This window comes from Eutrigla gurnardus, assembly GCF_963514095.1.
Source record: "Eutrigla gurnardus genome assembly, chromosome: 14".
Classification (NCBI taxonomy): Eukaryota; Metazoa; Chordata; class Actinopteri; order Perciformes; family Triglidae; genus Eutrigla; species Eutrigla gurnardus.
Window position 1 is genome coordinate 14944829 of NC_139937.1, and position 63129 is coordinate 15007957.

The following is a 63129-nucleotide window of genomic DNA, read 5'->3' on the forward strand; positions in this document are numbered from 1 at the left end:
TGCCGAGTGTTGTTTTTATGCTACCGGGTACGTCAGTGAGCTAATTCTGTATTAATTGTGCCTTTTTGGGTGACCTCCAGGGGCTCAGGGGACTTTTAGAGGTTGGAGGATCAGACTGAGACATTAGTAAGGACTGACTATATAGACAAGTTTTTAGCTTAACTTGGTCATGTTTAAGCAACAAAAGGACTATTTTAGGCATTTCAAGTGTTGAGAAAATCAACATGTTTTGAATTCCAGCCACCAACAGGCAACTTCAAGAGCCACATTTGGATGTTGTTTCAATCTAAAATTCAGCATTTTCCTCAACAGCTAAACCTTTGAGGAAAGTAAACACAGCTGGGAATTTCATTTTAATTAGCAGAGCTTTACACAAGGCAGTGGAATCCTACGCAGCATCACACCTTGTTATCTTAATGAAAATGCCATAAAATCAGACTGTCCAGCAGCATGCTGCCGCTGCACTAATTAAAGGCTGGCGTAATAGATTCACTCTGCACAGAACTTATAATTATTACAGTTGTAATTGGTGCCAATTAGAGAAAAATCATTTATTTATGCAGAAAAAAAGAAAGAAGAAATGCCAGCCAACATTCTGTCTGTTTTACTGATGAGAAAATGAAAATAATGTGACCTCACCTAAATGCATTGAATTTAGGAATTAAAACCTCATGGCGGCGCCAGAGGAAAAGTCATGGAATCATTAACGTCACTAGGTCACTAGGTAGCCTAACAACGTAACGTAAAAACGTAACATAACAACGTAACATAACAACGTAACATAACCACATAACGTAAGAACTTAACGTAACAGCGTAACGTAACATCGTAACGTAACATCGTAACGTAACATCGTAACATAACAACGTAACATAACAACGTAACATAACCACATAACGTAACAACTTAACGTAACAACGTAACACAACAATGTAACAGCGTAACAACCTAACAATGTAACGTAACGTAACAATGTAATGTTACCTAATAACGTAACATAACAACGTAACATAACAACGTTACATAACAATGTTACATAACAACGTAACATAACAACATTACATAACAACGTAACATAACAACGTAACCTAACAACGTAACATAACGTTACATAACAACGTAACATAACAACGTAACATAACAACGTAACATAACAACGTAACGTAACAACTTAACGTAACAACGTAACGTAACAACGTAACATAATAACACGTAACAACACAGCAGCATAGCAACGATGCAGCATTACAATGTGACATAACAACAACTAGCTTAAGTAATTAACAACCACCCTTTGTGGGCTTTCTTACATCACGTTATGCAACAAGCATGAACTCAACTTTTACTTTAAATCATAGTTAGCGGTCTCCTGGGTGAAAGTCCTGTGTTTTCATCCACCAGCCCTCCCACTCAACTTTAATGGACTTTCTCTCCTCTTCTGCTCATTACCAGACCACTTCATCTTAAATATCGCCTGCTGTATACATCCTACTATATTTCCACAAACATACAACGGCAACATCTGTTCTGGGTGACTCGGCTAGCTTCATCAGCATTTTCATTTGTCAAAAAGACATTGGCTTTGTAACGGATAGGATTGTAAGAGCCAGATAAGGATACAAGCCTAAAAGCCTGTTAATCAAAACTTGTTAGCCCCATCGCATCATATCGCAGAGGAGCAGTCGTATTCAAATCAGGATTTAGCGCTCAGCATGTAGAGCCGAGAACGGCTGAAAGGGAAACTGATAAGAGAGGAGGAAGGGAACAGAAATCAGGGTGTAAAAGCAGAATGAACAGCAGAGGCTTGAGGCGCTGACCTTTTCTGATCCACTTTTAGCTCCATGGTTGGAATATGGAGAGCAGCTCAGCGCTCTGCCGCAGCATTTATTTATGGCTGGCAGTCGCCTGCTGTGAGAACATCATTATTAGCTGATGGACACGAAGAGGAGATGTGTAAATATTCTTTTTAATCGCTGGCGGCCTGCAGCAGCGTGAAGCATGAATGGAGCAATAATCACCGAGAGGGGGACTCGCTTCCTTCATTCACATCAGACAAGTGTAGTAATGCTTATACGTACGCTCGTGCTTAACGAGTGCCAACCAGAACCAACCCATCTTCCAATGCAATTACTTTTTCAGTCACATTTGAGGGAACCTGGGAATTGTAGTTGCTCTGTTATTTCCAGAAGAAATTGCTCATAGGTTGGTTATCTTATTAGTGACTTTTAAGTGGGTAAAAAAACACTTCTTCCAAAAGAGAAATGTCCTTTCTATTGCAGTCAATACAGAAAATGAAATGTGGCTTTTTGATGAACTACATCTTATGACAACCAGCGGCAACAGTGGGCAAGGAAGAAGGAAAATACTGCTAACATTCTGGTGTTATGTAACCACTGTTCATGCTGTAGCAAATCAGTAACACTTTTCCACTTACATGCCCTGTTTGGATGGTTTTGCAAGAAACAGAAGGAGAGGTTGGCCCACCGCTGCAGAAACCAGAACCCACGCAGCCAAGAGAGAGATTGTTTGCCTGGTGTCCCGAGCTGGCAGCTAGCAGCTAACAGCGCTTGTAGCACGAACAACCACCTCAAAGGGGCGATGACATGCTTTGGCGAAAATGATGTTTTCTTGCATGTCACGCAATGCACAAGTTGACATCAACACACCTTAAATGCCAAAATTGATCATTCTATTTGATGTTATTGGCTTTAAATTGTCATTTTAAAGAATGGATGACAAAAGCACTTTTCAGGGTCCCTTATCACTCTCTGTGTGCACCATAATGCTCTGTGTCCCACCACTATATTTATTTTCTGCAGTTCTTTTTTGTATTTAAACATGCGTGAAAAGTAACTAATGTAAAAATCTAACATCTTCTTCTCTTATTTCCCCAGACGCCGTGACTCACGTGTTCACGTCACGGCCTCGAGGAAGCAACAGAGGAGCAGTGCACCTCTCCTAATAGCCCATCCTTTCTGCTCCGATAATGACCTTCACCATACCGCTCCGTGATGATAGCCACTATGGATGAGTCATGGGACGACTAGTGGTTTATGTTTGCCCGATACATCTCTCCGTCTCCCCTGGTCCCTCCGCCCCTCCCTGGCCTACGCATTAAAATGTATAAATGTGCTCATATTTGTTTTAAGCATGCATAGGAGACATATATTCACATAATGGAAATCATAACAAACAGGAACAAGGCTAATGTGTTCCTGCAGCAGTGCACACTGTGCTGTCCACCAGACTTGATTTACCTCTGAGATGCACACACTTACTCTTGAGAGCGAACCCACGTAATAACAATAGAGCCTCTCCGGCAGCTACTTCACATGGTTCCATCGATTTAGCGGTTGCATGAGCTGCCCTTTCCTGTGTGTGTCAATATTCAGCATATATAGCACCAGTATGTGTAATCCTAGAGGAGATGAAAGGGGAAACTGCAGGTTTACGTCGTGCAAATGGCGAAAAGCCTGCAGGCCAACGCAGGCAGTCGACTCCAGCTGCACTGCTTCAGTCACACGTGACCCAAATGTCCCACTCTCTGCGTCACCCATCAAACGCACCCTTTCAGCCTGTGAGTCTGTGGCCATGAATGTAAAAAGACACGTCTGTAAACCAGAGGATATTTGTTTAGGCGCTTCAAGTTTGCAGTAGGAATAATTAAACAGCCCTCATTTAAATCATAATGTCATAAAAAGCGTAAAATCCCATAATCGCCAAATCAGACCTGAAACTGTGCCGCCTTTCACACCAGGGGGCAACCTCCAGTTCTGAAAAGTGAAGTCAACGAGGAAGTGCCTTAAACTTGCATTCTCCCTGCTGGCCATCAGGGGGCGACTCCTCTGGTTAGAAAAAGAAGTCCAATTGCATGGAAACTTAGGAGAAAATGACTCTACTTCTCACCTCATTGATTTCCCCCTGAACACATGTTGAATATCTATCTATAGAAGACTGTCCAGACGTGCCCTGGTGTGTTAATGAGGTACCCAGCTGTATTAAAGCAATGTGAAGCAGGAAAGCTCAAATGGATTCCCACTAGATTCTAGCTATGTTTTCCCTCCACTAGTTTCTTTCTTATCTTGTCTTCTGCATCCGTTGTCCTTACTCTCTCTGGATGACCTGGATAGGGCGAACTGAACCATTTTGTGTGCAAACCTCACTTTTCAGAGGATTCATATGACCATTCAAAGTAGTTCCCTGCTATGAATGATGTGTGTGATAGTTGGCACACATTATGTTCTTTCCCCCAAGCTTGGATACTATTCGTTTTCCCTTTCAAACATTGTCCTCACGTTGCTATTTTTGGAATTAGCTCTGAGCTCCTGGGCCTCATGGTAATAAAGGCTGATGGATTTTGCATCCCTGATTGCTCATAGAAGACCTTTATTACATTAGATGCCCTAATCGTTCCCCTCCCCCATGGCTCGAAGTCCTCGTCTTTATTTTTATTTCTTAAACAGAAAAAAAACTCAAATTCACTGTAATACACTATCCTTCTCTTAACGTAACTGCCAGCTGTTGTGAATGTGCAAAATGATATGCAGCAGCTGTCTGAGTCGACAATGGACTTTTTTAACTTGCCACCCTGGCTTACTGTGTCGCCATGGCAACCACAGAAACCACACTAGAAAATAACGAACCAAATGTGACTGCTGTCTGAGTTCCCTCTTCGGCAGCGGTGAGCAAACGTCTGAAAACCAAGGTGATTTCATCAGACTCCAAGTTTGGTTACTGAGCGTGGGCCACTAAAAAAAGTCGGTTACTAAGCTTGCGATTTCAATGGGATTATACAACAAACCATGTCTTTTATTTCTGGCTGTATTCCACTTTCTATACCTGAAGGAACCTGCAGAACACAATTGTGCCATCATAAATCCTGGAGTTTGTCATCCATGTAACAGGGTAAAATATGCTCTGTTCAGAATCTACCATCCTGAATGTGATACATAGAATATCCCAGAGCTGACCTCTAAAACTAAATGCGAGGCTGTAGATTTAGACTATGACATATTTTACATCATAGAATAAAACGTTAAAATCTCTTCATCTTGTGTAACTTAAACCCCTATTTGCGCTGTTAGCCTATAGCTGCCGGCTCAGCTGTCACCATGTTGAGACCTGCATGGAAGGAATAAATATCCTCTGAATCCCACTTTCCATTTCCAATTCCACTTTGTAATGTTATTGGGTTTGTAATGGGTTTTCTGAGGTCCAGAGTTATATTTCAGCCAATTCGTTTCTTTCTTGTTAATGTCTCATCTACATTGCAAACATTCTCTCCCATTCTGTTTGCTGTCTTTTCTAGATTGCCAAACAAAATCCTGCTGTTTTGAATGGATGTCCTTTAGAAGTGCAGCGGGCTTTATAATACATGCGAGAGTGGATGCACTAAATCCAACATAATCCAGACGGGGTTTAATGAGCTGGATGTAAACATGTGTTCAGATACAAGCAGAGAAATGAATGCAATCTAAAACCAGCGGCAGCCAGCTCACTTATGGTGGTAAAAAAAAAGAAGAGCAAAACATATAACATGAGAGAGATCAAGTGGGGATAAAGATAGGATCACACATTTGAGCCATTTCTCATTAGAGCCATTTATTCACTGGTGAAAGAGGGAGCCATAGAAAATGTCGTTAATCCACAAAGTCACGACTGGAATTTTAATTCAAAGGCATAAAACAGCACCCAATCAGTGATTTTCACAAGACTCAAATTCTAAAAGAATGTTTTGTGACAGTTTAGCTTTAGAAATGTGTCGCTCAGACAGAAGAGCTTCAGCTCCATTCCTCCCTCCATGACACTTGATTTTCATCCAATTTTCATCCCTTTTCTTTCATCTTCTGCTTTTGTACCCTGCTGTTCATTTCAACAATGTGCAAGGACAGACACAGTGAGACATGTTCATATAAATGAAATATATATATATATTTATATTTGGTCAATTTTCCAAGGCTTCCAGGATCTGGTCCAGAAGCTATTTGCCGACAGACATTTTTAATCCCTCGATTAAAAGCAGAAAAGCTTATCTCATAAAAACAGGCATCCGAATCGATCACTCGATCTGCTGCTTGCTCTCTGTAAAATATTCAAATGGAAAAAAACATAGGCCGTGCAGCTTTCCACTAAATTGTTTTGGGGGGAAAGAATCAGCACGTCGCTGCAAGGAGGAGCGCGGGAATAATTTGTCTCACATTTCCTTTCTGTGAGCGGTCGCTTGGAGAGGCTGAATGGAGAACATGAATATATCTGGAGTGACAACATCCCTTATCAACATTAAGAGCTCCAGGGACATTTTGTTTAGCACAGATAAGCAATCAATTAGCATGAATTAGACACTTTGGACATAAGAGGCTGTGTGTGTTTGCTGTTTGCTGACACACTTAAGTTTATATTTGATTTAGTTTGAAGAGCAGAATGATTTTGTCGCCTGTGTGCACTCTTAAAGTCACACAGATCAGCTCCGTAGCTCAGTGTATCACGTTGTAATAAAGCCTCCTTAAAGAGGTTATTAGCTGTACACACTGGCTTTGTTAATGTTTAGAAAAATAAGGACTACTTTCATGTTTTGTCTTTTTCATTCTAGCTCTAGTTGCAGACTGCTTTCTTATAAGCAATTAAGAAGCGATTTCAATATTAATAACACCAGTCAGAGAGATTTTTTACTACCCATTATTAATGGAATAGAACTGATTCATAAAATCATTAGCGAATCATTCATAAAGCCATTTGTTACAAGTTAGAAAGCTGTTATTAGGAGCACCTCAGTGGAAAGCTGTTCTTAAAGGCCTATGGGAAAGAAATCTCAAAAGTAAAAATAATATATTATACATGTCAGAATTTCTCTGGTTCTCAAGTCAGAATTCTTTGCAAATATTCAATGAAATCAATTCATTATAAACATGTTTGCATTCAACAGTAATCACCATTTAGAAGGCGACAGCAGCCTGAAACAGCTCCGATGTTAACAAACAACACTCAGGGCCAGACAGCTAATAAGCTAGTCAGCTACAGCACATTTAAAACATCTTAAAACCTGCACATGTTCCTGACATCCAAGCTTGTCTGCTCACTGAACCATTCCAACTCTTATCTACCAGAATGAGGCGTTTGACTGGTTCGGTCACAGGTCCCTCTTGATCTGCAGTTTCTTGTCTCTGATGTGCTGCAGAAGAATCTTCCCTCTCTGCTCCACAGCATGGATGAGATGCCTGAGACCGCCGGCCCCGCCTTGGCTTTCCCAGAATTCCCTGTCTGTGTAAAGGGAGCGTAGAAGAAGACTCTCCAGGCAGCCTGACTGGAGCACCGATACGGCTCTCTCTGGAAACCTGACAAGAGAATAGCCTTATAGCTTCAATACAAACCAAACCACACATGCTTAAAGCCTCTAGCAGCACCTTGAGCAGAATTGTTTTTTAATAACCTCATCACAATTCGTTCTCCTACAAATTACGTCCCCACACAACTAAACTATTATTTTGAGAGAAACATATTTTCAACCGAATCATGTGAATGACAATGTGAATTGAAACAAAACGAAAATACAAAAAACTGTAACAAATCCCAAGAAAAGGTTCATCCTCTGGGGAGTTATATACAAGGTCGCCCATGAAGTTGGAATAATGTCTTGTCTTTTAAAGCGCCAAGCAAATGTTATGCATGAACTCATTTCACCTGGTAATTGGGACACCTGGTCAAAACACAGAGGATTGTGTCTGAAAATAAATATTCCAACTTTATGGGCAACAGTGTATGTGATGAGGACATTTCATTTCATTCAAACTTGGCACTAGTTTTGAGATACCTTGTGTTGTTTGGCAATCACAGATTTGAACTAAGGCTCTTGAGGAAATGCCAGTAAGATCATTAGAAATGATCCTCTGTGGAGCACATTTTACAGCAATCTGGCCAATAGTGTGTAAAGATATGGAATCTGAACTGGTAATTGTGAGCTGTCATCCCAATTAATCACATTTCGCCCCGTCTATCACAGCAGGGCTTTTTGCCTTGCCTTTTGAAGAGCTATTAACATTCTCACTTCTAATTTAAATACGGCAGCTTGAAACCGACGTTTTATGTGCCCCTCCAGCGTCAGTTTTCCACGCATCAGTTTCTTCTTGTCTTTTAAAAATCAATTTGGCTGTTTTGGTTTAGAAAAAGATTGGTTTGGGTTCAAATCTGTATGCTTGCCATTCAGCTTAGTGCGCTACATTACTGAAGAGATGTAGTACCGTAACGTAACTTAAAACAAGTCAAGGTTAATTTTTGGTTTCACGCTGGACACAAACACTGCTCTCCTGGGTGAGAGTCCTGTGATATTGTGACCCATCTGTTAACCACGAGCTCCCTACGTGATTTTTAGAGCTGCAGGTGAGATGGGGCTGTTTGGACGATGACACTTTAAAGCTGTTTAAAGCTTTCTGATCCCGGCAGCCTTAAGCTCCACCTCCTGCTGTTTCTGGAAGTGTTTTTCACGTGTTTTTTCCAATTCAGAATATCTGCAATATTGAACGGTGAAGCAAAAGGAGTCTCTTAGTATGATATAACGCTACTTCGGCCTGTCAGAGGCTGTGGCAACACTTTGGCACAAGAACCAGAGCAGCGTGCCAAAGTTGAGGAATTAAAGTGAAAAGTGATGCGATTTAAACTGCTGCATGCTTTATTGGATTTTTAGCTTTTAGTCTTTAGCTCCTGCATGACATTAGTGGAGCACATAACAGTATTAACGTATCTATTTATGTGTACCGGCTTGTGCCTTTGACTTCTTAATCAAAAATGTCATCTTTTGTACTAATGGTCGCTTTTTGCAACTATAACTGCAGAACATGAAGTGTGTTTTAAGGCAGGGCTGTCCAGTCTTATCCAAGAAGGGCTGGTGTGGGTGCAGGTTTTTGTTTTAGCACTCAGACACCTGATTCAACTAATTAACCAACCATGGTCTTCAATCAAGACCTTGATGAGGTGGATCAGGTGAGGTAGTGCTGGGCTAAAAACAAAAACCTGCACCTACACCGGCCCTTCTTGGATGAGATTGGACACCCCAGCATGACTCAGCTGTCATGCTGCTTGTAAATGATTTCATCCAGCAGGGTACTCTACTTTGCCCAGGGGCAACTATTGTAGAATTACAAGAGGCCATGGGCTAATTATTAATTTGGGGGTTTTGAGGACATTCAGGCCCAGATGTATGAGGAACCTCTCCTTGGTTGAACATGGTCCCGTGTTGAACCCAACCATCCTCCTCCTCCTCCTCCCTACACAGACTTTAATCAAACAGATTTCTGAAATGTCAAATACAAGCGTCAAATGCAAACAAAACATCATTGAAGATGCAGTTTCATAACGTGGGAACGTAATTTGGAGGAGACCCGACTGGAAAGCAAACAACATATCGAGTCCAAAACAAACACTCCAGTGAAGTTTACAGAAACAAGCACTTGAAATTAGTCACTCTCCACCTCTGGAAAATAACCAATTTTCCTTTTATTTTGCTCCATTTTATGACAGTTGTGGGAAATAACACAAGACTTTCTATTTCCATTCATTTTCACGCTCACGGCTTAAGATATTTAAGAGTATTTTATGGAGAGGCTTAGTAATCCTAAGTGACAGACAAAGGGGAATTTCTATCAGACCTGATCCATTCAGCATATTGAATAGCTGGATAATTGAATGCACACTAATCTAATCAGGCAGACGTTGTAACAAACCCTAACAAGCTTCCAGAGGACGTTTCTGTGCTGCTGATGTAAAAGCTGCTCACCAGGGAAATATGTTGTTCGATGTTAAGATTTATTTTCTCCTGAAACATTTCCTTCCATCAGTGTTTCGTGCCGGCTGGGATGGAGAGCGTTTTAAAGCAGTGCTTTGTACTCACTCATCAATGCCGTCCACCAGCCTGAAGTTGAGGTTGTCGGCGGACTGTTCTGGTCTGCCGGCGTTGTCAATGAATACCAGTCTGGAGGGGTCTGCTTTCCTCACCTGAGCAACACACACACACACACACACATACACTGACCGTCGGTAGGAAACTCACATGAGCGCTGTACAGAAATGTGGTTTAAGGGGGAGTTTAAGCTATTGCTGAAGAATTACATTATTTTTTATTATCACTCTTATCTTTTTCCATTATGTGTGAATTATGATAAACTGAATAAAAATTCACACAACTCAAACTCATTTGTATGTACAAAATACTGCTCTCAATCCCCGGTATTGTTGTGGACCTATTTAACAACATGTGCTGAGAAAAATGAAAAAAAATAAATAAATAAATAAATAAATAAATGTAAATTGTATATTTAATTCATAGTACAAAACCTTTTTTCTACCTGGAAAATCAAATATGAGGGATAGCCAAAGATATTAATACTAGCCAGAAATACTAACCAAATATGACGCATGCTTACGTCAGCTAGTACCAACCATTTCAACCAATAATATCACGACATCCATCAATCAATCAATCTGCATCAAATCAAATTCCTCCCAACATTACATCCCGCCTGCCGATCCTGTTTCACTCAGAAATACGTCACTAGATCCTCAATAAATACAGGATAAATCCGGAGCAAGCCCAAAAGAAAAGCTCACACCCATCACAACGTCCTTTAAACATTATGAAACACTTGCAGATTGACAGGTTGAAGGAATGAAATGGAAACAGTAATATTCTTTTTCATTGGCCCTGTAAACAGCTTTGTAGTACGACTGTCTTTTTAGGAATAAATGGACTTGAATACTTGAATAGAACAGAAACCTCGCTGATCTAAACGGCTGCTCTCTTGTGCTTTGAACATGACACTCATTGCAAAAAAAACCTTGGAATACAATTATTCCAACAGCAGCCGGTGACAAAAAGACTGCTGTGATTTTCACACAAACAGCTCTCTCTATTTTTACGTATCGTAGCCAACAACGCAAACTACGTGCCACATAATAAAAACCACTCCGCAGACACATCTGCCAGGCTGAGAGCTCACTCGCTATCGCTGTGAAAAACACATACATCATCAACGCTGGCAGCACCAGGCATGCTTCTGTTGTGTGGTTTTAAATATAGATGCATTCTTTCATGTGATGCCATGGAAGAATGGCAGCAACAAGAAACAAACAGGGCAGCCGCGTTGGATTTCATCAGCTTCACTCCTCAGATATGATGAATAAAGAATACTGAAATTACACAACAATTTGGCAAGGCAGGAGCAGAGAGTATTCTCCCATTTTACAAATACATCAATCAAAAACGTGTCCTTTGAATTAGGATGATGAATTCCTCTGAATCAAGAAAAAAAACGCCCAAAAGGGCCTTGTGATTTTTTCAGGACATAAAGCATTTTTATTAATGGCACAAAAAGGAAAACAACCCCAAATTGCCTGTCTGTGGAATCGACTAGTGGTGTTTGTGATTTACCAGGATGTGAACCAGCAGCAGGTCCTTGGTGTTCCCACACTTAGCGTGGAGTCGGTTCTCCACACAGAGGTCTGTTGGATCAGGTGTGAAACCACAGCAGTACCTGTCCAGCCGGTCGTTCACCTGCAACCAAACACAAAGAACAGACAGTAAGTCTGGCTGTGACAAAAAAACACAAGAATTTATTAAAATGGTGGAAAAAGCATTAAGATTTGCCTTTGACTTCATTGTGCACCACCCAAGGCTACACCCTTTTGACTGTGTGATTTGGCACAAAGATCAGAAAAAAAGCTTATGAACATTTTGAAATATGCAGCCAGCGTTAACGATCTGTTTCTGGCTCCCAGTCTGATCTCACTCAGCTATCACTATGAAAACAGACAACACCCACTTGTGAAGAGAAATCACGTGAAACCAAATAGCTCCGATGATCAGAGATGAAGCGTATACCAAAAATAACACAATAAATCTCAAGATAGATGGATTCTAGGTTTGTAAGCCAAACCATGTTTTTCAACCCATGGCATTTTTAAAGAAATTTTAAGAAATGTCAAAATGAATACCAGCATTTATGTGTGCAGTACAATCATATAATTTAGTTTTCAGCTCTTCAAGGCTTGAATATTTTGGTCCATGAATGTCAGAAAATATTGAAAATGCTAGTTTACTGGAGCCCAATGTGACATCTTAGATGTCTTGTTTTGTCAGAGCAACATTATTCACTTAAATATGACATACAGTTTGGCATGTGTGTGTTTCAGCTCTGTGACTATCACAAACATCCAAAACATTTGGCTCCAAACTGCTAATGGCTGTAAAGGGCTGGTTGGCCATATCTGGCCTTTCATATTTTGGCTCAGTCATTGGTACAACTACATTTATAAAGCCATTTTGATTAAACTCCCATCATACATTTGCACTTTGATTGCACAGAAATCTGGCTGTAGTTACAGTCTCATATCAGTTGTGAAATGACTGTGCTTTTAATCCTGGTATGTGTGTGATCCATGTCATTTTACTCTCCAGTAAAGTTATTTTAATGAGTAAGTAGTTGTTAAATATATACAGAAATGTTAGATAAATATAACCCAATTTATTTTAGCTTTTTATTTCAATTATTTTATACTCAAAATATGGAATTAAATCCACCCAAAAAAAGTAGATGCAAATTGTTACCTGAGATTTATTGGGTAAATTCTATATGTTAGTTTTTACAGTGTAACCTTGATGAGATTTGCCCCAGATCCAGTTTCGGGTTTGGCTGCTGGTGAGGGTTTATGTGTTTGCTCTTCCTGTCTCTCTGTAATGTGTGTGTGTGTGTGTGTGTGTGTGTGTGTGTGTGTTTTACTGTGCGGTAAATCTGCACCTCCACAGTTTCTTCTCACACTTGCGTGGTGCCTTTAGGAGACTTCTCACCCTGCTGCCACATCTCCATCCCACACTGGAATACTAAATACTGATTCGGAGTTCGGTCCGAGCCAATATTGACTTACACTGCCACGAACGCCGGCGGGCCTCGGGGGAAGACCAGATGTGGTGCTCTGCTGCGGTCAGAGTCAACACAATATTAAAATGGGTGAGGAGAGTCCGATTCACAACGCTCTCTGAAAAATAAAATGATCTCGCTGTGTTTCTCCGTCCACACTTTGCTGTGTTAGATTTCAGGCTATGATCCGACTCTCCCACACATGCTGAGTGTGCTGAGTTCCGGTCGATTTTCCCCTCACACCTGTAGCTGCTCGGTAGCACTCTGAAGCAGTTTACTTTGGAAAACCTACACTCAAATTGTCACCTTATCCTCAGTTCCCCTGTGATCCCCAGGGTGTCCTCCACTCCTGCTGCTGTGTGTGTGCCAATGAGTCAAGGTATGTCCTTCACGCTGCTCTCCCTGCACCTCTGGTGTCCGGTTCCCTGCTATCGGAGCCCAGGGAGGTGTTAAGGGAGCAGGTAGGAACAAGTGTTCAGAGGCGCACTCATCTGCTCTCAGCAGATCAATAGGAGGCTATTAGAGCTTGGCCCTGTTACAGGGATTGACTTCTGGCAGTGAAGGAGAGAGAGCTGCCTCATGGGTTATTCATATCCCCCCCCCCCACACACACACACACGCTCTGTCTAGGTGTAGGACCGAACACAGCAAGACAAAATTACTTCTGTAGGTTGTGAAATCGGTGACACCGCGGAGGTGAAATGTTACAATAACAGTGAAATGTTCAACAATGCTCCCGTTGGAAGAGTCTGACAATAATACATTTACATTATGGGCTCTTATATGTCAACAGCACTTCTGGAATGGGTTTCAACTATAAATCAATAAAAGAAGAGATTTGGTGAGAGCTACAGGGACGAGGAAGAAGATATAAATATGATTCACTGGGGGGAAATTGGGGTTGGACATCACTGGGATAGTTTGTGTTGTCTATGTGATAAATGTGATTTAATTGTTATGGACAAAGGTTAGGACGAAACAAGTGAAAACTTCTTCCTACTCCTTTTTGGACGTGTAATATTTATTTTGTGTTTATCTGTTGTTCATGATAAAGTATATATTGAGTTTGCTTTATGTGTGCTCTTCCATTTTATTTTGTTTTTACAAAACTATATGCAATTTTGGACCATTATTAAAACTATAGAAGAAAGTTAAATCATTGGCCAGTATCAGACTTATCCTTTAACGCATCATTTATTACAAGCGAAAGTATAATTTCATTTTTCAAGTATTCATTATTATTAAAGGGTTTTTTATTTATTTAAAGTGTTATTTATTCCTATCAAAAAATTAGCGATCCAAATGTGTCACTGCTGTATAACAACTCATGAAAAATAAAGGCTTTTATCAATACTTCCTGAGTTACAGCCATGCTCATACTGAACCTGTGAACAACCTGCTTTATTTCCAGAACCAGAATGTGGTTTAGTGGTTTATGCTGCTGCACACATGTCCAAACTTCCAACTAAATCCCTTCAGCCCTTTCATATATGTTGAGGTTTTAAAGGTTTGTGTGTATGAGTCTGTGCAGAGTTACATTATGGAGTGATTCTTACCAATAATGCAAATCACGGCTGCTTATGAAAAGGTGAATATTCTTCCCTTCCCTTAATAGAGAAATAATAACGTGTGTGCGTGATTGAGTGCATGAATTACCTAATCTTCCTACATGGAGCCACCAGGGTCTAACAAGCCGCCGTAGGTACACAACTTCAAACACATCACACCGGGGAACAATTAAACACAGATGCTTCATTTATACAGTGAAATCATTTGCGTCCTGGGCTCTATTGAAGCTGCTGGGACATTAACTAGAAGTCAAACACCATTTCCCCTGGATGTTCACAGCGATATTTCCAGTGGTGTAAACAGGATTATCGTGGAGAGCTTTGAGTTTAAGCTGCTTGCCAGAACGGCTTTTCTCACTGTTTTGGCGGCTTCATAGTGTGCGAGTAAACATACCCAAATATGAATAACGGAACCTTCGTGAGTAAACAAATATTAATACAGGCAACACTGTAGTGGACAGCAACATACTGCAAGTTACCAATTTACTTTACCGGAAGCAACAAGACATCATTGTTCAGCCAAACAACCTGAAATTACTCTGTGCTATCATTGCACACATGCAATTACAGTGCTGTCTTGTATTGCAGATTTTCACAACAAAAAGAATAATAAAACACACCAGACTCAGCACGTAATGTTTCTGTGTACATATTTTTACAGGATGAAGGATTGAAAAATACGGAAAATATAGACTTTCTGTAGAAAGTTCTTAAAACCCAGATTAGAAATACTGTTATTTTACTTCAGGCATAATTCTCTCAAATCATACTGTACCCTTTTGTTTTAAATGCAGTCTATTCTTTCTTGCGAGGAAAAGCGGGGCTGACATAATTTACACCTCTCCCTCTCTCTCTCTCTCTCTCTCTCACACCGCTTATTTTCTATGCGCTACTGTCGCCATGGGAACCACCAACATCTGTCTAGAAACAACAGCTCTGACACGATCATTAGCAGCTGGTACCATATGAAAAAGTTCAACTCAGAACCTAAATCCAAAGACACAAGCTTACACACACACACACACACACACACACACACACACACACACACACACACACACATAATTAATCTTATATTTAATTACACTCAGGAATTCAGAAAAGTCAGACTTTCCTCTCGGCACTTAAGCCTGTAGAAATATACAGATACAACCCAGTTGGCAGGTGAAATGTTTCTACAAACACAGTTTCTGAACCAAGAATACGTCTCATGAATATGTTTCAGATCTCGTATCACAGTTGCACAAAGGCACAATACCACCTTCGTAGCGTTTTGAAACGTTGAGGCAACAAAACGACTTGGTTAAGGTTAGAAAAAGATTTTTGTGTTCAAATAATCTAACAATGTAACCACTTAAATAATAGATAACAACCATCCCGAGCACACTTTCTTTCTAAGTTTCAGCCTTGTTATTAATAATAAATTATTTATTAATAACAAAATCCCAATTTCAAGGTTATGGATGACGCTTCAAATCTCCACTCTTCCAGCAGGGGAAAGCAGGCATGATGAGAAAGACAAAGGGAGTGAGAGGGACGGTCAAGGAGGGGGGGTATTTGTTTAGGCGTTCAAATATCAATAGTCATTCCACCATGTTAGCCGATCAGCAAGAATGTTGTTGATATTAAAGTGGGCCGAGGAGCAAAACAGGGTGAGGACCCGTCCCTGCTGGCCGGGTCTTTCTGCTTGGAGCTTGGAGGTTATTTCCACAATCACCTGGGATTACTGTTGGCAGACATCATGGGCGGGTATTTGATTTCTGTGAGCGCGCCCAATGTAAACATAACAGGCCGCTTTTCATTTCCAGACGCTCACACAAAATAAAATACCTGCATTTATTTTGACACACATTAACATCGTTTTGTCTCGCTTCACATCGGCTTACTTTGAAAATGACTTCTGGACATACACTGAAAACGTTCAAGGTTAAGCGATGACAAAGCGACCTGGTGACTCCCATGCCCGTAACCATAGCAACTCACTCGTGAGGGACGCTGTGCTGTGTGGACACAATACTCTGTACAGGCTGTGTGGACCTAAATACGCTGTGCAGGAATACACGTGTCAATCACATCTTCTGGTTGCCAGGGCAACCTGATCCATAGCACTGACCCAGGTTGCATGCTCCGACTGGAAGGAAGAAGTCAGGAAGGAGAAGGAGAGAGCAAACGTCTGTGGTCTCCACATCAGAATCATTCCCTTTTTGGAGGGTTTGTCTTGATTTTGCCTCCATTGCAAACTGTTGTCACATTAATTTGCACCAAAGCAGCTGAAATTGATTCACAATCATGTGTGCTTCCTAAATGACGGATTGATAGCCCTGATTTGTTCGCTTCTCCGAACGTACAATGTAATAATCTGTTACAGCATCGTATTTTCCTGCAGTACGTTACTATTGCGTATCTTATTGGTGAACTCTTGCTGCACTTTTGTGTGACTCTTTTGGGAAACTTTCTGCGGAGTGGGAGGTTTAATCTACTACAAGATTTGTGCTTCTGATGTGTGAGATCAGTCTAGTTGTTGCAACCTGCAGCCGTGTGACGTTTGATAATCACCATTCTAGTCACGTCACGTCATCAGGGAGAGACAAACGAGCCACAGTTAGCGAGCCAACGACCTCTCGGACAGACACAAATTAATCTTTATCGTTATCTTTAATAAAAAAAAACCCTAACCCCAGTAGAAGCTCCAAAGAATGTGGTGAGGGAATATGATTTTAGATTTGGATTCATAATGGCAGGCAGTGATGGGCGAGGTTGTCATCACAGCTGACAGATGCATAACACATGTGTGCAGTCCAGTTTATTTTTCTTATTTTTTTGTCATGTTATGTTTTTTGTTATTTATTGTGGTTCTCAGCAAGTGTTTACAACAGAAGTAAGCCTTAAGTTACAAAAGGTTGAGAACCACTTTTATATTTCACTGTAATAACACTGTGGCTATGGTCGGGACAGGACTAACGTCTGTGATGCTTTTTATTGAACAATGCTGTAGATACTTAATGGAAACAGCTTATCTTTCCAGTTTCATGTAGGAATCCTCATCTCATCAATCCTGACTCCAGTTACCTTAAACCTATACGAGGATGGAACACATTTATTTTCCACAGTACTGCCTACACAACAATTACAAGATTATGTTTCTTGTTATGGCTCTCTCCTACAGGAGGAACCACAGCATGAGAAAAACTAAAATTAGCACCTCACGGTTGAATGCCTCTGCCCACCAGTCTACCAGTTTACATTCATGACTGCCACCACTTCATTTGATCCTGTTCGACATGTGTGACATCTTCGTTATAAGTGACCTTGACTTCTGACCTACAAATTCTAATCAGTTCTTCGTTCAGTCAAAGTTAAATTTTTATGTTCACAACGAAGGACTGGAAAAGAGGCATAAGAAGCACTCAACTTACCTGTAATAAGAAGTCAAAGAGAGCCAGTCTCCCCCACTCTGCATGGTGAACTCCCACACAAGGTGCTGACCTCAGGTCTGCTTCAGTCCCGCAGCGGACCTGCAGCAGCTTCTGGTACTCTGCCCAGCTGAGCGGTACCGAGTTCTGGTCGTTGTCTCTGTCAGCGAGGTGCTGGATATCAGGATCCCACCACACTACGGGTCTGGGGGTGCCGCTGATGTATCGATACGGTAAAACCTCACTGCGGAAAGTCCTCAGCACCGCGGGGAGACTTCTGTTGAGTCCCAGCACTCTGTCCAGGTGGAAGGCAAACACTTCAAACCAGTCGTCGGTGCGTTTGATCAGGGAACAGTGCCCCTGTTGGCAGCGCTCACTGTGGGTTTCTGGATGTCGCTGGCCAGGTCGTTGCTCAGGGGAACCGGTCTGCTGGGATGGAGAGACGCAGTTATGTAATGCTTAGTCTTCATTTACAAAAACAGCATTAAGTATTGGACACCACACCCGATATGTAGTGCCTCAGTCCTCATAGACCTATCGCATGGTCCAACTGACTGGATATGATATGATGTCACACCCAGATTAAAACCAGATAACCTGATAAGAACTGCCTAAAATGACAGAAACCACCTTTGTAAACAAATATATTTGACATGCGTTTTTTTTTTTGTATTTGGCCTATGTCCCATCCACTTACATGGAAGGGACAGCAGCGAGCCACCAGGGGGCGTTCCAGAGGATTTGGCTTCACTTATTTGGAGCTGTCATCTTTATAGCAGTCTATAGATGGTGCCCACCATTTAAGGACCATACTCCTTTTTTAAGTGTAGTTTAGTTCAGTTTAGTAGCATTAGAAATGTAATATGTGTTGCCTCTCTATATTGTACTACAGTCTACTCTGAATATGTACATGTCAACAGTTCAACACAGAGCTCACCGTCAATATGTGGTTGGGAGAAAAATAGTTATGAAAAGAAAATCCACCGACATTGTGTGACATTTGATACGATCTCCTGTCCATGTAATTAAAAGCTGTGTACCTGCTGGCGTGTAGGAGGATCCAGCGCCACTCGGAGCACCTGTCCATGTGCAGGCACCCTGGCCTTACTGACCACCTCTGCCTCAGCCAGGAGCTCCATCTTCTGGATGTCATCCTCGCTGAGCCAGGGAAAAGGCCGGAGATCTAGGCTAATCCTGATCCTCCTGTGGTCGCCGTCTGGGAAGTCCTGGTCTCTAAAGCTCCGACACCAGCCGCCGTCATCTTTCTTCATGGCTGCCTCTGGTTTGGACAAAGCCTTCCTACGGTCCAACGACCTGGGATTCTTCCTCTCTTTGGAGGGATCCTCTGAGAGATTAGGGTGTTTTTTTAGATCCCAGGAGGGCTTTTTCACAGCCTGCTGCTCCTTACCGACTTTGTCAGATTTCCGGTAGTGCTTTGCTGCTCGTCTGTGTTTTTCCAAAGCTGGGTGACGTTCAGCCAGCTCGGCACTTGTGTGGCTGCCATGCATTTGTGTGTCTGCATTCCTGTCCCATCTGCCTGCCTGCCTGCCGTTTATAAGGCTATCTGCTGGAGCAGGGGAACGTGCTGTTATGGATTTGCTTCTTTCAAGATGAATGTAGGTCCGTGCAGAATGCTTTCCCACAGCACTGTGGTTGCCGGGCTTAATTCTATGCTTTGGTCCCGTTTTGTTGACTGTAAACTCTGAGCGAAGGGGACGTTGATGACTGGTTGGATGGCGGATGGCGCCTGCCGTCTCTTTTCTTTTAGAAGCAATGCTTTTGTTTTTGTGTTCGTTTCTATGCAAGACTGCACGACCTCTCTCTTTGATGCCGTGTTTGTCGTCGCCGACAGCGTCTCCGAGAGGTTTAGGTGGCACCGAATGTTTCGACACCTCTTGCTGCGCGCTGGATTTCCAGGCCCCGCTGTGGATGTGCGTGAGCGGCTGCTGGAAGGCGGCGGCCTGATGAGGCTCCGTGGCTCTGTGCTTGGATTTGAACTCCCTGGCGGAGTTCAGTGCACGGGACGACCGCCAGTCAATGTCAGCAGGCGGCGAAGGGAGGGGGAGCGTCATCGTCATCACGGAGATTGTGAGGAAGAGGAGGAAGAGGGGGGAGAGGAGGAGCAGCCACTTTTGACCACAGCAGAGTTTTGACCACACTCGCCAGGCCTGGAAGGAGAAAATAGACAAAAAGAGAGACAGAAAGACCAGTTAGAGGGAGAGCAGCCACCATGATTATAACGGAGCGGCACCATAAATTGCAAAGATAGCATTTGCACTAAACAGAACGGGGCACTCGGATTCCTGCGGGGTGAACCAAAGGCTGCGCCGAGATCTCTCGTCTCCAGACATGTGGGAAGCAAATGTGGAAGGGAGTAGGGAAAAACAACAAACTGTTCTGTTCTGCGGCAGCATCATAATAGCGATGTGTGACCTTTCAGTGTTTATTACCCAAAATGGAAATGAGAGAGAAAAACTGGGATTTGGTGACAAAGAGGGAGCAGAGCTTAAACAACCCGTTTACGCTGCACAAATCTGAATATAAAGCGAGCGTCGGCTGGCTCTGTGTTTCCACTGGCTTACAGCAGCATTGGACTTATCCAGCTGAGACCAATACGATTGCGGCGTGCCCATAATTCAGCGCTGCCTTCTGCATGCAACGCACAGCCAGAGGAAATAAAAGGCCCATATTTCACACAATGCCCTGTCACCACGAGTATAGCTTACTGTACTCACTGAAGGCTCTATAAAAGTGATGTCGCTATAGGAATTGACAATCCTTACTGTCTAGCACCTGGCATGTAATGCACTTCTTTCATTTGATTTCATGGAACAGAGGCAGCTAAATATGTAGCTCCTTGACACCAAATGATAAAAGCAAAATAAAGATGTATTGTTGCTTGTTCCAGGGTTTGTCTTGCCTCTATAGCAACACACTCATGTGACAGCAACCATCGCAACAGAATTACACATAAACCCATCGGAGGAAGGCTGGCAGTTCCCCTGCAGACAGGGTGGCCTACACTCGGTGCTCAGTGGAAAGATAAACAGTAACAGAGGAAGCATAGAGCGTCTATCGCCAAAACGAAGCTCCCTTTCATTCCAACTATTTGGAATCGTGCCCAGGCAACCTGAACCAAGCCCTGTAGGCTCTATTTGAACGCCCTGCTTTCTTACCCTCGTCCTATAAGCAAACCCGTAGGTGAAAGTTTTCATTTCTCACCGGCGTGACCCAGATTACTGACTGCTTCTCCCTCTCTTTTTTTTCCTCCCCTCCATTTAGGTGAACGGCGAGCTGAGGAATGTTTCAGACCCTTGAGACGTCTTCCTCATCCTAGAGCCGTTAACAGCATTCCCAGATACCCTCCACCTGTGAAAGGATCCCATTATTCTTCCCCTGGACTGGAATGCCCTGAACTAGGCTCCCTGTGTTGGCAGTTTAAGTGCTGAGAGAGCCTGACATACATAAACGTATGCATAAACAGTAGGGTCCCAATGTGTGTCATGCTCAAGTATATACTTAACCATATTTTTTAATATGCTACAGTGAAATGTGCTGCAGTGGCGATGAAGGATAGCACAAGGTGGACGTCCACTCACAGCACTTTGTGGAGGGGTGAGAATGAATACTAATGAGTCCTCTATTGATCAAAGGTGCTACACGGAGCAATTGAATGTCACTGAATCATTGCTGCATTTAGTGAGAGGCTTTTGTGAATCACACTGAATAAATGGGATCACTGCCGAGAGGGTTGGCAGCCTCTGCTGACCTCTAATGGCTTTTTATATTTCACGCTACTGGGTTGGATTTCACAGTTCATTTGCAAGTCTGCCCGCCTCTGCCTCGCTCTTGCTTCGAGTCCTTCATTGTGAAGGCATTAGTCGATGGGCAGACGATTAATTGGCAACTATTTGGATAATCAATTTGTTGTTTCAGTAATTCTTTTCAAGCTAAAATGCCAAAACCTGCAGGTTCCAGCTTCTCGTGATTTGTTGTTTTTCTTTGTTATATGACATTCAACGGAATATCTGAAGGTTTTAGACTGTCGAACACAAGGGCATTGGCTTGTGTATGGACGGTTGGGATATGCTGTATATCGGGAGGACAGAATTGAGCTAGACTTGACAATTGACTAGAAAGCACAGAGACGAAAGGCAACGCTGACCAATCAGAGACTGGGTTTTGGGAGGCAGCAGACAGACGTATGCAGCAGACAGTATGGGAAAAACAATGTGTGTCTTGAACATTCAGTCAACCGTTATTTAACCTTGAAAGACCATTGATGAGGTATCTTTACCGTGGTGTTGAACCATGAAACAGCAATGCAGATAGAATTAACATGATTAAAAGCACTGACAAGCAATTAAAACAAGGTTGGAACAAAGGCCAAGTTTAAGGTCTTTTGCAGGTTATTCTGTATGAGAAACGCATTAAAGCAAGTAAACATGTTCTAGTAGAAACCCAAAACACAAGTGTGAACCTGAAAACGTCTCCTTTAAGGCTGCTGTGCTAATGTATGCGTTACATGCGGGCGTCGGACATGAATTCATTGCTGCTCGCTGCACTGACTCGCACCACAATTACACACGTTAATAAAAACATAAATCACGACACGAGAACACCGCTGCTATTATCACAAAGACAAAAACACGAGTCGCTGCGCATTAACGCGCTTAGATGTGTTTTCCCAGCGGCATGTCATCTCTCCGATTACCCTACGACTCCCCCGCTTGTTTGGGCTGAGCATGGCTAATGAGCGTCCGAGCATGTAGCTCAGTGTGAACGTGTCAACACGAGAGCGTGCTGTTGATACTCCACAGTTCTGCACACAGATATGAACGCAGCTGGAGATGCACTCACAGTAGAAAACACAGTGTATATACACATATATGTGTGATGTGGTTGGAGCTACTTCAGGCTTCTTGAGTTTTGACTGTGCTGTCATGTTTGACCTGCAGAATAAATACTATAAAAGAAAACATTGTGTAAACACTTCTGTTGCCTAAAACGACACAATGTTACGGAGTTTTGTAACATTTTCTCTGTTCCTTCAAAAAGAAAAATGACACTATTTCTGTCAGGCTAAAGACATGTTCCGCTTGTTATCTTTCCAAGTTCTCTTTCTTTCTCACAGTATTTGTTCCTCCCTCTTTGTCTTCTCACTGTGCAGCTCTGACACACTCATAGACTCATTTACCTGTGTGTGTGTGTGTGTGTATATATATACACTTAAATATACACATCTCCTCCTAATAACCTCCTTCCCGCTGGCCAGGTGTCTGACAGCTCTTGCCTTCCTTTGTCTTTTAATACGCCTCCTTTCCTTCTGTCCCAGCTGAGGGCTGCAGGGGAGGTATGCAGCATTAAGTCGAGACACGCAACAGGTGCCGCAGCTAGCCTCAGGAGAAGAGGAGGAGAAGGAGGAGTGAGGTTGTCCGTCTGTCTGTGGAGGCAGAAAACTGTCTCATGCATGAGAACTTTTTAAAGTCTGTTTAAAGTTGAGATGGAATTTCAAAAAAGCCCTTTAAACCCTTTTTTTTGCACCTTTTCAACACGCATGCAGAAAAATCTCTACATCATTTTTTAAATCGAATAACTTTTTCATCCCGGAAAACATAATATGAGTCGACGTGTGCTTACATCATGCTAGTACTAAACAATATCTTGATATCCATCCATCAGTCAAGGAACTTCCCAGAGCTAGAGAAGGTCCTGAGCTAATCTTTTCAATGATCAAATAAAAAACCGCCTAACGGTATCCCGTTTCACTCAGAAATACGTGACCGTGAAGGTGCGGAAGCTAGCTGCTATTAAAATGCTGTTTCAGCTCAACTTTGAAGAAGCAAGACAAACAACCGTGACAAAGAGCATGTTGTTCAAAACTGGATTCAACTCCTGCAAGAGGAAACTTTAAGGTGCTAAAACATACCAGATGGACGCCCTCACAACAACGAATGGAAAGGGCCATCAGGTCGGGAGTGCATTAGTGTAACCATCTGTGCTGTGGTTTGCATTACACAGCTAGAACTCACTGTGCCTCACTAACAAGATAGTGAATGCATTCCTCGGAAATTCTAATTACGGTGAGGCGGAGCATAGTTTTAATCTGTGTTTTGTATGAGTTGATACTTGCACATGACTTTTTACCATCAGGTAGCATCAGGAGCTACTGCTTTTAAGGACATTTGAATATTGTTTCACAGCTATTAGCTCCAGTCGTCATGAAGCAATTTCTCCGTCACATTTACACAGCAGAGAAAACTGATGTCCAAGACAGATTAGCACAAGATGTGATGTTCTACTGATGAATAAATACATAATAGAAAGCCGGTTTAACACCACATGAATGATTAGAAGTTGATATGAGAGCTGTGAGCTGATGTTACAAACTGCAGTTAAAATGATCCGTTAGTCAACACTGGCTTAATAGAGCCATCAAAGCTAGAATTATGTTTGAAATGCATGAGGTCAGTATGCCTCCGTCTGCACTGACTTCAATTACTAGCTAGCACGCACACACACACACACACACACACACACACACACACACACACACACACACACACATATAAACACATATAAACATATAAATAAGCACGACACTCACAAACACACACGCAATCTGAGAAACACTCAAGCTCACTGAAAGAAAGACATCATGTGCGTTAATGGGCATCAGCCATTCACTAATCAGTATGCTGTGTGTGTGTGTGTGTGTGTGTGTGTGTGTGTGTGTGTGTGTGTGTGTGTGTGTATGTGTGTGTGTGTGTGTGTGTGTGTGTGTGTGTGTGTGTGTGTATGTGTGTGTGTGTGTGTGTGTGTGTATGTGTTACAAAGAATAAAGAGAGACAAACAGGAGAAACAATGTATCCTGACAAAGAGAAAGCTAGTTCACAGGCCAACCCAGTCGCCTGAATAAAATTTTGACATTGTAAGTTTCGATAACTTGAGTCTCTAAACCAATAATATTTTTCATATCAATGTTTTCAGATACGTGTATCAACTGTCAAACTGCATTCTCAGTTATGTTCAGGTTTAGGCAACACAGCTATTTAATCAGGTTTGGTAAAAGACAATGTTTTGGCTGAAAGTTTGCTTCTTGTGTTTCACCCGGGACAGGAACAGCGGTCTCCTGGGTGAAGGTCCTTGTTTTACACAGCGACTCACCCCAATCTTTATATGCACTCAACGCTGAATTTGATAAAACATATTTGTGACACAAAAATACAAACGCAGCTTGGTTGCACAGGAACATTATATTTGGGAGCTCACGCTGCTCAGTCACACCAGCATTTATAACGGCCAAGTTTTAGACTGAATGAGGTAAATTTAAACAGTACTTTCACAGAGAAATCAACTCTGGTGACCTTTGATGTGCAAATTCAGGCTGTTGATCAACTGTAAACTGCCTTGGCGGCGGTGACCTTTAAGGAAAGGGAAATGCAGAGTACAAAATCAAGAAAGCAATCATATCACACTTTCTCTTAACTTTCACAAAACTAGACCACGACTGCTGGGGTGCACTGCACAAGCAGCCACTTCTTCACCAAACTTCTGTCAGACCAATCACTGAGCCGCAATGTCGCCCCGGCAACTGGAATCCTCCTGGGGCACAGTGAGGTCATTTCCTCGACTGAACCGTTTTGGTATCTTGTTAGTTCGCCATGGGCTTTAGTGGGAGGAATCATGTTTTTTTTCTGATTATAATGGCTATAATCAGACAGAATAATGATTTAAGATGTATTTTTATTAGCTCTGTAATCCAAGACAATTAGTAGCCTATACCATGAAGGTTGTTACTCTGGTGACGCTCTTTACAGCCATCTAAAGGCTGAAACATGGCAGTAAAATAAGGATTATTCACAAGTGATTGATCCGCACACCCCTGCTGACGGGCCGTGGCCTTACTTTTCTTCTTCTGCCCATAGTGGGTTGTCTATGTCCAATTAATTGTATTTAAATTTACCGACCAGGCCCATTCGGCTCCTTTCTGGCAGATTTTTTAATCATCTATTATACAGCTGGACAAGGTCCTAATGATTGGGCGATTAAATCAATTAAACCTAGACAGGTCCTCTTCATAAATCCATTCCCTGTGGATAGATTTAACTATCCAGTGTTAAAAGCGCAGATGTGGAGGGACTGATCGCTTGATGATCTCAAAGAACGTATGGGGTCCTCTTAATGACTTGCTGAAGGCTGAGCGATCTCATCACTTCTACAATTTAATATCTTCCAGCAAGAGAAATCCTAATGTCCTGTTTCATTCTGTTAATCTGAATGCCTCTTCAAGCACTTCTAACTGAGCAATATTTCCCAACAGTGACAACAATACCTTTCTTATTTATTTTATCATTAAGGTTGTAAATCCATAAATGACCATTCAGACGAGGGGTCAATTATCAGGAATTAATGGACGACATGGAGGCCAGAACCGCTCGATGCACAGATTGGTTTGCATCCCATAATGTTTTCATCCAATGGAAACGTTCACTGCTCCAGTGAATAGGACGTACCTTACGACAAATCCACACTACACTGCTTTGACAACATTAGCTAGCTTTCCAGCCACGTCACGTTCCCCAAATCACTATCAAGTTTTTCACAAACAAATATGTCTGCCAAAGTCAGTGATCGCTTTTGTGATATTTCCAGCTGTTCCACATGAGCGTGGCCATGGAAATACCAGCAGTGTTTATGGCATACCCTGACGCACTGGGCGAGCCTCACTGTGTGTGATCTGAGCTGCAGGACCCACAGGAATAAGCAAGCTTCAGCATGCTAACATTTGCTGATAAGCATTAAGCACAAAGCACATAAAGCTCTTGGATTTATTAAAAAGTTCACACAAAATACAAGGTCCTAGAGCGAAGATGACAACCTAGCAATGATTAAACTTGTTGTTTTGAACTTGTTCAGCTCTGACAATAGAGACAGAACCAAATGTCACTGAGCAAAACTCTGTTGTGTCTTTGGTTGTATTAAAACATGAACCGATGATGCAGAGCACGAGGCAAGCGTGTGAGACTCAGCAGACTTGAATGGGAAGCTATTTGTAAGAGGGGAAAGAAGAAGAGATTTAGTTTTCTTTTCCTTTCAGCATACAATCTTTCAAACACCAACTTAAACACAAAAGCATTCAATGGCAATCTACGCAACTGAAAGAATACTGAAAAGTGACATGAGGGAAGAAGGAAATGCTTCTGTTAATTTTATGTTTTTATGTTTGTTATTTTTACTTAAAATAAAAATTAATTAAATTTACTGTGAAGAAAAGGGCAAAGAGGGGCGAGATGAGAGAGCAAGGTGAACAAAAGCTCATATAAACATCTAATGTGTGTGTGTGTGTGTGTGTGTGTGTGTGTCCATCAGCTGTCAACAACAGCCTGTCAGTTGAGAGGGGACCTTAATGAAACCAGTCAGGTCCTCTTTCTCTCTCTGTCACACACACACACACACACCTATACACACACACACACACACACACACACACACACACACACACACACACACACACACACACCTATACACACAGTATCAGAGGCAAGGATGTAGGAAAGATAAAACAAATGCAAAGCAAAGCGAACCAAAGCAGACTGATGTACCGGGCCGTGGAATGTACTGAGTAACTGCTCAAATCACTTCCTGCTGTGTTTGAGTCCGAGGATGATGACAGCACATGAAAGATGAAAAATAAATGAGTTAAGCTATCCGGAGAGCGTGATACCATCCAATGTTTCTCCGTAGAAAATAATGAGAGCGCTGCTGCCGCCGAGAGAAGAGGAGGTGAGGATGAAGGCTCCTGTCTTACCTAATTTTAAGGTTTGACATGTTTAATGTAGGTTTTGCAAGATATAATATGATCTGTTTGGTGTCTGAAAGGAAAAGCAGCAAATACTACAGAAACATTACCGCTAACTTCTCTGCACATATAGGTGACAATGTGTCAATCAAAGTGTGTTAAAGTTAAAACTATGATTTTAACTGGTAATGGCTCATTAGTAAAACAGAAATTGTCATCAAACCTGCTTGTTTTTAGCCATTTTTCATGGAGGATTTGGCTGAATGGACGCTTCCCTCCTGTTTCTGATTGTCACGTTGTTAACATGTGTGTGAATATATATGAATATATGTATGTATGTACTGTATTAGTTTCTCATGTTGTGCTTGAGTTCTTAAACCTATGTTTTGATATAGTTTTGCCTCCATTTACTTGAATTGATCAAGATTCTTCTCCGTTTTGTATTCCCCGTTCACCGTGGAGGCATGCGAGAAAAATTCATTAAGGATTCAAGGCAGCAGCGGGAGTAACTGATACAGTGGTTATGATTTCATTGCTTCATTGAAAAACCCACACCTTCACACCAGCGCTAGGCATGAAAGGCACAATGCATTCCAATGTTTGACCCCAGTGACCCAGCTCAGAAGTATACTACTGAAATCACAGCTATGAAGTACAAGAGGATGTGGTATAAATACATGAAACTATAGCGGAGGAGGAAGGAAGCAATAATGTAGTAGCCCAAGGGCAAACACGCCTGAGGCAAATTAATACATCAATGAGTTGTGGAATAGCCGGAGTAATATGAACCGATATGATATAAGCACACACACACACACACACACACACACACACACACACACACACACACACACACACACACACACACACACACACACACCACTGAATGTTCACACAGCTAGAGATGATGCATGTATACAGGGCCACATGTAGACAAGCAAATGCATTGGTAAGCACACGAATGTGTGTGGATTCCAGTGTGTGTGTGTGTTTCCGGATATTTACATGTAGAGTGCACAATGATTTATGATTTCAGTACTGTCGTGTGAATACGTAAACATCTGTATATCTAATGATTTCCACAGCGGAGCTTTCGGGAGAGGAAACCTTACACTGCCCTTCCTGTCGAGTGAAATGAGAGCAGAGCTGCTCTTCTGTCAGCAACTTTCTCCTCTGGAAAGCAGCCGTCGGAGGAAATTATGAAGGTGAAATTTGACATGGGTTAAATCAGCCGGTTCTTTGTGAGGAAGGTTAAATGTTTCTTATAAAGAGCAACGTTTGGAGACAGAGGGCTGTATCTACTGAGAGGTTCATTTTTCAGTGTTGTACTGATCAAAATCAAGCTTTGATCAATCCTACGTTCTTTAAATCAAAGGTACTTTCCTGCCCAGCGGAAGCATCCAGACAGCCAACCAATGCACCAATAACACACCACTCTGCCCCATAGAATGTATGTAAGGAGTGGATGGATCATCGTGACGTCACCCATAGTTTGTGGACTACAGTATTGAAGTTTCAAGTTAGGCATTTTGGCCGTCGCCATCTTCGATCTAGCAGTCACCACCTTGGAATTTTTACTGGATCTGGATCCATCTGCTTCTGGTGAGAAGCTGTTAACAAAGTTAGCGTCATAATTCAAGATAAATTCACAGCTTAGTGTTGAAGTCATCTAAGTAGCTAATTGCATTGGTAGCGACAGTAAAGAGAAGTAGATCGTTTTTAAACGCCATCATGATTTAATCATTTTAGTATAAAAGGTAAATGTAAAGCAGTGGCCTGATTTTAGACTTTTATATTGGTCATTTTGGGCAAAGATGCGTGTATTGTTTTCATTTGGTGAGTCTGTGTATGAGTCATCGTGGCAAAACGTGGTCCTATAGACACCGACTGTAGCAGGAACTACCATGGAAGAGGTTTGAGTACTATGCCAGGTGTTTATGGTCCAATCCAAACGTCCCCCTAAGGCCTTAAAGCCTGAAGGTTGAGTGTGTGAAACTGTGAGGGCTTAAATAGTATACATATGAATGGGGCAGCATTTGACACGGCACGTTACAAAAATTCTATTTGGGGGTTTTAGTTATGTTTCACTGCCTAAAAAGTTAATCAGTCAAATAACCGATTTACTTGTTTTACTCAAAACAGCTCCAATAAACAAAATTAAAACAAATGATGGATAAACTACGTGTGAAATACAGCACCATTCCTAGTGTTGTTATGTTCCATCTTAAACCCTTAATGTTTCTGTGTAAATATAATATTCCAGTGTGAACACCCACCCTTGTATCTCCATGTTTAACGTGAAAACACTTCACCCTGAGTGACTGTTTAAATTTATGTTATTTGCCCTGTGGGCATCTGCTTGATCATTCACTCTCCTCTAATTTGTAGGTCCTGACTCCATCTACCCAGCAATCACCTCATTCCCCTCACCTGAGCTTCCCCGCCCATTTTCACACCTGAGCTCCATTTTCCTCATCAGCCACTCACTCAAATACCAGCCCAGCTTCACCAGGCTTATGCCAGATTATATAGTGTGTGATGCCTAGGTTTCCAGTGGTTTTCCCTCCAGTTGATCCCATGCTTGATACCCTGTCTGAAGATTTTCGCCTGCCCCTTCTCGGTTTTGTCTGCCTGTCTTGCTGGTTTTGCGACCCTTGCCCCTTATTAACAGAATAACTTTTGGACACTGCCTTTGAAGTTGTGCATTTCTCTGTTTTCTGAGTTGTGACAACACAAATCATTTGTGAATAATTCCCTTGGGCGAAGTCGACAGAAACACATGCATGAAGACCTCAAAATATCTGCGAGACAGCCGTCAACCACTTGATGATGGACAGATTTTGGCACCGACATGTAGCCCTTTTCTACCGATAGTGTCAAAGTGATTGATTACATCCCTGTTTCTAAATCGTCAGGTCTTTTTGACCTGTGCTAAAACACATACACACATAAAGTGGGACATATAGCCTGTCTTCTATAGACTCACTGTATGTGGTGATTCGTTTAAGATATGACCAGAACATTTTGTCCTGTAACAAAATAAAATCCATCTGAATCTTTTTTCCACAGCCCTCGACTGTTTTTCCATTTTCCAAAAGCTACCTCAGAATAAAATGTGTACCGCAGGCGGCCACAAAACATCTCTTTCTGCTTAGAGTGGCAAACCAATAGCACCTTAAAAAGAAAAAGCTGTGTTGAAAAGCTTTGTTGTGCGGGAAGAGTTCCCCCCCCCCCCTTTGGCAAAGGAATAAAGGATTCAGTACTTTATGTTCCTCATCTCTGTGAGTAGAACGAAGCCCAGACATCACATCACAGCTCTGAAAGTAATTACTCTGCCGTGGCACAAAAAGTCCTCGCTCCATATGGAGCTATGGGACTGCACATGTGCCTGAATCTGTTCCCCATTGTGTGTAGCACACTCCTGGGAAGAAGGTGCAGCGTGAGTGGGAACATTTCCTGAGGAAAGTGGTGGCTCAAACAAAAATAATTTCAAAAGCATTTGCTGACACACAATTAACGCTAAATTTGGGGAGCGGCCACATCAAGATCAACTTACACTACGCCACTTTCCCTTTCTCTCCAAGTGAGGAAATATTAAGAGTTTGCATAACCTGGTTTTAATTCATATACCTTTTTAAGCGCTTGAAGATCCAGTCATCACTCAAACATATATAATGCAAGAGAGGGCCGTTGAAACAAATGGAATGGTCGAAGTTGTCATTAGGATATTTAAGGGTTGTTGATCAACTAATGCAAGAAAACTATCACGTTAATAATAGCAGCCATTAGCATTTGTGTCAATTAAAGTATGTCTATGTTCACACCAAACACGGAGAACATTTTTGGGCAAGCTTTTGCAAACAAAGTCGTTGCAAAGACGTGAAAAGGTCTGTGGTCACCCCAAGCTCTACGACAGAAGCTCACATACAGAGACCGAACCAAACTATGTGTAGAAACCAGAGACTCTCTATAGTACAAACAACAAGCTCGCTGCCGTATTTACGTCTTCATGACGATATTTTACTGTTGATTGAGCAGCTACAATGTTAGCATAGCCTACCTCCGATCTAACGCTGAAAAGCTGCTTATCGTAATGCAGACAGACCTATCAAATCATGACTTTGTGTCGTCATTATGTAGTTACTTTGGCATCTTTTTTTTATCTGTTTCTTCCAATTAAATCACAACAAAATAGTTTATTTTGGGTTCATACTGCTGTAGTAAACCATTTGTGTGTCTTGTTATTCACAGTAAATACAGCTCAGTGAAATTCACCGAGCACCTCTGGGTGATGATATGAACTCAGACAGGATGGAGTTTATTTACCCGGCCGTAACCTGGGACCACAAAGCAGCACTAGTGGTAATTTCATCCATGATTGATGAAACTGTGTCAGTGCCCTCCTCTCTAGCGCGTCCAACTGCTTTATTTTGTTGGCATAATTAAGTAAAACTAACAAGGCTCAACACATGACAGACCATCCACGACCTGCTCTGCTTAAACAATGAGCAACACTGCACACGATGAGCGTTGAACGATACACAAGCCAACCAGCTCCACTCAGACGAGTGTCCCCCAGTTGGACCCGCTGCAGATGGAGTGGGAGGCAAAGCGCCTCTGAAGTCACTTTCACTAGGAAATGTCTCCTATTGTTCTCTTTGCTGTGGATCTTACTGTACAAAATCCATGCCACGAAGCTTCACACGCAATTTATTCATTCTAAACAAATGTCAGACACACTGGCTGCTGCTTTTGTAAATGTGCTTTCTCTGCATCTTTCATTCTGTTACCAACAATGCTGGCCGCCCTACACACTGAATATGCAATTGCATAAATCCCTGCGAATGCTTTTTTTTTTAAATAAATGAATAAGAAGTCGCTGTGGAAGTTCATATGAATGAGCTGAAATGTAAGGGGGTATAAAAATATGATAATATGAATAACGCTTAACTGGTGATATTCCTGTGGATGCAGCTGATTCAGCATTCAGCTCCAACAGCTGCATCGTGGCCACATTTCAGAAGAAAAACTGTCTATTAGGTTTTTATAGCATGTAATATGTTGGGGTGGCAGGGTTGTTAAAATGAAAAACTAAAGTGAAAAATAAGCAGTGAAAATGATTGTTTGTAAACAGAAACTGAATAAAATGTATGAATAATTTCAGAAAAATAAGTATGTAAATGAGAAAATAATCACAGACACAAATTGTATACACAAGAAATTTAAATTTCTTGTATATTTGTCTCAAACGTTCTAAAAGAAAAAGGAGGAAACAGGCTAACTAGGTTCAGTGCATGAAAAGGAATTCACTGTATCTGCCTCAAAGCCGACCTGTTGACATTTCGCAGGTGTGATTAATCAACATTAATTACAATGATTGCAATCCGTTCACAGTTTCAGGGTCTAAGAGATTGCTGGCAGCGTCATTAATTACACCTGTGCTGCCGTCCAAATATCCGCTGTGGAAAAGGTCTCGCAGGCCGGATGAAGATTGGAATCTGAATCTGAACTGAAATTGACCCACTCTGAGCGAATTTCAGTATCTTGCAGTTCATCTGTCGAGTGATTACAAGTCATTATACAAGTTATCACAAAAAACAGCAAGTGGCTGCATGCTGCCGCCAATAAACCTGAGGAGTCACGGCTTTGAGGTGAATCTGCTACAGTTGGGCCTCCAGTCATCTGGCAGCACGACGCACATTTACAGGTGAAGGCAGCTGAGATTTCATGGGTCATTTATAATGCAACAGGGCATGAGTGGGAGGGTGAATCCATACATAAACGTGTGGTGTGTGAAGGCTGAATCAGTAATTACACCCGGAAAGGTGGTTACTAATGAGACTTAAACGTGTAATTTAAAATTGCTTGGTTTATTTAACTGAAAGCAATGCAGGTGTGTTTGCTTGTGCACTTAATAATATCTATAATAAATGACAGAGAAGCTGTTCTAAGCACTTATATGTGTGTGTATGTCTGGAATTAGGAATTAGGTCTGCTTTGCTTTTTACACTGAACCAAATAACGGCAGCATCACACTTTTTTGGACTTTGAAGCTTCATGAGAAATATGTTTCATAACATAGAACGGTGCCTCACAGTTTTGGAGAGAAATATGTAAAAAGGTGATACAAGTTCATAGCCCTCCAGTGCAATGCAACCCAGCTAAGTAGCCAGACATCCAAGCTGCGACAACACTTGTTGGGGGGTGTGCTGTCACCATGACATCTGACAACAATCAACATTTTCTCTTGTAGTAGTCAAATGACCACTGAACTCAATGTCCATTCTACTCCTAGTGTATTACTATGGTTACACCTCTGTGGAGTTCACAACTGACTTCAGGGCGACTGCAGAGCTCTGGGTCCTAGTGCCATCTGACTCAAACATAGTTGGTGTGTGTGTGTGTGTGTGTGTGAGAGAGAGAGAGAGAGAGAGAGGGAGAAGAGAAAACAGAAAACAGGAAGGTTAGCTGACTCCAAACCACACACTTCACAATTGAGGGGAGTGTGCGTGGCCATGCTCACCTGACAGACGCAATCACTCGAATCAGTCAAAGCATGTCTAGCCTCTATTCTCTCCACACAGGCGTGGAGCAGAGGAACGGGAAAGCACAGCTGAGAACACAATGAGCAGCAGTCCCTGGCGTTAAATGTACAAAGACTGACTATACTTGCAGGTTTTGAACGCCCAGCATTGAAATCCACCCGTAACTGAAAACCAGTGCTAGTTGGAGCTGAGATCAGACGACTGGACTGTTACGTTTCAAACAAATGCTACAAACACACATTTTAGTCCCTCTGTTGCTTCATTGAATGAAATGTGCAACAACAACAACACAACCAATTTAGTCCACTACACCCTTCAGTAGGGACAACATTCACTGTCTATCTAGTGAAAATAGTCCAAAATAGACGGAGAGAAGGAAAAAACAGGAGAGAAGAATGAGTTTTCCTCTTGATTTCCATGTGGCAGTTCAGTCCAGGAGCCTGTCTGCTCTGCATATGGAACCAATTTGAAATGTGAGACTATAGGGACCTCTTGAAAGATGCGTGATAGGCAGGAGATAGGAAAACACTGTTGAGACCAGCTTTGTTCAAAGTTGGTCTCTACAAAAGACAGGATGCAAATGTCAGGTGACAGTGATTTATGACTTGACCTTATATTTTACTTGATTGTATTACCTGTTTGCATAGAGTCACAGAGTGAGAGTATTCCCTTTTGTTTCAGTCTGTATTATTCCCTGGATTTATATGTGTAATTTGAGATGACTGGATAAGATTGACTGGCACAGTGGGACAGTCGATCTTTGTCAATTCATCTGCTGTCAGTGTCAATTAATCTGCCCATTATTCACTGATTGCAGTCTAAACTGATTCCGATTTTTCCGTCAGAATTCTGTTAGATGATGAAGTTTGTTTTTCCAACTATTTTAGGGTTGTTCCTCCTCTGCTTTTTTTGGAGTCGCAGTTTTCCAAGCTTTATGTTGACTGGATAACTAACGTTTGTTGTAAGCCGCTTATAATTCACAACTAAAACTACCAAGGTCAAGATTTCTTATCAATAAGAATACAATATTATATTTCCTAATAATGTTTTAATTGTCTTTTCATGCAAATAACTATGGATGACTATAACAAAGTAAAAGGATAGGAACTAGATATTTTTAGGTTTTGCATGGACTTTGGGGCATTGAAACAAACTTTTCGGGACGTTGGGGGTGGGGGAGTCTGGAGTCTCGTATTCCTCCTAAAAAAAACTACAACAAAAAGACCAGCAATCTGGATCGGTGCCAAAAAATGTGATGAGGCATCACTAAAAGCTATATTTGCTCTTGTTTTTTTCTGGTGATCTGATCTGTGACTCAAAACCGTGATACGATCCGAACCACAAGCCTTGTGATCCGTTTCACCCCATTTATGCAACAAGAGTAACAGTGGTCCCCTGTGTGAAAGTCCTTGTTTGTGTTTGTTTGTCCTGTCCATCCAAGGACTTTGTCCCTCTTTCTACTATGTCACCTGGCTGCACAAGGTATATATAGGACGACATCATTAAAACCATGACCATCTGTAGTAATATCACATAAGGTACCATTTCACTCTCACTTTAAGTAAATTTACTTGCAGTTTTGTACCTTTTTGTAAAGGTATAGGCTACTTTTTTTAAGTAAAGAATCTTACTGCTTCCTCTTCTGCCCAAAAGTAAAGTTATCAAGTGTAATGCTGTCAAACTGGACCACATATCGTTGACAACCACAACAATGGGAGAAAACCCAGCTAGAAACCACGTTTTACTACTTCAATGCGTTGCACACACACTCTGGTGTCCGGCTGAAGGGGAGCACTAAAGACGGCCTTACCATGGTTCATGTCCCCGGCAGAGTGCATTCCACTTCAGCCTCTCCGAAGAAGTCATTTAACGCCAAGACACCATCCCGTCGAGTGGACGCTGATGGAGCTCCAGGCGAACACTGGACAGCCGCTGGTCCTGAAGTTGGAGCCGCACTCGAGGCACTCAACAACTTTTTGTTTGAAAAACACTTCCGCCGGATAAACTACACGAAATGCGTGCAAAGTTAGCTAAAAGAGCAACAGGGTAACATCACCACACGGTCACTTTCTTCGCTGCACACTTGAAATTCATCAACAGGCTGTCGCGAGCCCAGCCTTCCCGTCGCCGGGGGAACGCGCAGCTCCGCGCGAGCGTCTGGGAAAACTGATTTCAAAGTAAAAGCCGGCTGTGTTTCCGGAGGGACGCTGGATGAAATGTGAGAAGTCAATACTAAGGCAAACATTATTGTCAAATGTAAGGTTTATCTTTATAACTGAAAGCAAGAAGTAGTTCGTTTTGCAACCACAACGGAAATGAAATCACAACCAGTTATCCAAACGGTTCTTTTTAACTCAAGAGATAAAAAGTGTCATTGCCAATTACCTCTGCTGGTGACTGCATGGTAATAAATAGAGCATGCATAATGATGTTGTTATAATAACATACTTGAGCTTTCCTCATCACTATCATTGAGATGATTCAGGTTTGCGGAGGCCAATTTGGAGGAGAGTAAGTGGACTGTGACTGCAAAACATTATATTGTGTTTCATAAAATAGAACAAAATTAACATCTACGTGTGTTTTGTGGATGTTTTCTTTCCACTAGTTTGAATGAAGGAAGGATGCATGCTCCAAAACTACATTTTATACCTACAGTATCACATGTTTCCGATTTGTGTGTGTTTGTGTGTGTGTGTGTGTGTGTGTGTGTGTGTGTGTGTGTGTGTGTGTGTGTGTGTGTGTGTGTGTGTGTGTGTGTGTGTTGGTGTGTAGTGTCAACAAAAATGACATAAATTGTGTTTTGGCAACTGCTGTATAAATGACCTCTGCCAGTTGTGGCCTACATACTGGACTGATTGTAATAGTAGGATTATGGTGCCCCCTTGTGCTCAACAAGGCCATTTGCATTTTTTGTCTTTTCTCTGCCTGCTTACTTCATTGAGGAAGTCAGCCTGACTTCAACTGTATCATGATACTATACAAAGGAGTGAGAAAAAAATGTTTTTCACTGAACATAGCAAATGTTTTTCATGTCCGGAAAAGTACCCAAAAGAAGACCAGAAGACGATTTACGACATAACAAAAATATAAATGCAACACTTGTTTGTTTTTTTTATTGTGACCAGCCTCAGGCACACCTGCAATAAGCATGCTGTCTAATCAGCATCTTGCCACACCTGTGAGGTGGCTAGATGACCTCAGCAAAGGAGAAGTGCTCACTTACACACATTTTAAAACATTTGTGAACAAAACTTGAGACATAAGCGCACACACACACACACACACACACACACACACACACACACACACACATTCACTGTCATCAAATCAACACAAAACTAGCATAGCCATGTTCTCTTGTTCCCTGATAAAAGTTATCTGCATCATCACTTTATTGCCTCTAGGTGGCGATGTTGGTGTGTTTTTGCAAAAGCATGAAAACCTTTGAGAGCAATGCTTTTTTTTAACATGGTCATTTTAGGACCAAATATCGATCAAATCCAGGCCCAAGTACACGATGCAACTTTCATGCATCTATCGATCGTTATTTGTTCTTCACACACATTTCAGCTGTTGCACATCAGCCTTGTAGCTGGTTTCTCTGCGTTTAGAAAAAAAAAAAAAACGGTGATGGTTCGAAACCAAACAACCAAACCAAACAACGAAACTGAGAATGATCTGTCATGATGATAAAACAGGAAGTCAGCCGTTTGATATGACGTAGGGACTTTTTTACGAGATACTTTGATGGCGTCAGCGCCTTCTTTCTAGAATTCCTACCTATTTTGCATGACGCAAAAGTTCACCTACTAGATAAGTTTCACACTTTCATACGCTAAGTGTGTGTGCAAAGAACCACGATGTTAAACTGTGTGGGAAAAATAGAGAAGGGAGCAAAGATGTAGTTTGTGTGAAACAGTGTGATCACACAAAGCTCCAGACCGATCATCAATCATCTGACCTCTGACCTTTCCGATGCCTGTCCGCCAACTCGCTCATTCCCTAATGTTGAGGACTAGTGTTCCACTGCACAATCAGCTGCTTCATCTGACTCTGCTGCCCTCCGACCTCTGGCCGTGACCTCCCAGCCACGCGACCCCTACGGCTCTCGCTGTCTGACATTTCAGCTGGATAAAAGATCCACTTAGCGGGATGCTCAATGTGTGTGTGCAGAAAACACAAGGAGGAATTTTTCTTTTTCTTCTCTTTTTTTTTTGTGCAGCATTGACATTTGTGTGTGTGAAGCACACTACATATGTGTGCTCACTTGTACTGCATCATTCCTTTCTGTTAGACTGCAACAGGCTTTATGGAAGGCAGAGAATATTTCCAAACCACAGAGAGGCAGATAGAGAAGATATTCCCTGCCACACAGTGAGAGCTTTGTTCCCCGGCAGCATTCCTCTGGCTGTACACTACTGTACATTATCAGCAGTTTGGAACCACACCAGCACCATCATTCACACTACATTCATTTATATTGTACTATACAGGGAGTGGTGTTGGCATGAGTGAACATCTAAACTGCTGGTTAAAGTGGGGAAAACACCTGTCCTAACTGAGTCCCACACTCCTTTTTTATTAACCCAGACTGAGCCGGGTGTGTGAGCGGACCCAGCAATCTTTAACCTGTGAGAAGCACATGAAACAACGTCTTTGTCAACACTGCTGCGGTTAAGTAACCTTCTTGTTGCAGGAGCCGCAGCTGGTTGGGGGCCGGTCTCATTTGAATCTGCAGCAAACACCCACCTTAAAACCTACAAGACCTACAAGTCACAGTCAGAGATAACAAATGGGGTCGTTTTTCACATATTTGCACCATGATCAGATGCTTTTAGTTGGTGCTGGTGTAGATAATTTCATGCTTTGATAGGTCTGGGGAAACCCCGGCCAAGACATTTACAACCGTGACAGTTTGTTCACACACTCGTTTCGTTCAGCTTTTACGACTCTCCCTTTTTTAATCTGTCTGTTAGCAACGTCTTAGTCGTTCCGTCATGCGTTCTGACGCTGTGCCGAATACATCTGAACCGGTGTTGAAACATATCGTAGTACGTTTACTCTTAAAAACCTGAACTTTACTTGTTCATATTTCAGTGTACGTCCAATTTTACTAAAAAAAAAAAATGATGATGCACTGCTAAAGCTTAAACTACCAAACAAACTGGTTCAAACTAGTGTGGAATATTTTCAAGTGTATCCTTCTGTTCTGACTTTCTAGTGGAACATGTTTACATGTTTTAGTGTTCAAAAAATGCTAACACATTTCTGTCATACAGTCTGTCTGTGTATAATTATCTTTTTAAGCCCACATCCCAAAAAAGCTCAGGCTCTGATCCGCTTGCCAGAAAATATGGCGCACCTTTTCAGGCCACCAAAAACTGACTGGGTTTTTCTTATTTCACGGTTTGTGGCTTGGAAGGGACTCCTGATACACATATGTGTGCTATGCACTGAAAAATAGTTTTTCATGATACGTCCCCTTTAATAACAAAACTTTGATACTTCAAACATGGACGAATGAATCATTTTTATGTTAACAAAAAATCAAATGTGTAATAGGGAAGGTGTTGCTTGTAGTGACACAGAGAGAACGGTCACCTGACAAGTATCTGTTGCAGCTCATTATTTAGTTTTCAAAGCCTTTACTATTGTGGTTCATTATCGCCTAAGCTTTGAAAAGTGAAGCCAAAACTGAAGTGCCTTAAATGTGCATTCTCTCTACTGGCCATCAGGGGGCAACTCTGATTGCAAAACAAAGTCTGATTGTTGAAGTCTATGAGAAAATTGTTGTTACAAATGCAATTAGCTATTAAGATTACTTGAACCTTTAGCTGTAAAGTTTACTTGAATTATGGCAGCCAGATGGATCCAGATGCAGTAATGTGGCTACCGTCTCTACTTTGAAGTCAAAATAAGGTCACTTTCTTTCACTGGTTGCAAAAATTCCAAGCTAGCGACGGCCGAAATGTCAAACACAAGGCTTCAAAATCGTAGTTCACGAACCATTGGGTGACTTCACGATGACAACATGCACTTCTTATATACAGTCAGCACCAAAAAGAAAATGTCAACGAGCTAGTGAACGTAATGGAGCTTTTAACAGCTAAAGAAACATCTTGTGTGGTGACCAAAGTGTGAAGGAGAGTAAATATTAGACTTTATGATGCTGGAATCTAGCAGGTGACGAAAAACCTTTAAGTAAATGCGTTATTATGATTTCAATTCACTACCAAGTCACACATATATTCTATAGGCAACAACAACATATAGGTCAGAGAGCATCACTAGAAACTAAACTTGGCAACATGGAATCTGCACCAGTGTGCGTGATGTCATAAACAACTGTCAGACCACTGTAGTGTAGTGAACAAAAAACAGGATGAGCCCCGTGGTTGTGTATGTGTGGTTGTGTGTGTGTGTTCATTCATGTGGGAGTTAATTCCACGGTTGTAATGAGAGCCAGGAAACCGCAATAGGATTGAATTTAGAGAAGTTGTTTTTCAACATTAAGCAGAAAGCCATGACTGAGAATTGCACATTTTAAAACATGCTATGGTTTCATGCCTTGAAAAATCACTGCATGAGGAGAATTTCAAAGTGAAGACAAAAGTGCAGTACACGGCGCATTTTTTTTTTTAAGGATGCGTTCACGTTTAATGAGCGGGGACCAATCAGTGGGGAGTGAAGCTCACCGTCTGCCAACCCACTCTTGGCCCCGACTCATTAAATACCAACACTTGGCCAGTGCCCCTCGGCATCTGAACCCGAAACACAGAGGCTGCCTTCAGCATCTGTATGAGATGTTCTCATCTGCGTCAGTATTAAACGGTCAGAGAAAATGGAGTTGTGAATAAATGGAGTCTGAGAAGGGAGTAGGTTGGGGCGGATGGACGGGTCGAACAAAAACAGCACTTTCACCCAGGAGACGTCTGTTTGGCCCTCCATGAAGACAAGTCGATGTTGATTTACTTCATCCTTAGTGTTGTTACGCAATGCTTGGGTGGGTAATATTGGAGAAACTAGAGTACACTAGATTTAATAAATCACCCAACCCAAAAACCCAGCCCAGTGATGCCAACTCTTTTCCAATGAAAGCAGCTAGCAGCAAGAGCTTCATAAGTAGCCAAATCTATGGTATCGAATAATTTAATTCAGCCCAAGGTCCTGCTTTTTGATTGCTGTCTGAATGTAATGAGAATGTCAACAAATATAAGACATTTCTAAAAAAGAAAACATGACCCACCCTACCTTTAACCAACGCCATTTACATAAAACATGTATTCATTTGACCAAAGCCAAGTAAGATAATCGAAAAACTAAGTCAACCTAGTGGATGGCTTCACATCAGAGTTAGTTGAAAGACGCTCAAGTGCGTCGGTATCAGACGGCTTGGGAACGACAACATATTCATCACTTTGCCTTTAAAAACTAACCTTTTTTTTGCATATTTCTCCAGTCTACCTATCACAGTCCGTTGTGTGTTATCTTATAGAGTAGAAATGCAATACTGCAAAATCCTAGCGAGGACCTACCACAGTGGAGCCCCGCCGCTGGAGCCCAGCAAGGGCGGTGGAACAACAATGAGCTCAGTGTTGGTCTGGTCCAGGGTGGAGGCCTCGTTTCTCTCTGGCAAACAGATGCTTCTCTGCACAGCAGGTTCATTTAAGGCCTCGCTCATGTTTAACTGGTAGAGAATGATACTGAAACTAGAGGATGATACTGAAACGGGCCCCCTGCCTGCCTGTGGGTGCCCCCCCCTACATTGCTGGTACTCATTTCATCTTCTTTGGAGGCTCTTTTTGTTTCCATTTATTCCTGTTGGTCTGCAACTTTCATGCGTTCTCTCCTCATCTCTTTCACTTGCCCCATGTGCATCTTTAAAGATCATTAAAGCTGGAGTGCTGCACTCACTTTCCCAGACAGATGTATTTTTCACTGCCATGTCTGCAGAGTGTTTTGGATCTGATCTCTCTCTCTCTCTTTTTCTCTCTCTGGCCTCCACTCTCTCTCTCTCTCTCTCTCTCTCTCTCTCTCTCTCTCTCTCTCTCTCTCTCTCTCTCTCTCGCTCCTCTTCATTTCCACTCTTTCTCCCCAGATATGTTTGCGAGCCCAGATGTTGGTCCGGGGGCCCAGATTGGTCGCCATGGGGACGGACCTAACAACAGGCGTAAACAGAGATGTGAGCGGGAGAATGACAGAGAGGAGGGTGCGATGGGAAAAGAACAAAGGTTAAAGGGCATGTGGGGAGGAGCAAGGGGCAATGGGGGGCGTGAGTTTGACATCAAAGTGGTTCAGGACTCTATGGGTTAGATTAAAGTCTGGTGGGCTGGATAAAGAGAGCATTAAAGAGGGAACCAGGGAAGAGACGAGGACTACATTTGCTGCTCCACTGTACCCTGCAGGGCTAATGCAGAATGGCAGAATAATTTGACACATGATACCCTAACTGCACGCTTTAAAACACGACTGAGTGTAAAAAGAGGTCAAATATTTGGAATTTAAAAACCCAACTGTCCACACACTATTACATAAACACTACTAGCATTTTGGAGGGATGGAAAAAAACTAAATCTTTATTCGGTAGTATGGTTTAGCTTTTGAAAAAAGGAAAAAGTGTAGGAAATGAAAATGACATTGCGACTTATGTAATATGTAGCATACAATAAAATGCATTGTTGAAAACAACTTGGGTTCTTCCTCAACTACACAAACAAGAGAGTTCAGTTTCAGTTTATTTATTTAATCGTTTGCTGGGTTGTTCAATGCACGGATGTAACATTATCTAACCGGATGTTTTTTTATCCAGTTACTTTATCCTTTTACCTTTTTTAATTGTAGCTTCAGAGAGAGACGCCACTTATTCGACTTCTGAGTATGTCGTCTTTCTCATTACATATTTTCTTTTACTTCAACTGTTATACTTCGAAATGTGAATTTCTTGATGTTTAAAATCAATCTAAAATATTTTAACTTGCTAAACATTATATGTGTCATTCATGCCACAAATCATACGGGAAAATGATGATTTGGTCCACTGGAAGGAGCGGGACCTGGTCCAGACGGCTCCATGTGACAGATTATATACGTAGAGGCAGGATGATGACAGGTGGATGAGTCAAGCCATTACTAAAGTCTATACAACAGCTGTCCGTTGATTTAAAGAATGGAAAACCTAATGAGACTAAGCTATGTTTATGTACTTTTGCCGCTGGATTGTGGTTGTCAGGCACTAATCCACCCACAGACACAACACATTAAGCAGTAAAGCAGCAGGTGTATACTTTGTTGGTGTGAGAAAGTGAATAATACTCCCATCTTTACTTCCCTGCGGCAAAGTATATCAAGAGATAAAAAAAAGATGTTAAGTACTTACTGTAACTGTGTTTGTTCTCATCCAACCACTCAGGGAGACATCATTCTGGGAAACGGTCAGAATTTAAAAAATCTTTGGGAAGATTGCTCATTGCTCCTTTTGGGATTTGTTTCCTGGACTGAAAACATCAGTGTGTGTGTGTGTGTGTGTGTGTGTGTGTGTGTGTGTGTGTGTGTGTGTATGTGTGTGTGTGTGTGTGTGTGTGTGTGTGTGTATGTTTGGTGTCTTCTGGTTTGGAATTGGTAATCATTAATCAAAGACATCTGCTAATACTTCCAGTACCTCCACATTAGTACTATCACATGCTCTGTTCTCTGAGTGTGTAAATATGTGTGTGTGATGGAAAGTATTCAGTATCTTCGCTAGTTGTAAAGTAAACACAGTATGTAAAAGTAGCAAAAGACTTTTAAAAGTCCTAGTCCTAGGTAAAAATGTGACTTTAAGGTACACTCTGTAAGATCTGCACACAAATCTGTATTTTCCCGTGACCAAAGAAATCAGCATCGACTTATTTGTTGTGCAACTTCCATACTTTATTATTCAATCATTTTAACCCAAACTACGATCTTTTCCTTAAACTCACGTCTTGCGCATCAGTGTCTGCACTTTAGAAGAGCTCAGGCTAACTGTTTTAACTGCCGTTCACTGCCATTCATGTAAAAACACTCTACCAGACTGTTAAGTCGCTGGGTTTAGGTAATTCCACCTTGTGAAAATCACCTTGTTGTTTATTTCTTTCTAAAAGCAGGAGAACAGTCTGAGGAAGAGAGGGCAGAATCACCATGACAACCCTACAGCAATAGGTTATGAGGATAACTTTGATAAATAATAAATAAAACAAAGTTTATCCAATAGTGACTTCAGTCCGAAATTAGCAAAACAGTGTGTCATAGTAAATAATTTTGGTTGATTTTCGACCGTTTTTCCAACTATTTAACAATACAGTTACCACCCAATGGATCAATGGGAAAATGTTCACCACAACAACAGGGTGGATGTAGCTCAGTGGGTGGAGCGGGTCGTCCTTTAACCACAAGGTTGGCAGTTATCTAGATTTTCTAAGAGGAAAAATATGTTTCGGGGATTTTGTGGTGAACGGTCGTTTTTAATAGCAAGAAAGTCCAAGTAGTAAGGAGGGTGGGGCTGGATATCTGGGCCCCACACCCAGGAGACCACTGTTCGTGTCCTGTGTGAACCATGGAAACATTTACTTATTTTTGTTAGAGAACTTACTAACTTATTTTACAAACATACTTCTTTTATCTTTTTCTGAGCCTAATCAAGTAGTTTTGTTGCCTAAACCTAACCAGTAAACCTAAAAACTAAGCAAACCTACATTGGAAGTTCATTTTCTGTCAGCCTGGTCTCCTAAAAACAAAATTGCATTGTCAATTAAGTTACGACGTAAACACATGTTGTTGTGGATTAGATTTGCTCGTTATGTTCTACAGAAATGTGTTTCAAACGGATGCACGGAATAGGGAGGGAATCAGTGTGGTGTGGGTCTTAGGAACTACGTGCTTTTGTTGCATTTTTGTTTGGTTTCAATCTCATATTCATCTTGAGCATAACACATGTTCATCCTTCAGCTTTGATCAGTTCCTGGCGAGCTCTCTGTTTTTTGGAGCATGTGTTGGTGTCTATTAGTAACAGAACACAGTATTTCAAAAATAGTGTTGCCATGCAGATTAAACTGGAATAAATTAGCATGCAACAAACAAGCCTCACCGCCTTGAAAATGGAACCGATTATGGTTATTTTAAGGTTATACGTTATGGGGAGTCTGGGTGTGTAAATCACACAGAAGGCATATCTTATCCAGTGAGATACCTGCTTAAACCCCATGGCTTACTGAAGAAGGATTTCAGTCCGGTGAACTGAATTAATTTAGGTCCGTGCACTGAAAAGCATTAGGAAGTTTGGACCGATAACCCAACATTCATAGTAGCTAATCATGCTCCCCTTCAGCCGGATGGGAAAACATAAGCAGGAAATTAGAAGAGGAAGTGAAAGTAAACACAATTGAAGTCCCACCTATGTGTTGGGAGAGACGGTGGAAGTCCAGGGTGTGAATCCATGGGATAGTTGGAGCCTTTGTGTTTGCATGTTCTCTTGCAGGTTAGGTTAAAGTTATTGTAAAGATATTTTATCCCAGATTCTATTGGGTTTTGACGTATGACGAATATCTTTCTAATCATAGTCTGTGAAAATTCACTTCGGGAGGAGGTCTGGGTGGAGGGGTGGGTCAACACCCTCCACCTGTTTGTATCCCATGTGAAACCAAAAGTCTACGTAGATTTGTATTTATTTAGAATTAGGTCTGTAATTTCGATGAAATAAGCCAAACCATGTTGTTTCAATTTACAAAGTTGATCACATGTTTAAAACTGCGGCCATAATCCGGAGGAAATGCGTTTCCCTGGAAACCTAAATGAGAATGCAGTTTAGTTGTCTGGTTACATAATTTTGTAGGAAACAGGGGTTAATGCTGCAATAGTGTGTAAGGTAATTCCAATAAGTACAAGCAATGCAAAGTGCTTTAGTTAAATCAACAAGGTTAACTGTACAAGTCATAACAACTGGGTTCAACATGTTCAACCAATGTCTCATTTTAAATTGACTAACTAAACAATAGATACATGATTTTGTTTTATTCAATTTCAAGGGGAATAAGTAGCGTATTTAAATTAAGTTGACAGACATTCCCAAATCAAATATTAATGTGTGATAAGTTCTTCAACATTCAGAATGTTTTATTGCTCATTGTAAGAAAATCGGCCGAGAAGAGAAGAGTCATGTTAATCCAGTCTGTTTCGGTCTTCCTCTGCTGACAATCCCTTGTGGTGGGATTGCAGTCAGCTGATACTTGTGTACACAGGGTTAAATGAGCTTTGGTTTGTCTTTTCTGGTTAAAGCGACTGTTTGATCTCCACTAAGCCTTTGACCACGCCACGGCTCGCTGCCAGAGGAGATGGAGCCTCTTGGCCAGCAGCACCAGAGGGACTGACTATGTTGTACATGTATAGACGTAGAGTATAGGCAAGCTTCTTGTATCAACACCAAATACAGAGAAATGCAACGAAATGTAGAGAAATGCTTTAGAAAATGAAGTCAAATAGAAATAGATACAAAATATACACCAATCAATCCAATTCCCAGAAATACCAAAGCAGTTAAAGCTGCTGTACGTTTAATTATATGAGGATGTTGTTTCTATAGCTGGGTAGAATAGTAGGGTATTATTGGGTTTTAATTGATGTACTACTAGCTGGCTACATGTTCTGGGTTTATTTTCATCAATCACTTCAATGTCTGTATCGCTTTGCAACTGACAAACATCATCTGAGCGTCTATGATGAGCACGCCTGCTTAAAACGCTTCAACTGGCACTAAAACATACTGGTGTCACTTTTAATTTTGTCAAGACTCCACGTCACAGACATCTGTTTTTAGTAAAAACAGCAATGAAATAATCTTCAATATGATGATCATAAATAATAAAAAACGTCACTTGTCTACCATAATGGAAATTCACCACAATGTCATTTATCATTTATCCACTGTACTGCTGTGTACACATTTCTAGTTATTTATGTTCATTATGATGGAGATAAATGCTAAAACTAGAGCTTTTCACAAGACAAGGGATGCAAGTCAGGCCAGGTCCAAACTACATTTTGGCTAACTGAGTTGGTTGGTTCTCATTGTACTGCTGTGAGTCTCTGGTTTGTTTGTCAACATGTTGAATAATTAAAGCTGATTTGTCATAATCAGATTTGTCATAATCATCTCAACTCCATACAAAACCTTTGGAATGGACCAGAACCCCGGCCGTGAGCCGGACCCCTCTAATGCTCATGTGATAGCAAATCCTGCAGGTATCAAAAATCACCTGATGGTTTGATAATGCAAATACATACATATGGGCATAATGACACGGTGTCCTATGTATGTGTTTGGCTATGTATCCCATGTTTATCTGTAGATGTATTCATTTTCATCAGTGATATCCTGTCAGACAGAAAATGCTCCCTCTTTGGCCAATCATGTCATTTACAAGTGCTTTGATGCAATATTGTGATTGCGTTTATGTTCATGAAATGTGTCCACCTAGTCCAGACAGCTGTTGGGAAAACACAGTGTAATGACACCCACACACACACACACACACACACACACACACACACACACACACACACACACACACACACACACACACACACATACACACACACACACACACACACACACACATTCATTCTGCTGAATTATGGCCATGTGTGCTCACTGTCTCTCTTGAACTCTCTTAATTTCCCTCTCTCTCTCTCTCTCTCTCTCACACACACCCACACACACACACACACGCACACTCACACAAACATGAAACATGACAACTCCATAAAACACTGCGACATAGTGACATTAATCCAGCCCCGAACAGACAAACACACTAACCGCACAGTGAAACGCTGTCTGTTTTGAAGCCTCATCGTGGGAGGATGTGAGGACACATGTGCACACACAGACACACACGCACACACACACACACACACACACACACACACACACACAGTGAGGCACAACACTGGGCCGAAGAGAAGAAACAGGATAATAAATAAAGAGTGAAAGCTGGGATAATTTCCTGTTTTTTATTCATCGGCTTGCTCATGATAACACATGACTCGTCTCTGAGCCCAGTGGGGAATTTAAGGGGCAAGTAAACAAAGTAAAACATAACATGGCAGGTGACTGCTATAACTCTTGGCCATTTCATTCATTAGTATTTTTGAAGAAATCCACCCAAACCGCTCCTCTTCTCTTTCCAACCCATCGGGTTTCATTAGGAAAAGCCGAGCCACCCCAAACAAATAGATCCACTAGAAGCAGCATCGTTCAGAAAGAGAAATAAATGATCCCTTTCCTGTTGGGAGGGCCCTTCCTCAGAGAAAACATGCAAGGTGAATGCAGACTCGTGATGATATAACCGATGAAATGATATCCACTTCCCTTCCTACCATCTCTCTGGGTTTTTCTTTTGTTTTCTCACGTCCCTCGCAGACCTCCGTCACTTTCCCATGCTCAATTATTTCAAGTGCTTCCTCGCCGCTTCCTGTCTCTCTGCCATCTTTCGTTTCCCTTTTTCCTGAGAAACGTTGCCTCCACGGAGACACTTTACCACATTCTCTTTGGGGTTTTCAGCAAGTGCATTGTAAAAAGACAACAACCAACATAATGTAGTTCTATGAGGAGAATCATTAGTGTTGCCTTACTTAACAGCTCCTTCATGAAGAAATGTAGGTCGATGGTTGAAACTGTGTTTGTGATTTGTATTATCAGCTGTTTCACAACAACAGGAAACCAGCTGAACTGAGGAGAGAACCAAAAACATCACAACATTAAAAACATCCACTGGCTATAGGAATATATATTCATATATAGAATCTTCAAGCACTTCTGGAGTGTTTGTTTCCTCTGAAGAGATGTGTCTTGCTCATCATGAGACTGATCTGAGTAACTGGATGTCTGAAGAGAAAATGTGAAGTGTCAGTCGCAAAGGAAAAATGATATTGGTTATTTTTATGGTGGCAGATGCAGAAAATAGCACCGCTTTTTATGTCTAGGTTTATGAGTGTAGATAAATAACTTCTTCTGTTTCCTGCTTTCTCCATTTCTCTTTGTACTTCTGTTTCCCTCATCTTGAAGTCAGTGTGGTTTTTGTTATATGTCTGAAATAAGGTCTGCGGTTCATATATAAGCTTTTGTGATATTAAATATGTCAGTAAATACTGAATTTTGAAGCTTTTAAGGGCACAATCACACTAGGCCCAGTTGATCCGTACCGTGCCTGCAGTCAAATTGCTCCGAGCTCAACCGGGCCTCGGCCCGGTGGGAGTTCTGAGTGGAGCACTCAGCGATAATGAGAAGGACGGCCTATCGATTAAAGCCTACGTCATGCCAACGTTGCGTACCGTGCATGTGCTCGTGCCAAAATTCACTTCTTCCAATCGTGTCAGGGGCCGAGGAAAGGATGGCCTAGTGTGAGTGCGCCCGACGTGTTGCAATCACTGTTTGATTTATGACTGCCGGAAAACTGTTGCTTCCAACTAAATGATTACTGTTACACAGCTGCATTTTCCCTATTGCACAAAGTGCTTTGAAGGCATCTCGTCTGCGGACAACATGGTGATATCCTTCAGAAAGTTGTTTTTACTCAGTCCTAAAAGTAGGACCGTAGACTTAAGTTTAACAAGTGGATGTAGTCATCATAATGCCATCTGTCGTTGCAACCTGTCAATCACACTGTAGCCATCCTGAAAGTAGACGGGAAGAGGTGGGAAGTAATGAAGTACAAATACTTAAGTAGATTTTTTCGGTCACTGTACTTATTTTTCTGTTTTACTTGTACGCCCTACATTTTAAAACAGATCTCTGTACTTTCTACTCCTTACATGGATGCCAATCCGACTTCATTCTGGAACCAGAGGAGTAGCCGCCTGCTGGCCATTAGAAGGAATGCAAATATTACTTCCACATTGTCTTGACTTTTCAGGCCCGGTGGTTGCCACATGAGTAGAACCTTTGACCAGTCTGATTTCCTATTGGGTAAATATCATTTATTTAGAACATAACAGTGCTGTATATGAGTCTGACGATGAGTTCTTTGATCCTGAAAATAGTCTCCCTAAAATATATCGTTATATATATTTCCTGAATGACTCATCCGCTTCTCATTGTGTGATATGACCTTGACATATGATCATATGAGCATGATTCCTAAGCTGTTGTTATTTAAAGCCTGTAAACTGTATGTCTGCCTTGAGTAGACTTCATGATCATTGATCATCCCACTTCTTTCCATGTGTGTTCAGTATAGGTTTCCCTTTGGTGGGGGTTCATTTCTTGCTCTCAGTATCTGACCGATGATTATTTCAAGCCTTCTAAAACATCTCTAATATATAATTGGAAACATGTAAACCAGTCATGCAGTTAATTATTACCTACTTCTTGTAAATATGTGGATGTGAAGAAAAATATTGAGTCAACCAGTGACTCATGGAGAGACCTACGCCCACTGGAGTCTAACGCTGTGACACACAACCAAGCTGATCCATATGTGACGGGCCTTATTCCTGGGATCTTCTATGACCACAAACTTTTGACTCAGGAAATTAACGCACTACAATTTGTACATAATGCACCGTGCCAGATGTTTTGTATGATAATTTAAATGTCTGTATGATGAACGATCAACAATACAACATAATATACAATAATTTGACTATATTGTGACACTTAATTAGCAATTGTTTTGAGTCTGCGCTTCCCTTGTTATGTGACCTCTTTTCAGCCAATCATGCTTGCTTTCTGCCATGATGCTGATGATCCAGATTCATGAGCATGGCTGGCGTTCTCTCGCCCTCCTGTCTTGTGATTGAAATCTGTATCCAAAAGATGTTAGACTGATTGTCTCATAGACACACAAACAGTTACAAATCTACAGCTATTTGTTTACATGGTTATGGCTCAGCATGTGATAATTTTCCTCAGAATACGATAATTCATTTAAGCCTGGGTTACAACAGTGTAACTATTCCCATCTGGCAAAGTTGATGAAGAGTGATAACGTGTGCGTAGGGAGGAGGTCGGGGTGGACAAGTCGGTCCAAAAACACAGGACTTGTGTGTCCAGGTGTCAACATTAACTTATATATGTCAACAGTAAAATAGTGGGTGGGACAGATCGTAAAGCTCTGGGTAGCCATGCACTGAATGATTAAGGTCTCATCCAGATGTTTAGCAATCAGATGCTATTTTCTCCTGTACTCATACGTGCAGTGACCAGCTGTTTCGGGAAATTACTGAATCCATTTCCCAAAAAAACAAACTGTTTTCGTGATTCAAGACTTTTGTCATCAGAAGGAAAATCCCACATATTTTAAACCACAACCTTTCCCCTTTTTACTTTATCATAGTCGTCTTGTGGGTGTAGGGATTAAAAAATGTATTTGTTTGTACAGTCATTTTGGGGTTTTGCAGAAAACTCTAATAACAACCTTTTGGTCTCATGTTGTTTTCAATAGGATTTGTTCACAACAACACAAATATAAAGTAACATCAGCTTTATCTTCTAAGTTATATTTTATGTGTAGAAAAGAAATAATGCTTTTTGTGTTTTTTCTGCATGGCCATATCAAGTTAGCAAGCTAAATGTGCTTTTTATGAAAATTTTACAGCAATAGGCAACACGAACATGAGATTGTGAGAAAATGTTGTGATAATTTAGATGGAAACACCATAAAATAAGAGGAGAAACAAACAGGAGAAACCAACAAACAAGACAAGAAAATAAAATATTGTCTTTCATACAGACTCTTGGATAGGAATTTCTATGGGGTCCATATCTATTTTGTCATTGTGTGTTATCATTCCCATAAAATAGATTATAATAATGGTTATAATCCATTTTAATGTGATTATGAAATGGACATTTTGTGCTTCGAGTGTAGAAATAAAATTCCTGAGGTACAAGCAGATGTTAAACATTACAAATTGGTTATAAATCACTATAATAATTAGCTTTAAACACACAAAATGTTTTAAAATGAATGCATTTGTTTAACACAACATAATGGCAATTGAGTACTCCAATTTGACACAACAGTGATAATAATGGATTATGAAATTATTCTAATATACTGTATAACAACTATAGGTTAATTAGGTCTAATTATAAGATGGTTCCTATAAGTAGAATCACACAGTGCCAGAAGCAAATTATAGCACATTATAAGTATGTTTATAAGGCAGACACATCCTTCAGAGAAAGTGTTACACCAGCAGTCATTCAGACCTCCTCCCTCTAAACTTCAACGTATCTGCCAACATTCAGGGCTGGGTGCTTGTAAGAAAGCATGTGGGCAGCATAACTCCTCTGAGCTATTGTAACAAAAAAAAAAACCCCAAAACGGCAATTAAAGGCAATCTCAAAACCCGTAAATTATAGAAAAATAAGAGCCAAATATAACAATTGAACCCTACCAAATTGAAGGCAGCGTGAGAACGCCCTCCTCTCTCATCTCCTGCCTCCCCTCCCCTCCCCTCTCAGGGGGCTTTGTTCTGGCTGCACAAGCAGAACTGCAGAGGTTAGGAAGTAGATTAACGGCGAATCACAGGGCGGCAACGTGCACAGATCATGTTCTGATGACCCCCTGCTTCCCTGCAGCTCCGTCACTTCTGCGGATTGTTGAAGACGTGTGCAACACGCAGCTTTCCACGTCCGCACAGCCAGGGGCGCAACTACCCAGTGTCAGAAGGGTGTGCAGCAACAATTTTGGTCAATTCCAACTCTATGTAACGTCTATGCGCTGCATATAGTGGATACCCACTTTTTGCACCACTACTCACAACACGTTACTATAAAGGTTTTTTTGGGCTCTTCATTCTCTATCTTAATCTGTCTTCCTTCCTTCAGATCTACACTTTTACTATCTGGATTTCCTTCTCTCCGTATTTCTCTAAGATCAAAACATCTCTTGATTTTCACTTAGAACCATGTAGGGTGAGTGTTTGAGCAGATGTCTCTCTCTCTCTCTCTCTCTCTCTCTCTCTCTCTCTCTCTGTGTGTGTGTGTGTGTGTGTGTGTGTGTGTGTGTGTGTGTGTGTGTGTGTGTGTGTGTGTGTGTGAAAGAGATGGTTTTGCCAGCTGAGCACAGAGCACTCCTGTCCTGCCAGCTTGAGAAATGAGAGGAAGCATTTTACAAGTTGTGCGGTTGTACGTCCATAACCTGACTCACACTGTACATCTCAGCCTACAACTGAATGCGACGATTGTATGGCATGAAGAAGAAGACGAAGAAAAAAAAGGTCTTACCCTCAAAACATGATCCATCATCCATTCATGATGTGTGGCAAATGGAAGAACCGTCGATGGGCAGCATGCTCAAGTTGAAATGTCATTCTAGAGTGAATAGAGCTATAAATCTGTACATTATTAATGATAAATGATTGTTGACATGGATAGCCCAACGTCTTAAAGGTACAATGTCATTTAAGTCGTAATTAGGTTGACGCCACACGTGAAGATTAACTACAAGAAAAAGTTTTCCTTTATTCATTTAAGTCTTTTCTGTATAAAGCTCAGGTGTCAATAATACAATAAATGGTGGCTGAGTTCCAATTAGCTGACCAACTTTCAGGGTGCTGATATTGTTCATGCTGGTTAACTGTCTATTAGTAGAAAACAATATTTCACAGTTTCTACTACAATTACGCTTATAGATTTACATCTGACATTTACATTGAAATTTTAAATTAAATTTTTAAATGAGCACAAGAAACCAATATGTGTGCGTTTCTGCCTGGTTTTGTTTGTTTTTGGCTCCGGCTGTGACCTCAGTGTTTTCCGTATGTCGCCATCCTCTTTGTTTACCTTATTTTTTTTTAATTCCTCCGGACTTCCCCTGGTTATCCTGTGTTTAACGTCACAACGCTATGATTTATGAGTAATTCCATCAGGCAAAGTCTGCAAAAATGGGCAGGTGGGCAATGTTTGCGAAACAGCACTCAAGCCACACTACCGGCATGCTTCCTGTCTGCCTCATCTCCTTTTTCCATTAAAAGACTTTATTTTTGAATCGCTGGTTGTGTCTGCATTTTTTTTTCATGTTAAATGAATGCTTTAAAAGATTTACACATCTTTATAATCATCTTTAAAATGGGCAGTTAGACCATGCATTGTATTAGAGTTTAGACATGAACATTGAATAAATTTAACTTAAATTTAAGAGCAGCAATACAAAAATACTTTTTGTTATATTTTTGGAAATGAATTAATCCTCAGACTCCAAAAATGTCTGCTTTAGTAGCACGAACATCCAAACCTTCCACTTTTACAGAGGGTGTTGTTCAGATATCAGCCATAGTCTGATATTATTACCAAAAGCCGAAATGTATTTGTTATGACATTTGACTGTATTTTCTGATTAATAGGGTGATAAAAAGAGATATCCAAAGTCCTTCTTGTGAAAATGTTTTGACTATTTGACTGTTTCCAGATCAGAAATTTGAACATTGAATGAATCCAGGTTCAACGTTTACATTTCTGTACTAGAAATATTTGCAAATTAGCACAGATCATGCTTCATTAATTCACGTGTAGCGTTTGTGTCTACATTGAAATGCGAGTGTGTCCATCGGCCGTGTGTTCGTGTGCATGAAAACTCTCTCTTTGTTCCATGAATCATACTGAAAGCACACGGCCGTCCCTCCCATCAGGACTCACAGTCTGAGGACTCCAAACAGCGGAGGTCAAAGGGCCAAACCTCTAAAAGCAAAGCTGAGCCGCGACATCTGACGTCTGAGGTACACCACAGACACTCACGGAGCCGCTTCACCCGGAGGAGGAGGAGGAGGTAACAGGGAGCATTCCAGCAAATGGCGCCAAAGAGACAGGAGGAGTCCAGGCTCAGAAAGAGTGTAGCAACCCATTTATTAAACTTGCACAAGCAAAAATGTGATCTTACGGTAATCCCGCGATCATTTCCCCGACAGTGTCAGTGTTCATTACCGTTGTCTCGCTCGTGTCCTGAAGATCAAACTCACATCTGGGCAGAGACTTGTGTCGACACATTCCAAGAAGCTTAATAATCCTGGACTTGAATTTACACAATACAAGCAACAGCAATATCCACGATCACCACCGTAGTCATTATCAGTCATAAGCGTTTCACACATGGAGCCCAGATGCACATGTCTAACCTTGTCGTCAATATACTGCCTGCTAGGCAAACGCTGTCTCCTCATGTTAAAGCACAATACTGTATGTTTGCATTCTTCCTTCACATACAGCAGATTAGAAACATTTTGTTGCATCAAGATGTCTTCAGGGCTTGGTGAAGTCCTGCCCACAGGAATTATGGGAATGTGTTAAATATGTCCCCACAAGGAAAATCCTCACTTAACGATGACACCGCTGCTAATGTTTAATGATGAATTATGACTTTTGGAACAGACTGATCATTCACCGCTCGTACTTACGACCTCTAAAAACTTGTTCATCCATTTATTTTTATTAGACTTGACTACTGTTCAACTTAATCCCATTTATCCCACAACAATCTGTATGAACACTTCCAGTCTGGTTTCCACCCCCTCCATAGCACAGAAACTGCACTCGCAAAAATCACTAACGACCTCCTCATGGCAGCTGATTCTGGTCTACTCACTATTCTCATCCTCCTTGACCTGAGTGGCGTCTTTCTCCTCGTTTCATCACCCTCCTCAATAGATTGTCTTCCATTGGCATCACTCACACTCCATTAGACTGGTTTAAATCATATCTCACAGGCCGCACTCAGTTCACTCAGCGCAAATCTTTCACATCCCAGTCTTCACCTGTCACTTCAGGTGTGCCCCAGGGCTCTGTCCTGGGGCCCCTCCTCTTCATCATTTACCTCCTTCCCCTCGGCAATATCTTCCGCAAGTACAATATCAATTTCCACTGCTACGCGGATGACACCCAGCTCTACCTCACCAGCAACCCCACCCTCCTCCCTCAAATAAAAATGTTGACAATTCACCCATAGACTGTATATAAGAAGTGCACATTATGCTGTTGGTAGATTTTTGGCTGTCGCCATCTTGTTTTTTTCAACCAGACGAGACGAGTGATTGGAGTTAAGTACAACAGAAGACATATAAGGCGACCAAAATGTTGCCTTCCATACGGATGCTGAAGCGTACCATGTGTGTCTGTTGATATCTGATGCCCTGGAAATGAATGGCATTCTATATAATAGCCTGGGCACAAATTAACACTCATTATAAATATATAACAGTTAAGTAACCAGATACAGAATGATCCCTGCAGTTTGCAGGGGCTTCAAGTAAGACTTCCTGTCTCGATTGTGATAAATGAGCCCCCCCCCCCCCCATCCGCCTCTTTCCTGAAGTGAGCGAAAACTGTTTGGACAAGTGAGCAGTTTCGCAGCGATTTCAATCCATTAAACTTAATGATAATAGCCCTTCACGTTGCATCCAAACTCCTGCTCCTCTCGCTCCCTATTTGTCATGAGTGATGTAGTGTTTGGCACTAAATACTTGAATCTGTCGCGCTCTCCAAAATGGCCCTGCCCTCCTCGCGGCCTTTCCAAACAACGCCTCGCGCTGTGTTGCTGACGTGTGTCTTTCCTGCGTCCGTGCCAGGAAAGCCAAGATTGTGTTGTGATGAAGTGGAAGAGGAAATGCAGGAAGGACCCAAAAGAGATGATGTGGAAAGTCTTTTCTCCTCCTCGCTAACAGGTCCGGTTTTTATTGTGATGTGTTGAACAATAACAGAGATAAATATCATTCTATTTATATTAGAAGTCGGAGGTTGTTTAATTGTTTACTGTAAAACATAATTCACCTTTGTCATCATTTACTTTGGTCACTTCCTCCTGTTTGTATGTAAACACACACACACACACACACACACACACACACACACACACACACACACACACACACACACACACACACACACAACCTGTGTGTTCTAACGGGGATACACTGTTTATGACCTTTGTACGCAACTGTGACCTGTTAATTGCTTTGTGGGTTGTTAATGCACCGTGTCATAGTGACGATGTGTTTTTGTGTGTGTGTGTGTGTGTGTGTGTGTGTGTGTTAGAGAGAGAGAGAGTGGATGGTATGTGCGGTGAAGTGCATGGAGGCACATTCCATTGTGGCGGGGGCCCGACGACTCCTTCAAGAACAAACGCTTGCCTTCTACGCTGACACACATAAATGCAAACACATGCATAACCGCATGCGCGCACACTCCACATGCTTCCCCCGCCCACTCTTATCAGCTGTTATTTGTTCCCATACTCACATTACTCCCGGCCACCCCACATATGCTACAGAGATAAGGGCAGCCTGACACAGGCTGCTTTTAATCACCAGGGGACTAATGTCTGAACGGGTCGGTGGCAGGATGACAACACAGGGTCACAAGGCTGAGGAATTATGAGGAAATGCAAACTGTCCCATTTGACCCTCCAGTGTCCTGGACTCAAATCCAGAGTCCATTGCTGCATATCAGTCTCTCTTTACTGTCTGTCTCTACTGTTAACCCATAACAAGAAAAGGTATTAACCAACCCAACCCATGGAGTCGGCAACCCCTGACAAGTGAAGGAATGCCTTAAACTCCTCTGGTTGCAAAAAGAAGTCTGATTGCATGAAACATGAGTTTATGGTCTCAATCTCTAGTTTCAGGTCTTCTTCAATACAGCATGATGTTCATTTTTAGTAAATTATGGTCAAATTAGAGTCAAATAGAGTCTATTTGACTCTAATTGGAATTTACAAATAGACCATAAAGAAGGATAACCTTTAGGGCGGGGCTACCTTGTGATTGACAGGTCGCTACCACAGCGTTTAAAGCTCTTTGACATACCAGAAATCAAAGTGCACATTTATGTACCACGTTTACGGAGAATCACCTTTTCCCTATTTTTTCAGAGGATGACATAAAAAAAATATGAAAAAGCTGTATTATAAAACCTCAATGGAAGTTTTGAATGTAAAACTGATGCAGCCATTCGCAGCATGTAGCCTATTAGTCTGTAAAATGATGGTGCGGGTGGGTGTGGTACAGCATTCGGCTGCAGGAGAGAGAGAGAGAGAGAGAGAGAGAGAGAGAGAGAGAGAGAGAGAGAGAGAGAGAGAGAGAGGTGTGGATGCATCTTTGCTTTTCCGGTTGATTTGTGTGTGTTTCTCAGAAAAACACAAACACTGGTGTTATCCGGTAGCAGCTAACTCGCTCTGATCCTGAAGAGATCCAATCGAGAAGTAAAGAGGAAGACACGATGATCCCAGGATTACTTGTGAGTGTTTCCGTGGAGACAGCTGCTGGATCAAAGTGAGCAGATGTTTCCCTGCCGGGGCGCGGAAGGAGAATTGAAACGTATGGTCACTTATGGAACGCCACGAGTCTACATTCTTCACTCCGACCCGATGCAGCTCATGTCACCTCTTTATTTCTTCTTCGGTGGTTGCTCCTGCTTCTTGGCTCCCGGTCTCGTCCTTCCTGTCAGCCACATTCCATAGGACATACTGAACCTCTCCCCCTACACACGATGGCTGCTGTTGGACAAACGCTGCCAGCATGCGTGGCCTGAAGTCTGGAGTATGAAGTGACTAAACAGTAACACACATACACACACAATGGAAAGTCCGGGGTCATCCTTGAACTCTGATCTGTTCAGGATTCTCATGCTAATGCTATCAGTTTGTTCTTCTGGCCCTCAACTACCTCCACCTCCACGCTGGTGTCATGTAGCAGAGGTGGGGGTGGTCTCTGGGACGCTCCACGTTTCCACTTCCTCCCAGACGATGCATCACTCCTACCCTGTGACAGTTACACCGTCGGCTCCATATGCAGGAGGGACCATCTCGCCTTTTTCCTGCCTCGGTTTTGGATGTCTGTCTGTCTTTCTGGATGAAGACAGAAAACTTCATTACTCCTCTCTTACCTTTCACAATAAAATCCCTAGACATATGCAAGGCATGACTGTTTACCAGAGGGAACTCAAATTATTTGAGTTGTGCTAAAAGGAACCCCAATAGGTGGAGCTGGACATCTACCTGCTCCTGTCTATTCCAAACTTTTATTTGAAAGGCGTTAAAACTGTTGCAAATTTGCATGGCTGCCGGTATAAATCGGTTTAATGCAAAACATTCTCAGCAGAATATTTCACATGTTTGGGAAGTTTAGTCGTCATGCTCCAAGTAAGACCTTCAGTCACAGACTATACGTCGAAGACTAAATGACTTATTTTGTTGTCTCAATTCTGGACAATTCAGAGATTGGCAGCAACACAAGCCAGTAAAAGTAAAATATGATAGATATCATAGATAAGGGCCTTTTAGGTAGTTGGTACATGTCGACTCTTGTTTTCACTGGTAATTTGAGGACAAACATTTTGGTTCAGAGTGAGGACAAGATTGCACCAACACTGCTGATCATGAAGATGATTCATATTATGGTGACCTTTCTTGGATAAAAAAAAATCTTCCACTTGGACAGAATGAGTTGCTTTCCATTTTGGATACTTAAGGGCTTTTCTCTATACACAATATCCTAATCTTCTCAACTTCGCTGAGAACATTTACGCTCCCAAGGGGATACAAACTTTGGATATTAGCAACCTCATAACCAGGGATGCTGGAAATGGAGTTGAAATGGAGTACAATCCCCTTTGTATTTCTCATAAAGCGTTACGGGGAGAGGCATCTGGCTGAACAATGCTCCTTCCTCAGCACTGCTAGGTGGAGAATACCACTGGGTGGGCGAGGAATTAGGGCTGGGGCGGAGGGTACTTCCCAAAACATTAAGAACTGCTGAGTGAGGATATGATGAAAGGCTCTTGAGTTTCTTCTGGGGCCAATCTGAAATGAACGACCTCCAGGTTCTCAAAACAGCGCAGTGAACAATGGACAGAGAAGCGAAATGATCACGTAGGGTTTTCCTAGATGGATGTGGTAGATTGATGATGAGGTTATAACGGGAGAATGTATCTCTTCCTGGTTATTTAATGAACATTTCAGCCCGGAGCAACATGCTGCAACACAACAGGTGGACGGGCTCACACGGCGCACATTTCAACCCGCTGCAAGAGGCTGCTTTCAATTAGCGGTGTGAATGTGTTCGTTTACGTACTCGCCCGTTTTCGTAACCCCATGTGTCGTACTAATCGCCTCAAGATGTGTAGATTAAAGAGCAACACGCTTGTGTGTGTCAATGAATAACGGAGCTGCTGTAGGAAACGCTGGTGGAAGCAGAGCGGTAGAGTCTTATGACAGGATAACAACACACGCTGTGTCTGAAATCACTCGCTCATGCTCTAATGGCTGCTCACTCTTCAGGTTCTATGTAGAACACTATTGGATACTCTTTTGCCAGTAATAACGTCACTGCTGTTGCACTGTTAAAATGTGCCAGATAAATTCATAAGATAGTAACAATACATCTGTCTTTTTTTTTTAATAAACACAAATTGTAACCTATTTTGCTGAGTTGCCTTTTATTGAAATGCTGTGAGTGAATTTGAGTTCCCCTGGTAAACAGTGATGCAGATTATATGTCTAGGACTTTTATTTTAAAAGGTATAGATGGTGGGAGCGGTGGCGTTGTCCATTATGAGGGCATATTATATGTATTTTCCCAAATTAATAATTTAAAAAAAAAACTTTTTGTGGCCATTTGTGTTGCATTTCTCTGCTCACATTACAAATATTATTTTCATGGATTTGTGTATTGACTTCTCAGTGTTTGGATATGACTTGTTGAATTCTTTCCATACCCTCCTTCTTCCTGCCCGATCAGAAGGTGAAGACAAACTGCTCTCTATGACAATATGGCATGAATGGACTTGTCCGGAAGAGAGAAAGAGAGAGAAAATGTGTGAAAAGAGTGTAAATATGTGGGGGGCTTTCAGCAACCAAATAAAGGCCAGTTTTAAATGTATTACAATAACTCTATCTACATGTTTGGATACTTCTTGCATGACTCTTTATCATGAGGTCAACTGAAGAGATGAAGATTTGGCCTGGTCTTGGATTGACTGGTGTGTTCTTCGATTAGCGTCACCCATTCTTGTCTGCCCTGAAGTTTGAAGTTCTTCATTATCATCAACACAACGACTACAGAGAAGAGATATCTGAGATCTCAGGCTCCCTCCAGCTACGCTCACTCAAATGTTCAAAAAGCAGAAAGTCACGAAGTAAAGGAAATTAGAATCTAAGTTTATACAGTGTTTTACTTTTGCATTTTGTCTTGTTTTATTGTTCCCACATAGATCCCTTTGAACTGAGCAGTTAATTGATAATTGCAGCTCCTGCTTGTTATTTTATGCAGCAGATTTTATTTCAAGAAAGAAAGAGGAGTGTTGCAAGATAGCGTCGTCGACTGTTACAAGGATAACAGACTTTAGAAAAGATGGATTGGTGTATGTTTGCACAGAAATATTTGCACAGACTGAAGTGCGTATGCGTGCGTTGCTTACGTGCGTGCGTACGTGCCTGCGTATGTTTGCGTGCGGCAGCTCCAGGAAGTCCAGCAGACTCCAGTATGGAATGTTGAGAACAGCTGTGGACATGACTAAAAGAATTCACACAGAAACCTAACCTCACGATGGCACACACACACACACATTGCTTTATACCATTGTGCACAAAGGTCAAGCGTGTGCTTTGGCAGCCTAAGTTAAAGTAACACCAACTAATACTATGATTTCCCATGAGTTTGTGTTGCCCCATCAGCCAACGGTGAAGCACAGCGTCCATACTTCACGAGGGGACGACTGCTGCGAACATCCAGTAGGTGGTTTCGAAAAACAGCGGTCAGTACGTCGCTGCTTGTTTAAGCTAGGTTGTCATGGCGACAAGTGATTACAACCGGTGCGAGGAATGCAAGTGTGTTGATAGAGAGAAAGACAAAGAAAGCGGGCCGTTGTGACTCACTTAAGAGATGTGTCTGCGTGTGTGAAAGTGTGTGTGTATCACAAATAGGGACTAAAATCAGACACATGCAGCACACTTCACACCACACGCTCACCAGACACCAAAACAAAAAAACACTTCATGCAACTCCTCTGTCTTCTTCTCCCTTCAGCACCTCAGAAAAGTGTTTAGAAACTGATGCAACACCTCCTCCTCCTCCTCCTCCATTGCACTGAGGTGTATAAGTGGTGGAAAGAGCAGTTTTATGTCTGAAGTGAATGTTTCCTATATGCCCTGTAATACAATACAGCAGGTAGCCTGAAAGAACACAGCGTGAAAGAACCAGATACTCAAAATGAGGGGATTCTAATTACGCTCTAATCTAATTTAATCTGATCAACAACAGCATACTTGCATCGACCGCTCCCGAGTTATCATTGTCTTGGTTGGGAAATCCCTTTGGCCAGCGACTTCGCCTCAGTCAGCAGTTAACAAAAAACAGCATCCTGCCATGATGTCACCCATCAAGCACTCCGGCCACATGAACACGAGTGCAGACAATAGCTGAAGTGAACAACAAGGACTCGAAGACTGTGACTGGCAACGTTTCAGCCAAGTGTTGACATGTGGAATAAATACGAGTGCGCTGATAAGTGTCCTGAGAGCACTTTTGGCCAGCTCGTCCAGAGTTGTTGCTTAATAACCTGATGAGCATCCATTTGACGTTGCCTTTAAAGAATTATCTCCATTTTGAAAACCTCCCTTGGTAATTCACTTCACAGGGAAATAAAAGTATAATTATAACGCATATATGGAGCTTATCACATCTGAATCACAGGTCCAGTTTAACAGCACGCTGCAGACCCAGAGGAGATAACAGGTAACAAGATTAAGGAAAAAATACACCTTGAAACCTCCTGGTCTGGAAAGTTAGGGCCAACGCTGAAGTGCCTTAAACTTGCATTCTTTCTAATGGCCATCAGGGGGCGACTCCTCAGGGCGCAAAGAATTCTGACTGAAGAGAAGTCCATGAGAA

General features: G+C 41.7%; 1 protein-coding gene across 2 annotated transcripts; it reads right to left on the reverse strand.

Moving 5' to 3' along the window:
* Window positions 1–5586: 5586 nt before the first annotated feature.
* On the reverse strand, window positions 5587–36292 carry gask1a (golgi associated kinase 1A). 2 transcript variants are annotated; one of them, XM_084027285.1, is made up of 6 exons: window positions 36041–36292; window positions 18924–20051; window positions 17887–18309; window positions 11417–11539; window positions 9881–9984; window positions 5587–7331 (listed from the first exon to the last, which is right to left on the reverse strand). In XM_084027285.1, exons 1-6 carry the CDS (start codon window positions 36041–36043, stop codon window positions 7127–7129), a joined length of 1986 nt encoding a protein of 661 aa, XP_083883411.1. In that variant the 5' UTR covers window positions 36044–36292; the 3' UTR covers window positions 5587–7126. The 2 variants fall into 2 exon arrangements, with proteins under 2 accessions (XP_083883411.1, XP_083883410.1); XM_084027284.1 differs by having other exon boundaries at window positions 17887–18312.
* Between the last annotated feature and the right edge of the window lie 26837 nt (window positions 36293–63129).

What these genes read in the sequence shown, in the direction of transcription:
- gask1a (XM_084027284.1), bottom strand. An exon ending in ATCCTCCTACACGCCAGCAG is followed by an intron (nt 18,313 to 18,923) that starts GTACACAGCTTT and finishes TCTCCATCCCAG; the next exon opens with CAGACCGGTTCCCCTGAGCA. An exon ending in TGCTGCTGGTTCACATCCTG is followed by an intron (nt 9,985 to 11,416) that starts GTAAATCACAAA and finishes TGTGTTGCTCAG; the next exon opens with GTGAGGAAAGCAGACCCCTC.